The 60,948-nt window shown below is 39.0% G+C and overlaps 1 protein-coding gene across 1 annotated transcript; it reads right to left on the bottom strand.

Annotated features, from left to right (window-relative positions):
- Nucleotides 1-2,377: 2,377 nt before the first annotated feature.
- Nucleotides 2,378-44,278, bottom strand: LOC132109416 (peroxisome proliferator-activated receptor gamma coactivator 1-beta-like). The gene is made up of 12 exons (XM_059515465.1): nt 43,804-44,278; nt 16,701-16,886; nt 15,431-15,625; nt 11,226-11,342; nt 8,600-9,446; nt 7,933-7,978; nt 7,440-7,504; nt 6,637-7,150; nt 5,391-5,466; nt 5,135-5,253; nt 4,918-5,048; nt 2,378-3,624 (listed from the first exon to the last, which is right to left on the bottom strand). The coding sequence occupies exons 1-12, from the start codon at nt 43,882-43,884 to the stop codon at nt 3,533-3,535; spliced, it is 2,469 nt and encodes an 822-aa protein (XP_059371448.1). The 5' UTR covers nt 43,885-44,278; the 3' UTR covers nt 2,378-3,532.
- Nucleotides 44,279-60,948: the final 16,670 nt, after the last annotated feature.

The following is a 60,948-nucleotide window of genomic DNA, read 5'->3' as shown; positions in this document are numbered from 1 at the left end:
ATGACACAAACGCTAGATTCACTTCTTGATCAAAATGATCCAAGGTTTAGCACACAATATAAACTCTCCTCAAATATATTCACTGCTGATCCAAGAGGGAAAATCTCTCCTATCTTGCAAGAGCATGTACTTTGTGAACAACAAATTGCAGGGCCATAGATGTAGTGAATTAAAAGTGACATTTTGTATGTACTAAGAAAAAAAAGGAAGAAATCGCATGCGCACGCTTACACACACACACACACACACACACACACACACACACACACACACACGGCCAAGTCAGACGATCATGACATTCTTGAAATGGATTTGATGCGATACCTCTCTTCTCCTGTATCCAAACATCAAATGTACTTTTTGGTCAACTTGTCTAGCGATTGCTAAAATGAGGGCTGGAAAAATGCATTGCATTGAAGAAGGTTCCCTTTGGATTTTTTTTCTTCTTTTCTTTTCTTTTTTTATTTTTTTTTTTACATTTTTTATTATTTTTTTTAATTTGGATCTATACATTCTAGATTGACAGTGTTGAAATGTATTGAAGTGTTCTGAAACACTGAATAAAATGGTCTATAACAAATTATATCATCTATATAGTTATCTACACAAACACACAAATATATATATATATGTATATATAATCATATATATGTATATACCTTGTATAATATGGCTGTATTGAAAAAGGTTATTTACTTCAGTAAAGAGAGAACATTGGATTGTAAAGGAGATCAGACAGGACTGATAGCTTTGTTTTCCCCTAAGGTTTAAGGCTCTCCCTGTGAGACTGGGCTGTCTGTGTATTTTCTTAAAAAAAGTCCCTTTCAGCCAGCGATTCTAAACGTCTGCCTTCTTTTCGAACCATCTGAGCCGTCTGCAACTTACAGTACAGGACCTGTTTACCCTTAAATCAACCGATCTCTTCAGTAAACCCTTCCATTACGAGGAAGGCTTTCTTAGCCATATTGCATCTCAATTGCATAAAAAAGAAAAACATTATTAAAAAATAACCATTTCTAAAGGGACATTTTATACAACTGTGTTTGACTTATGAAGCCATATCAATGAAAATTCCCTTCTGGATCTCCCTGTATTGCTTAACGCTGCTCTGTCATGTTCACCAACAACCAATCAGAGCTGCACGTTACCACATCGCTGTACAGCACATAACCATACATCTCATGTTTACACAAGACACAGTGCTATATACACATTATATACTTCTCAATATATATATATAATCATGTAAACCAGCACATCTCTCGCTTATTTAGTAGTATACATACTAAGCACAAACACTCATTCAGTTTAAGATCTTATAGGGCGAATTGGTCAAAAGCGGCTGTAATATTCAGAGGCCGGGTCCATGTAACAGCTCAGTACCGTAAAAGGGAAAGCCGAAAGGCACGTCCTGATAGGGTACTTAAACGCTGAATAAGGCGTTCTGTACTTAGTGTGCCCTCTAGTAAAAGTCGAAGGAGAATTCAGTCATGTAAACATTCAGGTTTGGGGTGTGTTTCTGGATAAAGGGGGGTAAAGAGAGGCCACCGGCGCTCCCGTACATGCGCACACACTCGCTCACAACTGCACTAGATCCACAGGCCGAAAGTTGGAGGAGACCCCAGCAGAACAAAAGCAATGGGTCCCGGCATATAATAAGGGACAGACCCATCCCCAGACCCCGTAAAAGACACAGACGACACGCAGTTATACACTGGTACACGTTTAGACTTCAAAAAACACACACGAAGGACAAAGAGAGAAGTAGCCACAAGGTAAGAGCTAGAAAAAACCCGCAGATCTTCCCCTGTCGGAAAGGAGAGAGTAAAAAAAGAGTGTTTGAGCTTATAGAGAGAAAGAGTATGAGAGAGTGACATGTAAACAAAGCAGAGATACGACCGTATCTCTCATGAGATTGAGCTCTGGAAAGATCTTCCTCCTAGTTTACCGTCAGCTTTCTCTCAGCAGCGCTCCTATGCATCAACCGCCTGGATGTCTGGAAGGGCTCTGCTACTGGGAGAGTCCAACCGCTCCACTGTACAGTCGAATCGAGACCGACTGGATGGGTGTTACAATCACATTTGTGAAAGATACATTCTGGAAATACGTTTCCCTCAGATTGGGATTCTAATCTGGATCGGTTCGCATTCTGACAAGTAAAATGGTATCGGGTAACTGGCGAGGTAAAGATGAAGTGTGTATTTCTGTGCCAAACATAATGTCTGTTTTCAAACAGGTTTCCAATTGACTCTTCGTTTGAGATTACTGTTGCTATGTCCGACAAGCCATGCCACTCATCACGTTCTCATGCAGTGAAAGATACATCACGGCAGAGACAGAGCAGATTACTTAGTCAGCTTTCAAAGTAGGTCTTTTTTTAAGATATTCAAACAATATATAAAATTTTGTTGCGCTTTAGTGTGACGTGACAGATCTCTGTAGTGCCTCAGTTAAAGCGGCACGTGAGGCGATCATCTCTTCCTCTTTACTAGTTATAGCATTAAATAAACATGAATGAACATTGGAAGGTATCTTGCTTTAACCGCAGAAAGCTGTAAATACACACCATTGTTCAAGATCAAATCCACCAACGATAAACGATAAAGTTTGTTTCGGACAAAAAATTACATTATGATTGGTCAGATCAGCTGTCAATCAAACTGCCAGCAAAGGGTCAATTAGTCATCCAAAGACAAAGCCCCGCCCCTAAACTTAAACTGTTGGCTCTGTCTGGCTGCTTAAACAAACAAATCAAATTTTTTATACATATGAGTTTACTTGAACAGTTTTTAGCTTGGATAGGAGTATTTTAACATCAAAAATTAGACACTATAAGGAAGTACAGTTGGGTTTGGACTCAGTTGTGTCTGAAAGCCAGCAGCAAAAGCCCCTTCCACACCAGAGGAGGGCAAAGGTCAGACCAAAGAAGCACTACCTCGTTTGAGTGCATAGATGAAATCAAGGAAGCACTAAAATTACAAAAAGACTACTTTTTTTTGACTTATTGATCTGTAAACTCTACCTTGTAGGATTTTTTTGTTTGTCGTTTTTTTAAATCCACTTTTAATCCATTGTAACTTACACACACACACACACACACAGAGAGAGAGAAAGTTGAACATCCACGAAATTTCGCTAATACAAAGCTTGTTTATATATTTGTACGACAAAATGGTGAAAGCACCTTGCAGGTCTATGAAGAGTGACAAAGGGGTAAAAAAAAAAAAAAAAAGCACACGCACGTCACAACAACCGATGGAGAAGAGTGCTGTTTGCTACGAAGCCTGAGCTGCTCGCAACGTCATGAATGGCATCAAACACACGAGTAGCAGCACTTGTGTCCGGTGTCTCAGAGCTGATTCTGTTCCTTTGTAATCCTCCCGCCCCATTGTCCTCCGATCCTCAGTTAGAAGCAACAAGGTCTATTTTTTTATTCCAATGTTCAAAATGTAAACATGAAGAAGTGCCTTGGTTGAGGTGCTGAGGCGAGTCTCGGGCGGGGCGTGACTCTGGAGGTGTGGTAAGGCGCGTGTCAGCGATGAAGGCTCCTCTGGGCCTCTTTCAGCAGAGCGTCAAAGTCCAGTGCATCATACTTGCTCTTCACCGGACCGGGACCCGCCTCATCTGAACGGCAGAACACTCACAGTTAGTTTCACAGTTACACTAGGCCCATCTGCTAAAAGCAATTTATAGATTTTTGAAAATATTTTCTGTAACAGCAAAACATAACCAAGATATGATACCTATTGATGGATATTTTTTACTTATCTTATATTTTTTGTGCACATCTCTCTAAATTAATCTCACTAAATTATGAAATGAGTTCTACAGATATATTATATTATTATACAGAATAAAATGCAAAAAATACTATAATCATGCATAGTATAGAAAGATAATCAATTCAATACTCATATAAAAAAAAAAGATATGCTTCCTGTATTTTTTGATTGCTCTACCAAAAACCAGAACAAAATTACCTGCCACTTGTTAAGTGTTATTTATATGCAATTATAGTAATTTTACATTTTGAATGAGCTTTTTAATATTTTTATTGATCATCTTAATTCTAGTTTGTTTTTGTAATTTTATTGTGTGCTTTTGTCATTTTTATTTAATTTTTTTTATCATGCTTTTTTTAGTTTTGTATTTATATTAGTTTCTTTATTTCTATTAAAAATGTTCATGAATTATTTGTATTTTCCTTTAACTAGCTTTATCTTAGCTACCCTAAATTATTTCGATCATTTATTAATTACTTGGCCCAGTGTCTGTTGTCTTATATTTGAGGATGGTAAATCAGACTTGTGCTGTTGTTTATGCATTTCTCAATTGACATAAACAAATCTCAGTTTTCCTATTCAGTTTATGCATGTCGTTACTAATCTGCATAATGAGCCCGTGCATTTTGAATTGATTTCAATATTTGATGTTTGAATGATAAACATTTTTTTAAATGTGCTGGGAAGCAAAACCAATGGAGAATCACTGACCTAAACACCAGCATCATTCATATACAAAACATATTATCATTTGACCAGCATTTTTCTCACCTTTTTAACCAATCTTTGACATAGACAAGATATAATCCGGCTGAATTAGACGACGATTCGTATTTAAAAATGAACAAATCACCAAGCAAGCAGCTTTTTCATTGACTTCACGCGTAATTTCATCCGTGCTGCGGCACACTGGCCTGACTATAATTAAAACTGCACCCTTCTTTTCAAGTGGGTCAACCAAGAATCAAAAAGTTTTTTTTTTTTTAATTTAAATGCAAATGAAGTCGAATTAGGCCGTTTATTAGCTTAGAAATTAGAAGACACCTTCCTCTGACTTCGTCTGACTCAGAACAGAGCATCAGACGTCTGATGCAGAGACGACATTAAAGAGACAGGAAGCTCTGTGTTCTCTTACCCAGATCTATGTAACGCTTCTTGCCGAACCGCCGGCCAACGCTCCCCCCGCTCGGACCGAGCGAGTCCCACCTGTGCCGTGAGGTCTGGCCGTCCTGAGACGGTCTCAGTGTGATCACCCCACAACGCTCCCTACACAAACACACAGAAACATCAGCGCGCCATTCTCCAACTCAGAGCACGATGAGGCCAAACAACTAGACGCAAATGGAACCCACTCGTTTTTGATGACCACTTTACAGTCCTCCGGACGGCCGAAGGCCTCGAAGCGCTTACGCAGCATGGACTGAGTGACGCTGGTCGGAAGGTTGTGAATGTAGATCACTTGGCACTTGTTCTGCAAATGCACAGTGGATTAGAACAAATACACTCAATGGCACTTAAAGGAAACGAATAAGACCTTAGATGCATCTACGGCTTGGATAATTAGGTTAGTGCTGCGACTGATCAAATCGGTTAGAAAACACGACCTACCACATCATTCTCTTGTCCACACTTCGTCTTGCTTCTTTTTTCAGCTGCTTCATGGCACGTCTCTGAGCTCTCATCGCTGAAAGAAGGAGGACAGGGCTGAGTTATTCAAAATGGCTAATAAATGGGAAAAATGAGTTGTTAGCATCCTGTGGCACTGGGATTTATAAGGCAGATGCACAAGTAGGATATTTCTACCTTTAGAAAAATTAACCATGCTTTTACCACAAATAAAATTAAAAAAACATGGCAACAACAAATAAACCATGGTTTTTCTACACTAACCATAGTTCAACCACAGCATTTGTAGTAAAAATGGTAATCAGTACACCAAAAAAAACATGGTTACTTCACTTTTACTGATTTTTAAGATCCCTGAAGTTGCAAAGACTGAAGTCTCAAAACCAAAGAGATATTATTTATCAAAGTTAAGACTCTGCCACGCCCCCCAAATCGCCTCGTTTAAACACGCCCCACATGTCTACGTCATTATGTGGAAATATTAGCATAATACTGGCCAAATGTTGACGCAAAGAAAGAAGACGCGGTTTCAGTAACACAGTTAGTGTTGAAGCAGTCATGTCAGGGAGATGTGGGTGTATCTAGGAGAAAGCAAAAGCACTTTATTTGGTCTTCCGAAAGTAGATGCATTTAGGAATTTTTAAGATTACTTACAACAGAACAGCAACGCATTTTATGGACGACCGTTTCGTGAACCTAGGAGAGGAGGTCATTCTGTTTTGTTATTAGTTTAAGTATTACTCACATTTCACTGCTGGTAATATATATTCTCTATATAATCGTGTATGTGACCAATGAAATTCTTGAATTTGCTTCTGACTGTTCAAATTCAGAGTTTTACGCGTCGCGTGTGTGTGCTTTTTTGAAAGATGAAGCTCGTGATTATGGAAAGGGGTGTTACATTTCCGACGAGTGCTTGGGCTGTTCGGCCAATCACAATGCACTGGGTCAGTTGGCCAATCAGAGTAGACTGCGCTTGTCAGAAGGAGGGACTTTGTAGAAAACAATGCGTTTGAAAGAGGCGGGGCATAGAGGACCTACAATAATGTACAGTATTTGAAAAATAATGTGTTTTTTGAACATTAAAGCATGTCAAAATATTCTATTACACCAAATACACAAAATAGCCATCTTTAAAAAAGCATCAGATGACCCCTTTATGTAGCATCCTATTGCACTTTTCAATATTTCACTTTCAAATTCAACAAACCACAGGAGCATTCAGTACCTGAAGGGGAGTTCGCAGCCAGGGGAGGGGGGCGAACAGGAAATCTGGGACTGGGCGTCCAGCTCTGGGGTGGGAGATCGGACAGGTGAGGGTTGACTGGTCTGCTCTGGACCGGGCGAGGACAAAGCCACGGGGGAATCAGCCTCAGTCCTTTGCTGGCAATTGGTTAGGAGCCTCTCCTCCTGTCCCTCCATCTCCTCGTCCTTCACAGCCATCTCCTCCTCCTCATGCACCTCCACACGGCACATCATCCTTGTTGTCTTGCAATTCTCTCCCTGACCCAACAGGCAGTAATCATGGTCCCCGTACGCCCGTTGCATCCCACCCTTAGAGTCTGTGTCGCCCGTTTGGCCCATCCGGCGCAGCTGGGCATACAGCTCCGTCTGCTCTGGGAGCTTGCGTATGTGCGCCCGCGCCAGGCATGAGCTCTTGGTGGTGAGCTCAGCTTTTCCATCGGGTTTGAAGAGCTCGTCCTCCACTGGTTTATGGGGCGGTGTGGTGGGGGGAGTCAGCCCTGGAAAACACACACACACATTAATCACCACCAAACACACTCAAATATCACCAAACACTTAATATACAGCCCTACACAGTAATATTTTTCAACTGCAAAATAAATATACAGAATACTCTTTTAGCCTAATTTAGACATGCGATTATCTACACTATCATTATCAGACTATGCAACTGGCAAGCTACTAGCATGCATGAGAACATATGAGGTGAATCAAGTGCTGACAGCTCACACAATGCCCAAAACAGCACACTTATAAAAATACCCCTCACTGAGTGTGTAAAATTACCTGCTGTGCCACACAGTTCCACAGAGAGAGTCTGCTCAAAGGGCTTGTTGGCATACTGCGCATCTCTGATCAGAGAAATACAGAAAGAGATCGCATCTATTAAACTTTATTAACTCTTACATGAGTAAGAAAAACACAGAGAGAGAGGAAAAGATACAGTTTGCATCAGATTTACTGTTTTGGAGTTTATATTTGTCTTCTAATGACAACTGGAGCAGGGTTTGATTGATCTCTGTTGTTTTACTTCACACCACTGCTGAGCTATGCATATGCAGAGAACAACAAATGACTGTAATTGGTAGAAGAACCTCAGGGCTATTTATAGAGAAGTTTTACTGCGTGAGACCGAGTGTTTTGTTATGTAAAAACAGCAACTCTACAAGCCTCCTCTAGGCGATTCTGAAGATGGACGGAGTCCAGCGGTGGTCTTAAACTGTCGGCCTGGAAGTGTACCAGGGCTCAAGAATAGATTAGATATGAATGGAACACACACCCATTGGATTTGGACGCCAGCGGCAGACAGAGGCAGGAGCGTTCTTCTGCAATCAGAGCAACAGACAGCATCACAGTTAGAGATCTCAGCAGAGCTCACAGTTCCTAAACTGGCTCTCTGAATAGAAAAATCATGCTTAATGCACATTACAGGCTGTTGGGTTACTGGCTTCTTAAAAGCATTATTAAATAGATGCAAAGAACTACCATAAAGATGGTATATTTTAAATATGTGTTAAATGGCATCTTTTTACTAAGTAGCCTATTATTAATGAAGGCCATTGATATTGATCAATACTGCTACTGAAATCTCTGTTAAATGCATTTTTCAGCGCAAGAACTGAATTAAGTTCTCTTCTGCATTTTATCATACTTGATAGCATGTTCATAAAATCTACTGCAACTCTAGTGAAAGGATGGCAGGAAAAACTGGAAGCTGCATGTAAATAAAATTACTGCACAACTAACCAGGTAATTGTGACAGCCCTGATATAAATCGAAACTGATCTTTGGTTACATTTTAATTCAGCAACCAAATAAAGCATGAATCATGAATGACTGAACTATGAATCATGAATTGCACAATGAAAAGGCAAAAGAGTGTGAGTGTTGTGATGTGAACCTACACTTTAAGGAGTGCAGCATACTTCTATTGACTGATGTCTTACCGTCACTGCAGCAGGGGTTACAGGCCTCAGACGTCTCGTGGGAGCTGCTCCTCTGGCTGCTATCAGAAGGAGGCTCAGCGGGAGGATGCTCGAGCGCGGTCTCTTCTTCACTCGATTGCCCAAGACTAGGCTCTGACCGGCTGCAGTTCACACGCACTCTCTTAGCGAATCGGCTGGGGAAGGAGGCCAGCCGTCGAGAACGCCTGACCGAGAGGGAGCCTTCTTCTGGCTCAGGGCTCTTGGGGCGCTTTGCGGCCTTCTCCAAATCTTTCAGTTCAGCTTTGGGGGAGGAAGAAAGGTCAGCGCCGAGCCGAGTCGCAGCCCCTCTGCAGTGGATATAAGGAGGGCTGTGCATTCTGTAAGGCTTGCTCACGTCAAAGGAGCTGACGTCCTCCAGCAGATCCTTCAGCAGGGAGTGGGCTTTAATTTCCCTGCGGCGAGTGAAGGGAGCCCTCGGCCTGGTCTGAGGAGCCGGTTTCTGAGGGATCACGGGGAGGCTGCGGGGGACCTGCGGGCTCTCGGGCTTGGCCTTACGCTCTCTGCGATCCCAGATGGCCTGTTTGCGTATGGGCAGGCAGTACGTGTGCATGTATTTGATGAGCTCCACCACAGAGTGCAGTTCTTTCTCTGAGGAGAACTGGGGCTTCGGTGGCTCGACGCACATCATGCTCTCGCCTTCGCTGCTGGACGACTCCTCCTCTTCTTCCTCCGAGTCACTGTCCTCTTCATCTTCCTCCTCTTCCTCTGTCTCCTGCACGGAGGTGAGGTGGCGGTGGAGTTCAGTATAAAGACGACCGGAGGGCCTCGCCGGCCGTGGCTTGCGCTCCTGTGTGCTTGATCTGTCCTTCTGCGGAGGGAGAAGAAGACGTTTCATTTGATCTTTTGATATTTAACACAACTGAAATGTAATAAAGCAATAAGGCTCAAGAGGTTGTGCATTACTTGATTTTATCATGCTGCTAGTCGCAGCGTGAAGCGGAGCGGTAAAATCACTGTTACACAAAAAGTCAAGTGAATTACTGCTTTTTTGAAAAGCTGTCAACAGCAATATTGTAAAGCACATAAATAAGAGAAATAAAGAAATAATCATTTAAAATGTACACTACTATTCAAAGCTTTGGGCTTAGTAGGATTAATATTTCCATTCAGCAAGGACACATGAAATTGATCAAAAGTGAAGACATTTATAATGTTGGAAAATTTTTTGACTGAAAATAAGTGCTGTTCTTTTGAAATTTCTGTTCAAGTATGCAAAAAATATGAAGCAGCACAACTGTTTTCAACATCGATAATAATCAGAAATTAGTGCTGTCAACTGATTAATCGCGATTAATCGCATCCAAAATAAAAGTTTTTCTTTACTGTGTACTGTGTATATATATATATATAGATAAATACACACACATAATGTATACATATGTCTATGTGAATATTTACATTTATATATTATATATACATACAAAATATTTTTCTTAAATTACATGCATGTGTTTGTATTTACTGTATATATACATTATTATATATACACAGTATACACACATATATTATGTAAACAAACACTTGTTTTGAATGCAATTAATCTCGATGAATCATTTGACAGCACAATCAGAATCAGCATATTATAATGATTTCTGAAGGATCACTGAAGTAATGATGTTGGAAATTCAGCTTTGCATCACATAAATAAATATATTGTAATATATTTAAAAATATATGAATGCAAAAATGTATATTTTAAGCTAAATATACTAATATTTTGGAATATTATTGTTTTTATATGACCACATAATAGTTGAGGAAATCTTTCAAAACCAAAGAAAAGTGTTTGAATTTTGAACGACATTTTTTTTATTACACATGCATACATAATTTCACACTGTTCATACATTTTTATGTATTTTTTCTGACCTTATTACAGTAGTATCACATTAAATTATTAAAATTAAATAAAATAAAAATAGTAGTATTTCTAAAAAATATAAAGAAATAAAAATAAACTGCATGTGTCAAAACTGTTTTAGCACTATAATGACAGAAGTAATAAATGCAAAATAGCCCCTTTGAAACAGTTCTAACATTAATGGTATTCTTCAGCGTTATGTAGTGAGCTATCTTTTCTGCCGCCCTTATGAAATGAGCAAACACGCGAGGCACGCAGGCCAGCTGAACCCCTGGAGTCTATTTCAGAGTGCACTTCGCTCTAAGGTTACAGTGACGAATGTGCCATGGTTAGTTGCAAGATATTCTCTTGGTATCTGAAGAACTGCTTGTTCTTTTAAGTAATCTCAAACCCAGTGAGCATTGCCCTTTAGGCTGTGGCTGTGCTATGACAGATGGCTGCATCAACTGTAATGCGACAGCGGCCTTAGCCGAAGCAGAGCGAGTGAATGAAGAACCACAGGCTTTACAGGCTTCCAAACTTTGAAGCACAAATCCTCAGTGTGGTTTCTAAAGGCTGGCATAAGATAATTAGGAATACACCACAGCGTAAACGGGTAGTGAACAGCATACGTGCCAACACAGAGGTAGTTCAATCCATTTTCTATTACAGTGAGTCTCCTTTGCCTTCTTACATCAGATGTGTTGAGTTTAAACCGCAGTCATGATGGCTGGAACTTCTTCTCACCTTTAACACGGGTCTCACGGGTTTGACGTGTTGGCTCCTGCTGCTATGGCGATGCACGTCTTTGTGCAATTCGAGGCCCGCAGGCACATTAGGGGGCGACAACAGGAGCTTTTTAAGCTGTGGAGGGAATGAGAGGCGAGGGGTTATAATTTGATGACACACGGTGCATTTTAAATTGCACACAAAATCAAGAAAGGTTTGCATTTTGCAGTTCTGTGCTGTAGCCACTGTAAGAACAAGATGTTCAAGTTACTGGAAAATCTGAAATACATGTCCTAAATGACCAGCGCAACCAGAGAAAGCAAAGTAAGAAGCTGCACAGCGTTGCTGGGTCCCTTAAGCGATTGTTAATGTGCCAACTTGGCAGGTCTGTCCATGTCTCTCAGTGTCTATTGAGGAAACTGGAGGGGCGCTGAGGGTCTCAGCTTCTGTGTACCAAACCGGTTTGGCATGCACTGGCCATCTATGTCATGAAAACATGTGCTCTGCCGTCCCTGTTCCTGGTTCTTCAATGCACCCCTTGTTTTGCACACAGGCTGGCCTCATTATGGGGTTGAGGTGTAACTGCGGCCATCGCCAGGAGAGGGGGCTCTCAGCTCTTACACCCGGACTAAACTCAAGGAGGAAGCTTCATTTTTTTTTTTTTTTTTTTAGGAGGAAGCTTAATTACACTGGAACAATTCCATTGTTACTGAATCATCTTACAGGGAAATGCATCTGTCTACACTTTCAGGGAAGGTTGCTAAAAGATTAAATAACTGACAGTAACTTTATTAACCATGTTTTGTAACTTTATTATTATATATATATATATTTTTTACATTAGTTACTGAAATGGTTAACATGAAATAGCCATAACAATGCTCTCATAGAATGCATTATTCTTGATAAATGTTAAAAAAATTTTTAATATAAACTACCATTCAAAAGTCTGTGATCTGTCATTTTTCTTATTAACACATTGGGCTCATCAACGCTATATTTATTTGTTAAAAAATGAGCATTAATATATTATTGCAATTTCCATTTTAATACATAACATGTAATTTATTCCTGTCATGGCAAAGCTTTATTACTCTTCAGTGTCACACAATCCTTCATAGATCAACAGACTTTGAACAGTAGTGTAGTGTATAACTAATACGTTTTCACTTTAAGTTGTATAAATTAATATTAATGTATTGAGCAAACATTCACTAATAATGAACGATAGTATGTTAACGTTAATGTATTACAAATGATTACATTTCATAATTAACACATAGTGTGTGATGCTTTGTTTAGAACATTTTTCCATGTTGCATGAATATAAACAATAGTTTTAATGGAAAACAACTAACTTTTAACAGGTTGTATTACTGGTATTTTCAGTCCTAGTGGCATCATAAAAGTAGTCTTATTCTCAGATGGATACACATTATTTCCATCAATTCAAGAATAATCTGTCCCTCCTTCAGACATCTCTCTTGTATAATTTGGTGCTACACCCTGTAAGTTAGCCTTTTTTGGTATCTCTGAGGCAATGATTATCTCAGTAATCAGATGGAGGCCATTCATCGGCGCCAAACAATGGCATTCTAGAACAATGTGCATAGTGAAAGGTATTGAGTGAAATGTAAGACAGTCATTACTGTAAGTACTACTAGTCTCTAATTCTTCAAACGCACATGACAAGCTGGAAAGACAGCTATAGTACAATACAGGCCATGCACAACCAAATGTTCAGGAAGAAGCAGTGTAAAAACAGATGGGGGGGGGGGGGGGGGGTAAGAAAGTAAAAATGAAAAGCTGTCCAACAGGTAATAACTGTTATAACTGGTTTCACGTACACGTACACAGATGAAATTGTTTGGGTTTGTGAGCTGAGAGGGACAGATAACAAACACATCAAACTTGTTCCAGGAAGTGGCGTCTTAAGAAAGAGATGAGAGTTGAGTCCTCTCATAAAAAGGTTGGAAAATAAAGCAAAGAGAGATGCTGTGGAAGTCCATTTCATGACCTGGAGGGAATCAAAGATCTGGGAAGTAGATCCCTTAAAAAAGTACCATGGTATTACCAGGTTTTTGGACATTATCTTGATGGTAATGCCATGGGATTCTTTGAAGTACACTACTGTTCAAAAGTTTGGTTAAGGTTGGTGAGATTTCTTTAACTGTTGTTTTTTAAATAAGTCTCTTAGGCTATGCTCACACGACAATGATGTAGTCAAAGATGGAAAAGTTTTTCCAAAAGTTTTAAGTGCTTTACGTTTAAACATATCCGCGAAAATTGCCAAAAACGCTGTATTATGTATGCCAGGCCAGTAGTTGGCGCTATCACTTTGTAAGTAAACAGTACCTGTAGGGAAGTGATGTTTATATGTGACCCTGGACCACAAAACCAGTCTTATGTGTAAATTTTCGAAATTGAGATTTAGGCATCGGAATAAATATTAGGTTTATTAGGATCGGACAATATTTGGCCAAGATACAACTATTCGAAAATCTGGAATCTGAGGATGCCAAAAAATCTAAATGCTGAGAAAATCAAATTCTGCATATTACTTATGAAAAATTAACTTTTGATATATTTACGGTAGGAAATTCACAAAATATCTTCATGGAACATAATCTTCACTTAATATCCTAATGATTTTTGGCATAAAAGAAAAATGGATAATTTTGACCCATACAATGTTTTTTTTGGCTGTTACTACAAATATACCCCAGAGACTTAAGACAGGGTCACGTATGTTGTATATGATGCATCTCTGCTGTTGGTGGTAATATTGGTAAAGTAAATCCACAGTTTGCTGAAGAAGCGTTAGCAAACTCTTGAGCAGCAACAACACTAGCATGTACTCAGCCATTGTTGTGTATGTTTGTTCGCACTTGCCTTTACAATCGACATGTACTGCGCACATCTACACACCTAAAACGTACTATGCATGACGCATGTCATTTTCAAAAACTTGCACTTTGAAACTCGTTTTCAAAAATATGCTTTGTTTCAGTCCCCAAAACGCCGTTGTCAATTAAACCAACAGGCAAAATGTATAAAAAGTTTACCATTTTTGTCTGAAAACGTGTAAACGGCCCCTTAGGCCCACCAAAGTCACATTTATTTGATACAGTAAAAAGATAATACTGCAAAATATTATTACAATTTAAAACATGCTTTCCATTTTAAACTAGGGATGTAACGATGCATCCCCGAGCTGGTGAAAATCGCACAAAATATGTGACATTTCAAGTCACATTTTCAAGATGTTAAACGAATCGTGATATAAGGATTTATATGAATGTGTCTCTGAGAGGAACTGACTGTCCTTACAACAGAACAGATGGTATTTACTTTTCATCTAGCCTCTGTATAATGCATAATAAAGTAGTATTTAAATATGGAACCAAAGGAACGCAGACCATTATTTTTTTATTTCGAAATTATACAATTGAATTTGAATCAAAAAACTGTTCATGGTGCATGTATGCAGCATCTTTTCTTTGGATCATCATTAAAATGCAGTGCTTATCTTTCATTTTAAATGGAAAGTGCACAGACAAGACTTCGTTTATACGAAGAGATTTATTTTATTTGTATTATTTATTTATTTAATTTGGGATTTGTTTTAAAATTATAATTTAGTTTTTTTATTTGACATATCAATTTCACAAAGGAATGTTCAGCATTTTGTCTGAGAAACAATAAAATGGCACCTTCTCAATAATAATTTGTTCTCACAAAAATTGAGAAAATTGCTTTGTGAATCGTGTCGCATTGTGAGTCGAGTGAATCACTGCATCCCTATTTTAAAAAGTAAATTATTCCTGCGATGGCACAAATCTTTCTGACCCTCAGTTTTTGAATGGTAGTGTACAATTTCAATGCCATGGTATTCATAAACTGCCATGGAATAATGTCAAAGTACCATGTTATTGCCATTAGAAACTATCACAATACCATGGTATCGCCATGGTACTTTCTTTTAAGGCTCAGAAAAAGATAAGAGTAATGAGACATGAGGAAAAAAATGAAAGTTCATAAAAATGGTGTCCACGTTGCACATCCCTGCCTGTGAAGAGGATTCTTGTTAGAACGGTTGCTTAAAAAGAAACAAAAAGCCCAAAATGAGAAAAATTCAGACCTGAGTTGCCTATCATACCCATGCTGTGGGGTAGTCAGAGGCCCATCCAAATCCACCTTAAACAGGAAGGAAGGGTTCTTACTAGAGATGGGTCTTCTGTCTCTGGGCTCAATGAGCCAAGGAGGGGCTCACTGTCCAAAGGGAGGTCATCTTCCTCCTCCTCGCCCTCCTCAGGGTCGTCCCCCAGTGAAGGGAACACAGACAGACCCCCGACTCCGTCCTCAACAATGCCGTCCAGGCTGTCTGTGAGGGCAGCGAGCAGTGCCGCATTTTCTTCCTGAAACAACCAGAAAGAAATGAAGACAAGTGCTCTGCAAAGCAAAGATAGGGAAAATCTACACTTACACAGCTTGCATATGTCTAGTGTACGTTTTCTTTTAACACATAAACAGTGGAGAATGACAGAAGTTATTCATAAAAAAATCTAAATGTAAACTGTTGCAGGCCAAACTCGAATCTGCAACACCCACATAAGCCCCATGGCTCAAAATACCATCAGAATGTGCATTTACCTCTATGTAATGGCTTTAACTAGCACTTAAATTTAATTTTACACCATTATAATTTAGTAAACGGTTTACTGAACTAGACTTTAATTCACCAAAAAATGAAAATTTGGTCATAATTTACTCACCTTTCATCTTTGAAACAAACAAAAGTATGTGTTCTAATAGTCTTAATAATTTAACATTGTCTAGCCATTATAAGTCCATGCAATCAAACTTTCACAAATCAAAATGTACAAAAATGTAAATGTAAAAAGCCTTTATAAACATATAGAAAACATAGATGGCATGGTACAAATATGGTAAACAGAAGCTCAAACCTGCTTGTTTGAGTGAGATGCATGAGAACCAATGATGTTTATTTTGACATAAATCAAGCATGTTTGAGCTTCCATTTACCATATTTGATGTGCTCTATGTATGTATATTAGATCAATGTTTATATGTGAATAAAAGCCTAAATTAAATCTTTAATCCAAGTCTTTTCTGATTAAAGTGATTTTTCATATTTATTACTTTTTGGTGCTTGAAATTTTTAATTCCTTGGACCTTCAATCCTATATGTGTGTGTGTGTGTGTATGTGTGTGTGTGTGTAAATTCAGACAGAATTTAAGACTAATGCCCTTTCCCAGATCTTGCCCTTAGCTCTTACGGTCCTTCAAGTCCAATCTTGGCAAAATTCGGAAAGGTTTGTTGGGTAGTAAACACAAAAAGGCCTTCAGACTGCAAGTGCATCATTTGGGACAGTGACCTACTGAGGCCTGTCCAACTAAAAACAACCAATCAGAGGGCAGAATACCACTTATCATGTGCAGAATAAAGCAAGTACAGATGATGGTTCCGACCTCGAATAGCTCTGGGTCTCCGCCGCTGTACTGTATGGAGGCAGGGGAGTGATCTGAGTGCTCGTTGCACCAATGCAGCTCACTGAGGCAGTTCACCGAGTCAAAATCACTGGCGTCCAGCTGTGAGAGGTCAAAGTCAGGGAAGTCAGCATCCAGGCGGTCTGAGCAGACCTCCTCTTCCCCATACTGAGAACGAAAGGGAGAAAAAAGAATAGGTAAAAAGGCAGACATCAGAGGACACATCTAAAAAGAACGCACTCGGCCGTAAACGCTGGGAAATCAATAGACATGTCGTGACTGCGAAGATCCTGAGCTCGTATGAATTAGTACTAACCACAATTAGTACTCAGCACAACTTCATTTCAGCTAATGAACTGAGAGTTACTGTAAAAGAAAACAAAAAGCTGACGGTTGCACATTCTTGAATTAAAAACCATAGCAATGGGTTTTGCGGCAGAAGAGATTGTTAAGAAAGAGGAATAAGTCATGCAAAACGTGACTAGTTTTAGATGTTTTTTGTTTTAGTTTCTGTATTTAGAACGTCTACACTTTATTTAACATGCTGACAGTGTGTACACTTTAACTGCTAGACTGTTTTCATGGTAAAGCCTTCTCGCTTGTGCCTTTAAAGCAGCATTTTTGTGAGTGTTTTAAGCTTAAAATAGTCTCCAAATGACTTTTCTCAAGACCCATTTTCTGTTTCACCATGCTGCACTCCATCTAAGCACTTCTGAACATAAGAACGTGTCTTACGTAAAGGTCCCTTTGAAGCGTGCATCTGATTGAGGTCGGGTGAACTCAGAAATACATTGGTCGACTAGTTGTTCCGGCAACGCACATGCAAGCTGATTTAGAAAATATGCAGTTTTGCACATCCTTTGCACATTTGATCGAGAAGAGAGATAAAGTGTGTGTGTGTGTGTGAGAGAGAGAGAGAGAGAGAGAGAGATATAAAGAAGCGAGCGAGTGTGTGTCTGTGTCAATAAGTACTGTGAGAAGGGAAGTGATCTAAACCCCAGGGGCACAGCAGAAAACCACACATGCCTTAATATGCACATAAAATGTGAGCGGAGGAGTTTGCATGTTGCACTCAGATAATTTTGCTAGCACACTCGACCTGTGCATGTCTGTCTGTGGAGAGGATACCTGGAGGACACCTGCTGCCATGCTGCCTCGGTTTACAGGAGCATGTATATTCTACATATTCTACAGAGCCGCTGCAATGCATATTTGATGACATCTTGCATGAATTCTCCCCTCTCTGTTTCACAAAGCTGATGATTGCGCTTATTCAGTTCCCTTTCTTTTCTTACACTAGGCCTGGTCGAGCGGGTGAGAAAACGAGCAGGCAACAATAAGGCGCCATTTTTGTCGCTGTTTTAAAATGCAGCGAACCACGTGGAATCAAACAGCAAAGATTTTACAACGAGAGTCTCTAAAGCACATATTACCAGCTGCTGAGCTCTGATGAAATGAGGTCACATACTGTAGCCCATACCTCCGCACCATTTCAGCCCAATCTTATTATATCTGCAGTATTTTAATCTGCCTCACTAAGCTATTGTTGAAAAACTATTCAGATTAAATATGGTGTTGAAAACAATGAGACCAAAGAATGATACTAAAAAATATACCTTAAATTGACCAGTTTAGGTATAGAATAAACAATGCATTTAATTACATTTTTAATAATACTTCATAAACATTATTATTACATTGATTAGTCATGTATATAGTATAGACTGGGGTGGGTAAAATTGTTTTTGAAAGCAGTCTCTTACACTCACAAATGCTGCATGTATGTGACCAAAAATACTAAAACAAACAGTAATATTGTAAAATATTGATATTGATTCTTTGATTAATAGAAAGTTAAAAAAAAATGCATTTATGAAATCGAAATAATTTTGCAACATTCTAAATGCCTTTACTGGTCAATTTAGAACAAATCATATAGAAAAAAATATGAATTTATTAATTTTTGTTTTAATAAAAATAAAAGATCTTACTGAGGCTAAACTTTTAAACAGTAGTGTTTTTCATATGCTATTATGCAACTCAAATGTTTTTCAGTCTAAAAGGTAACAAACTGATTCCAGTTTTCACTTGCAAACAATACATCACATGCAATAAGAAAACCAAGTGTGAATATGGTCCAACCCCTCATCAGTCTGTCTCTAATAATACTGTGCGATGTGCTTATAGAATTAATGCAGGTTTAAATCAGCGTCAGGAATCACAGCAGGAAGGCTTCTGCAAATATAAAATATTCAAAAAACAGGAAATCCATTCCTGTCTGCAGCATTTTAAAGGACCACTTGAGAAGCCCTGAAGGTGTTGTGCATGTGCACACGTGTGTAATGAAGGTGTTCACTCAACACGCACACAGACAGCATGCAAACACACACACTTAGCACTCTACGCATCCCCCTCACATGCCACCGACTCATCTCCATCCTTTGAGACCCCCTCCCCAGGAGCACTAGAGCTCCAGCTAATCAATCTTTTTTTTTACCAACCTTTTTATTCTCTCTTGCTTTCAGTAGCTCTCTTTTTCTGTGTTATGGAGAGTCTCAATATCAATCAATAAAAAGCTCCTTGGGCACTGAAGGTTTAAGGTCACGAGCGCAAGCATGCATGCTGCAGTGTAGGTAGGGCTGGGCGGTATGACCGTTTATGCCATGAAACAGAATAAGTGACTTTGCTTTTCCAGTTAATACTGTCACTAAATCCATATGACCATCCATCCATATATCAATACCATATCAAGATGTATATCAAATTCAGGTATACTGCAATACATACTATTTACAGTAATATGAAATTACTCATTGTGAGTAGCGTGTTCACCGGTTCACCCCATTAACAGAGGCGTCCGCTGCACCCAGACCTCTCATGATCATCACGCTATTATGAGGCGACAAAATCCAGCCACATTTTCAATGCACCAAAAAAGGACACATTGAACCAGTTAGCGCTAGACTGATGCTATTAAATGAACAAAAGTTAATGAGCCTAGCTGACCTACTCAAGGCACAAGCAGAAGACTAATCAGTGATCTGTATAGTCAAGAATGACCTTTCCATTCGCTCTCCATTAAAAAGAAAATGTTCCACAAATCTCTCATAACAAGAAAGGTCATTACACACAACAATCAGGCAGCGAGGGGTGATTTGCGTATGCATTTGACGTATACAAGTATGCACAGTGAGCCGAGTCCAAGGGCGCACCAAGATAACACTCAAAAACAAGCACGTAACTGCATATAGGTTTACTGCATCAGCGTTATTATATGCCATATGGAGCAAAAAGCAACCCGAGCCATGTGGCCCAGGAGCACTTGATCTCCAATACACAAGCTCTGAAATCTGATTGCCCCCCAACCCCCAAATCATTCTTTTCCATTAAAACATTACTGGATTACATTTTTTCTGTTGTAGTTTTTCTAGACTCTGTTTTAAAGGTTAAAAAACAATTCAATGAAATCCAGAACGTACAGAATTTGACAGTATTTTATTAAAAGTTATTAAAACAATTACACTTTGAGGGCTCTATGAAATATTTCTTTTTACCAAATGATAGTTTCTGAATATGAAATTTTCTAGATTTAATTTATAATGGTTTCATTATGTTTGAACAATGAAAAGCATATCGAATTGATTGATTTTAGAAAAAAAGTGTTAAAATTTTTCTGGGTAAATACATTCTAGTGAATAATTTTACTGGTAAATATTACTTATAAATATTGAAAACAATGTTTTAATAATAATTTTATTAGTAGTAGTATTACTATTTCTGTCATAGTTTCTTTAAGTTAAACCAAACCTTTATTTTGACAGAGGGTTGCAGTGAAGGCCTTTAAGTCTCTGTTTGGATATGATCATAGTTTTTCTTGATTTAAACTGTAAAATCCTTACAAAACAGGCTTTCAAAAGGTTTCTAGAGATTATTCATGTGCTCATACTGTATACTGACGCGGCAGAGGATGAAAACACAGCGAGAGTACTATACACTTGATTTAAGTGTACTGAACTATTTTTGGACATGCATCCAAAATTTGGCAAATTCCGTGAAATTCTGCATTATACGGTAAATTTCATTTTTATTACTGGACTCCGTGTTTTCTGCATCGCGGAAATTTTAAAAGCCCTGACATTCATGCAAGGCTGACCTACTGCTGACAGTGTACTGGCATGTTTTCAAGCTATCTGGGGACTTTTATGAATAAATTTAAGAATAATTAGAGGCAAAGCATGTAAAAAGCAAAAGAAAAGACACAAAATGTGACCTTTATAAGTTTGTTTGTCCTTTCCTACTGCAGGGCGATCGAATGCAGCATCTGAGACACCACTGGGATTACGGATGGAGAGATAGACTGATTGATCGGAGCACAATTCAGTTACGCTGCTATTCTAGTAAAGCTGCAGGTTACTCATTCATTCCTTGCATTTACGAGCTAATAGGCTCTTATCTGGGTGCCCTGTTCCCTTTGAGCCTGCTGCTATCTAAGATATGTTATATATAGCCGTTATCCTCAGTCTCATGACTGGCTCTTATACAAGCTGCTTGTGACGGGCAAGGCTCTGAATGCTGCCCATGCCAAATGCAGATGGAACTAGTTGCTCTCTCCTAAGCCTCCTTCCCCAGAAACAAAGACGCAGACATGCGCACATGCAGCCCTTTGAGACACATCCTGCCCGGGCCGTTAAATGGATTCCCTCACAATTCAATCCAACAAAAAACTTGGGTGAGGTTGCTAGCTGGCCTCAAACAGGAAGCAGTTTGTAGAACCGTTCCTCCAGTAGCAATGGGTTCATGAGGTGCAGCGTACACCCTGTCGACCTCTATTGACTGTTTGACCCTTCGCCACATGACTGTAAATGAAATAAAGATGTTAGACCGTAGTAAACAGAAACTACTGAATGAAACCCGCATTCCACAGCCTGGCTAAACTGAAACAGGAGCAATTAAATTAGCTGGAGACCCATACTGAAAACCCAAATTAACAGCGGGCCACTGGATGTAGGGCAGTTAAAGGAAGATCTGGGCCACTCATATTTGTTGAATTAGACTGATAAAATGCAGATTCATGCCACCTTATTGGCCAGGAACCTTTCTTTTCTATCTATCTAGGAATTAACTGTCCACAACCTCACTATCCCAGCAGGCCACCTTTATCTTCTCCATTCTGGAGCCAGCATAGCCCTATAAATTTAGTGCTTATTGAACCCATTCATCCTTCAGACGTTTACTAACCATTCCCATGTAGTAATTTTCCTCATACTCTCCGTTAGACTACATAGACAAGGTTTGGCAATCAACTGTTGAGACACTGGTTGATGCAAGCAAAAATTCACTATTTGTTTTTTTACCCCAATTTCAATAGGATTTAAAAAGTATTTAAATTGGATTTTGACAATGCATGGCCGTTTAGTTTCAGTTCTTCTAAATTTCCTTTTGATTTATCAAATATTCCACTCCTCAAATCCAGATTAGAAACATTAACTTCCATCTGAAACATCTGCTGTATAGATTTTTATTCACAAAACATCTCAGCATCAGCAACACGTTTTCTGAGAGGCAACCTAACAGCCACAGAGCCCAATTTTAATCCTGATTAACTGTTTTCAGATTGGCCGTCAAACTCTACATCTTGTAGACTGAGATGTGTATCAAGTGCAAAGCAAGGACCACGTCACTGGTCCAAGTGAGATGCTATTATTCAGAAAGTCTGAGAGCTAGTGCCCTCGAGTGCAACCCCCTCTTCAGCCAGGTAGGACAGTAATGAGATCTGATTAGAGAGCGGATTCTGTACTCAGAGACAGGGCTTTGATAGACTGCCAGTTCAGTTGTGACTTTAGATTCACATGGGAAATGGAAAATAGGCTTAAATGTTTAAAGGCTCCATGTCCAAGTCCCAGCTGGACAGAAGATCCACTGCTATAAATAAATGAATGCATCAATATTTTGTTTGAAATCACCCAGTATAAAAGAGTGTAAAACCCTCATAAATAAGTTACTTAAGCAATGTTTTATGGTTATCAATGTGTTTATTACATTCAGAATCTCTTTCTTTGGAGAATCAATCTGGACTAATCACTGATCTAGGCCTATTTGTTCTTTCTGTCACATGTGTTTTCTAATGCATGACTTTCATTATCACAGCCTGATTATTCTTAACTGACATCACTTGATAATCTATAGACACTAAAGGCATGTTTGTAAGTCCTTAACTAGATTTAGAGGTGTAATAAGAAACCTACAAGTCTGTAAGTCAATAAATGTTTTTTTTTTCATCTTTCTCAGGGATATCTCAAGACAATATTTTAAGTATGGTTCATTATAATACTGTATAAATCCTCACACTGACTCTGTTCAGACCGCAGCAGTAGTCTTTAGTTGAATGATAGGGCCATGTTAATCGTAAATTGATAACATTATATTCATAACGTTCGTAATTAAAAAGATCCTTTGAGAAGAGCTAAAAGAGGTATCCAAAAATTACCACTGTCTTTTAGACATTAAATATGGTAATGCTGCACTGCACCGATCATTTGGCTGGAAAATAGTACTACATTTATAGAGAGCGAATGAATGCATGAGGGGAAAAAATAAAGAAAATGTGAGAAAATGTGTGCGAGTTGGCTGGTAAAGGGGCCATAAGTGCATAACAACTTATTAGCATTTTATTGCCTGAATATCAGCACTGATGTCTAATTCATTCAAGCCCACTGATCTAAAAATAGGTGTTTTGGTTAGGAGACGATCCTAATAGGACAGGCTGTTGCCAGCATCCGTTCTTTCATAAAGTCATCTCAGAGAGTGGGCGACCATGGGGAGGGGTACAGGGATGCTTGAGCACTTAATAGAAAATCACAGCAACTGTTATTAATTTACAGCTACTCTCATGCTCAGGCAATTTGCTATTCTCATCATGTGTCACATCAACATTGTGTCGCAGAGTCTCTAAGAGTCCAGAAAAAATGATCTTTTTTGTAGTCAACCAATTAAAAAAATCATTAGGGATGTGCAAAACTATATATTTTCGAAAACATCGGAAACACTTTAGTATAGGGGCCAATTCTCACTATTAACTAGTTGCTTATTAACATGCATATTATTAACATATTGGCTGTTTATTAGTAATTATGAAGCACATATATTCTACATATTCTACATCCCTAATCCTACCCAATACCTAAACTTATCAATTACCTTACTAAAACTAGTAAGCTGTAACTAATTAATTGCAAACAATTATACATTAAATTGTTATACATTAATTAATACATTAATACATTAATAAATATACGTTAATACATTATAAATTAATGTTTCTTGTCTATGGCTGCTAATACAAACAATCTCCATCTTAAATATATGAGATTCAGTCCCTGTGAAACCAAAGCTCTCAAGGTCACCTACAGTTCAATATGCACCCCACAGCAAACATGAAAGCATACCCAGCACTGATGTAAATATAGGCACCAGCACACACATTAGAAGTCATTGCATGCCTGCAGTACAAAAAAAATTATCAGGAGATCCAAAAGGTGGTCAGCAATTCTTCCTCTGCTTCTAACTTGGATCCATTTCACTGACACAATGAGAGCACTAGGCTCTGGTTTCAGAGCCTTGTATAAGGTTGTTCACTGGTGTCACATTTTCCTGCAACGTATGCAGAGACCTTGTCACAAGACTGTAGTTTTGAACCCCTCATTATCTCCAACGGGGGTCCGTCGCTCCTCAGACTGAGGTCATTTTACCTGCAGTCATGACTGTGGGTGAGGGGAGGACAATACAAGCACTGTTTCCAGGCAGAAACCAGCTGGCAGTATCTTAGGTAATTCAAACAACCAAAGAGAAATATCAGACTCACCTTGAGTACAAATTACCAGCTGACTTTGATAAAGACTTGAAAGCAAAATAAGGCTAAATGCTCTCAATGGATTACGAGTAGAGCTGCTCTCATTGTGTCTAATGTGTTCAATCTGTCCAGCTGACGCAGACGGGATGAAGGGAATATCACCTGAGAGAGAAAGTTAAAAGAAGGTAGCCGCAGTGAGGCAAAGATGCAAAATGAGTCTTTTCAGACTTGGGTGGCCACAGACAGATCCCAATGCCTGAGGAAGATGGCATCAACCCAACTTGTTTCTAATTCACTGGGAGCAGTCGGTGTCTGAGCTCTTAGTAGACGTGCATGGCTGTAATTAAATCAAAATGCTTTTCTTGCTCACTCTGCTCGAGCGTGAGGGCAGAAGACATTGTTCGGGATATAAGTGGCCGTCTAGAGTGACCATTCCCTGCAAATCGGTAATAAGGTTAACCTGAGGCTGTTCTGTCCTTGGCGTTTTTCTCCATGATGCATGTTTCATACCAACGCTGTGTTCCTAGACACCAACCCCATTTAGGAATCACAGCCTTTTTGCACACAGTACTGCAGCATTTCATGCAGTTCTGCAGTGAACGTACACAATACAGATAATGCATGCTGCATTAATGGGTGTTTAGCAGTAACACTGGGTTAATAGGATTACATGCCCCTTGTTTCCATCTGTTGCGAAGGTCATGAGTCTGGGTCAACCGATATCAGCTCACGACCACCGCTAGGGGCCAGACAAAACCCCCTAAATCCTCAGTAAACAGTCGCTCAACTTAAGCATGCACACAACATGTGCCTTGACATGATGGAGAACACTTTATGGCAGTTATATATAGATGCCTGGTATCTATTTCAGAGCATGCACATAAACTTGCTTGCAGTGTCAAGGAGAGAACCATGGCTCACTCCTGTAGGTCTTTGCCTCAGATAAAGAACCCCCAATTCCTCCTTCGAGTGCATCAGTAACTGAGTGTGCATCTCTAAGACTAAATATGGAAAAAAAACGTCCACTGCAGTGGTTCAGCAGTTGCTCTCCCGCTGTCTCTTAGGAAAGTGTTTCAATGCAGTGAAGTGAAAAAAGGCAAAAGAGTTAAACATCAGTTTCTGAATTCAACCAGTCTATACACCGCATGGTGGGTATTCAAAGGGGACAAAAGAACAAGGCTAAGTGCGCTGATGCTAAAAACACTGTTGCACAGAATGTCATGGCTACCGCCATTAATCTTGATCTACAGTTTCTCTTGCTGCAGGCCAAGAAATCGAGGTAAAGAATATTCCCATCTCTATTTTAGGGGGTCATTCTGCAAGCACAGTGTTTGTTTTGAAATCCAAGAATAGACCGAAATGCAGAGGTGACCTTTGCGTCTTGCAGCCAATGGCTAAAAGGACAGTGCTCTGACAGCTGTTCAAGTCACACACAGAACTGTGCAGCAGTGCTCCGATGTGAGATGTTTAATTAAGAAAGCGATACAAAAATATGAACAGGCCTAGTCACAAGTAAAACTTATGACCATTGTGAATATGTAAGATGGAACAAATTACGTTTTGGATGTTCAAGTCAACAAAGACACAATCACGTTTTGAAGAAGATGCACAAACATCTGCACAAACAAGGTAACATGTTGTAATTCATGCTAAAGACTTAGACCAGGGATAGCCAACACTGGTCCTGAAGGGTTACTGTCCTGCAGACTTTCAACTCTGCTTCAATACACCTACCTGTTATTGTCCAGTATTCCGGAACAACTTGATTAACTTGTGTTTGACTGGTGTTTAAGCTAAACTTTGCAGGATGGTAGTCCACCAGGAGCAGATTTGGCTACCCCTCATGTGGACTATACCATCAACAAGTGACTTTTGAGAAAAATTTCAGCCATAGAAAACCTGCATGGCAACTGCATCCATGCTCCTACTTTTCTATCCAATGAGGCAGTGTTTAGGTTGCTTAACCTTCTCCCTGAATACTCACTGCTGACTTTCTGAGTCAGCACTGCTGCATCTTCAGGCAAATCTTGAGTGGTCCACAGGACATCTCTGCACTGGCTTTCTGGGTGAGCTCTGAAGCGGGAAGATGACTCACTCTGAATTCCTAATGCTCAAACAGAAGGCAAAGCCATCTGCCAGCCCTCATCTTTAAGCCATAGCTTTAGCGGCAAACAGAGTCATTGTTACTGTGTGATATTCTGACATGAATTGTAAGCTAAGTGTGGCATCTTCTGGCCTCCACTTGCTGCTCATCTCTGAATCCGAGCAAATGTTAAACAATGCTGATTGCTTGCTTTATTCCAATTAATGATCGGCTGAAATATCAGACTGCAAGGGAGTGTTTTCGAGACATTTAGAACTAACCATCTAACTGGTAGTGATGCTGACAGCATTGCAGGTTTTTGATTGGTGGAATGTGTCAGCAGTGACAACAAGCTGCATTCGAACATAAATGTATTAAGGTCATTAAGGGTAATTATGGCAGGGTGATTCTTCAGTTTCCCTCTGTGATAATGTGAGGAAGCTGTCATGTCAAGGACATTACACCAGCATAACACATATGCTAGACTCAACCCGGAATAGAAGGGAGACTGGATGTTGTAACAGATGCAGCACTAGGAATCAGCCCATAGAAATACCACAGTCCACTTAATGTTTTAAGCTGCATTCTCACTAGGTGAAATGGCAAATTCTCCATCCACACCCCTGTGGTGGTTCAAGGTTAATCAATTCCCCAAAGGATTTCCAAATCCGATACTGTATTACACAGTGACAAGTAGGGTTGTAATGGTATGAGATTTTCACAGTATGATAATAGCCTCAGAAAATACCACGGTTATTCTGTTTCACGGTATACGGTATTAAACAATCAAAACAGGGTTTCTTTTTTTGGGGGGGGGGGAATAAATTTCATTAATCAAAAACAAGAAAATTTTACCATTGATTAATTATTAGTTTAATAACTTATATTTATCATTAATAATTCATAAAAAAAAAATTCAATTCTGGTTTGACTTAATTTTTATGGATTCTGTATGATTAAATACAAATATTCTATAAAAAATGTTGAACGTTGAAAGCTCAGCCAAGATGAAAGAACAGTTGATCATAGCTGTATATGGATTGCCATTTTTTTATTAATTTAGTAGCAGAGCTACTGCAAGCAATTTTTAGTGTTGCAAAAATCCATTTATCCATTGCTGAAATTTCCAGGTCATGAGAGAGGTCATGGTTGCTTAGCAAAGGCAGACGCCTCTCAGGTGCGCAAGTGTCCAAAGGCTTTGGGAAAAAATCAGAAAGCGGTGTGCCTAGCCTTTTCCACATGTTTTTAGGTGCGATATGTAAATGGCCCCTTAGGTGGAAAGTTGTTGCCTAGGCGCAGGTGAGATTCTGTGTCTGTTATTTTCTCTCAATACCGTAGATAAGCAAATGTACATGGTATGATAATCTTACATTTTTATATCAAGGTATATCGTCATACCGGTATATCGTTACAACCCTGGTGACCAAACCATTAACTTACAATTTATCTGTCTCTTTATCTGACCGTTTTGGCCTGGAGAGGTTCTCGGGGGGTATAGCACAAGACAAGAGTTCCAGAAGCATTTCCAAACACATATGGAATATTTGTGACGGCAAAAATTCTGCAATTTTTCTTTCCATTATAACTGCCAAAAGTATTCTATGACATACCCAACATTTTATGAAACAGAACTTTTTTGTTCCCATGTTTGCCCTACAGATGAAGTTTTCTGATATTGTTTCCTTTGATTACTCATTCACTTGAAACTCATTATTTGGCAGAGCGGCTATGTGAGTGGTGCAAGGTCTGAGGGCCCCTCATAGCATTTACACTATGTATACTCAACCATGACAGTTCAAAGCCACTAATTGCTCCCTTTGACAAATTGTTATTAATTCTCCCTTTGGCAGCCCACCAAGACTAACCCTTCCAACACATTTCTAGGGATATTTGTGTAGCATTGTGCATTCCTTGTTTCTAATCTGATCCTTTAGTGGCCGAATTGTTTAAAATCTTTTTCTCTTACACAACATGTTAATGAGTATATATTTAGAGTTCTCTTTGCTAAATGCTTTAGGTGTTTGTTAGTCTATCAAAAGCTGCCAGGTATCATTCTGAAGCCAGACTGTTGGTCTGCCACCTGCACCCTTTCCTCAGTGTGAGTGCGAGTACATTGGATTTTGTACTCCATATCCCTTGACAACCCGCAGTGTTAGTCTCAGCATTCCTTCTGGATAAGGTCAGGCCATTTTGGTGCAAATATCAGGATCTACGGCTTGGGACTACATGAGTAACAAATCTCTCCAAATCTGTTGGCATGGCAGGAGAAAGATTCCAGAATTAGAGTAACAATACCTGACTTCAAGCACAAAACCCCACCAACCACATCTTAAAGTCAACCCTGGGCAGTATCAGATTAACATGATCTCCTCCTCTGGCAGAACCCATTAACAATAAAGAATAAAAGAGCAGGGACTGAATGCATGTGTTATTCTAAACAGCACAACCTTCAGTGTGTTGTGCATCACTTTGGCTACATAATAAAAGCCTTCAATAGCTCCTAAGTTCAGCTGATCTCAGACCGGGCTTTCAAATGGAAAACAAAGAGCTTTTACTTAGCGAGGGCTAGTTTGTTCTGTGTAATCCACTGGTCTTATGCTCTCCCCTAGAATCCTGCATAGCTTTTTTTTTGCTGCTGTGATAAGGAACACGAAAACACATAAGGAACTTGTTCATCTTTCAGCATCTAACATCAGTGAAGTCAGAGAGTAAGCACTCAAAGGCCACCAAAAGAAAAAGGAAAAATCTTTAATTGGCTTTGATTGTGGGCTTTGAACTTCCTTGGCAGCTTTTCAGCTTGGATGGCTTTGTCGGGTTGTAGTGTGATGACTATGAGATATGCCCATCGTGCCAAACTACTCTGACCCATTCATTGTTTTGCAGTAATTCAATGAGGTTTGGTGCGTTTAGCTACTGATGCCCAAACTTGTTGCTGAGAAACTGAAGTGGAACAAGGCCAAGCCTGTTAGCCGATTTACAAACAAATCCACAATGGTTCTTCAAGGTGATTAATCTCGACCCATTCAGTAATACTGCATTCACACACACATCACTTTCATGATTGGAAAAAAGGTATTTTCACTTTTTCCAAAGGTGTTATACGGGAAAAAAAGGTAACGTCACGAAACACACTAAAAATACTATGCTGTCAGTGCGATCACACTTCACATCAGTGCTGTCGAGTACACGCTGTATAAGTAAAACATTATTCGGCAGGGTTCGGGCCATGTAGCTTTTCAGTCACAGACAGAGGAAGTAACAGCAGTTGTGTGAGTCCTTCCATCTGACCAAAAGAGTTGTAGAATGAGTGCTTAATTCTTCCAGTGGTCAGTAACTGCCTTCGCATCTTAGCAGGGCCCTCGATTCAGCTGCTTTGGTCTAAGAGAATGAAAGGCTTGAGGCAGTGCTTGTGTCCTCAGCCGACCCACGTACACGTGACTGAAGTGACAGTTGCATGAGGCAGAGGTACAAGGGAGTGAGGGGCAGAGGGAATTGGTGAAAGAGCAAATGCTAAAAGGAAAGAGATCAGAGCTTCGGCAAAAAGTAAAGCAAGTAGGCCAAAGCAAAAGCTGGATGCTTTCTATGGACGGTTTTCTCTCTCACTCTTATCTCGGCACCATTAAAGGTGCATCACGTTTGTTCTTTCACAGCTCACTGCTTCCATTCTCTCACTTTTCCTTTTTTTCCTCCCATCTCCAATCCTCTTTTCTCTCTTCGGCATCACTGAGGCAGTTTGTGAGCTGCTATCTGCAGCGCTTGTGTCTAACAGACAGCTGTCGCCTGAGGTGACTCCAGATTCCCTTCTGGGCTCCCAGCCCAAAGCGGGACATCACCTACCAAAATTCTGCTGATGAGCACAAAGCATCGAGGTCAAACTCAGTGCAAGCACGGAATGTGCTCTGTCATGTGGCAGCCAGATCCGCATTACCTGTCCTTCCGCTGTCTGGTAAAAGTCTTGAGAAAGTGTTCCTCTTCCCCCAAGACCTATTACACTAGTTCGGCCCAGATTCATTGTATGAGCATCTCATGAACACGTCATCTCCTCTTCCCACTGAAGTCTCTCTGGACATGAACCAAAACAAATCCTCGGTTGATGCCATTCTTTATTCTCGCCCTCATCATGATTATCAATTACTCCATTGGCAGTCACTTAATGAACATTAACAAATTGTTGCACCTGAAAAATGTTAATTATAGTTAATTAAGTTAATTAGACAGTGAAATGGATGGAGAGTGCCTGTAGAGCCCTTAATAGAAGAAAACCAGAAGGCCAGAATATGCATTAGAGCATCTGATAATACACCAAACGACTTCGTAATTACCGTGGCCATAGATGACTGAAATGTAGAAATATGAACTGCATAAAAATCTAAGCAATGATCAAATTACTCAATATTTCCTCTGTGCTGGTTTAAACACCCATCACAGTTGTAATGCTGAATGGTTATTTCATTATACACACATTTAATTAAGTAAAGTGCCCTTCCAGGCATCTGAGGCCTGTCGCTATCCTCTTGCAGACATGCGATGCGACCCCTTTTCTCAAAAAGCCACTGGTGAGCTTCATTACTTCCTAAGTTCCTCAGCTTTAATTCACTCAGTTAAGTGATGGCCATGTCAACAGTCATCTGAGGAGGCTCACAATCTTTAAAAATGCAAAACATCTACAGCGTTTGCTGAGTATTCATTTGCTTTCACTTTCCAACCTTTGTTCGTGTTATCTCTTCAGACCTTTGGTCACTATCATATCCGTATCTTAAACGTCGGAAGTAATATTTCTGAAATATGTCAGCAATTTTTTGCTAACGATACAATAATAGCTTTGAATCCCATGCAGATAACACAGACTGTAACGCAAGACACAAAGAGGGGATAGGAAACATGATTTTCAAGTTCCACTTGTAAGGATTACATATTTGAACATGAAATATACATGAAATTTCATTGCCTTATGATAATTTAAAAGTTTAATACAAGTTTGTTTGTTTTATTTGTAAAATTTGAACTTAAGAATACTTGTTTCCCAACCCGAGATGTAAGACTTGCACATATAAATGCACATACACCAAAAGCATTAAGTACTTTGTGTGCAATAAATCCAGCAGCTGCCATGTTTGGTGAATGCCACAAGGTCATAACAGATGCTGTTCTTTCCTCCCGAGCATGTGCTATTTATGCCTGTCAAGGTCTGGTCCGCTGACACGCAACAGAAGCTATGACTCTGCCCACACTCACACTCCCTGTCCACAATGAATCCTGTCACTCACAAACTACGGCAAACTCGTAGCTAATCCTTTACGATCCGTAACTGCAATTTTGGGAGTTCTTAGCATCTGTCTCAAACCAGGATTTACTTACCTGATGCTGAAATTACTTTAGCTTTCCAACCACACTGCACATATGACTAAGTAAGAGATATTTTTACTATATTACTTTATTTAAACACTAGTTGAGCGCAAACGTGTTGTGTCATTTGAGCTTGAAACACAGTAGGAGTGCATAGTAGGAGAGATTTCAATTGAAAGTTTGCTCAAATGACAAGCCCTCAAAAACAAGACAAGCCCACACCCCTCACCCCCAACCTATCCCGACTACTTACCAACATCTAGCTGGGCTTCTGTCAGCACAATCAGCAGAGATGTCGTTGGGAGCCAAACACAACTTGACGAATGCCTCTGTGACACATCATCACCGAGCTGCCAGGTCATTTCTCACCTCTGCTAGTACTGTACTCATCATCTCAACCTGGTAAATCACCACATGCCCACAATACAACCCTCAACCTGCTCGCCGCAAGACCCTCACCGATCAGGGGATGTGGTCAACATGTAAACAAATTTGCACGTGATTTACACACTTGCACCTTGAGTTACAACCCTAAGATTCCCAGCCACAGTGATTCCTGGCCGCAGCTTGCTTGCAGTGTCTGTATCTAAGTGATAACGGATGAAATGAAGCACAGCGGTTGACAATCTGCCTGTTTCAGGAGGCCGTTGAGTCGTTCTCGATGGCGATCGGCCTGCATCCGTTTATTTTCGGTGGCTGCGAGTGACATTTGGGTGCTTTTCATTAGTGAGAGATGCGCTCCCTTGGGCTCGTGGCACCACAGACGCCTGGAGGGAAGAGAAGGGGAGGGCTGCCTAACCCATCTTCACCTCAGACGACACCTCCACTGAGGAGGATTTTCATAGATGCAGCATAGAATGCAATGTATCAAATGTATAAAAACAAAGTAGCATGTTTATTTGTCTTATTTTGCAAAGTGGGCAAAGGGTCAAGAAGAATCCATTAAAATAGAAGTTGTAAATGAAGATTAACCAAATGTGAGGAGATAACCAGTGCTTAGTGGTTAAGCTCTAGCAGTTCAAAGGGTTAGGAAGCACTAGGTATTACACTAGTCTTTGCCTAAATTGGCCTCTTCAGTGCCGTTATCCTTTCTGGACAGGTGCAAAATGACTCTTAAACAATTCCTATAAAAATTAATTCATCACCATTACGAGAAGAGGCTAAAGGTTAAGTACAAACATCAATTTGGTAAAAATATATTTCTGTCTGCAAAAGCAAACTATCTGATAAGTTAGGGGGAAAGGCTGATGGGAAGATATCAGTGGCGAAAACGTGTTTATACATTAAACAGTCCTGTTGAAACTGCAATGTCACTGATCTGTGTGGTCGGCATGCATGTGACTTTGGAGTTCAAACAGCACCATATTAGGAATAAGTACTGGATTGAGTCAAATAGACAAAGTGACAACTCCGGAGCCTCATGGGAGAAGGTCCAATGCAAGAAACATTGCGTCAATGGGCTCGAAAACAGACGCAGATGATAAGCGTTATGTTCTATGATGCATCTGCTATCTTATCGTGTGCAAAAGCACATGTGCTCTTCAGTACGAGGAGGGGTACTTTGAACTTCACAGCTGTCTGATCAAAGGGGACGGTCTTTTGAGTTTCCACAAACAACCAATTCCCTGCTCTGTTGTCCCAATCCGTGTTTTCAAATTCAATCACGCCAGATTACATCCTGCTATAGGGAGCCATAACACATGTAAATATAATCGAAGGACTATTAAACACCTGTTCTTTTTGATGCATCTGCCCCCCTCATTCAGTGACGTCCCTTTTCATCCAGAGCTCACGTCTGAAAAATGATGATAATTCAGCCTTAAAAAAGAACCTGACCCTGGAGAGGATGGGAAATGTCCATCTCCCTCTTCTCATAACCTTCTTTTCATAAGCTCTGCATTAAACGGCTGACAGGCAGGTTCAAACTGGATCAGGCTTTGCGACGAAAGCTGCAGACACCCCTAAAGCTCGCAGTAAATCACAGGAGACGGCTGCAAGGTGCATCCCTTCCGTCTAATGACTGACTGACCTCACGTTCACCTGACTGGACATCCAGGGGGAGACTTTTCCAAAGAAGACTAAATAAGTGGTCGTCTGGATTAATCATGCTGGGGTAATTAGGTCACCAGCAAGTGTCAACGTATAAATGACCCAAGAGTTCTTCAACTTCCCTGTCCATGTTTTTCAAATAGAGGTCTCACATTACATCTATAGTGCCCAATGGCCAATCTATAGTGCCCAGTTTTATTAAATTTTTAACCAAATTCTGTGTTTTCCCATTAATTTTCTGGATTTTTATATATATATATATATATATATATTTATTTATTTATTTATTTAAAAAAAAAAATCAATTATTCACATTTTTTTCAGAAATACTATGTTGTGCATTTACATTTTTCTGCTAGGAATCTTTTCTGATAAATATTCCTTAAAAATAATGTTTTAATTGTATTATTACTAGTACTATCATTACATTAAGTAATATATCTCTATTACCATTAGGTTCCTGTGAAGACCTTTACGTTTCTGTTTGTATACATTACGATAGTTTTTCTCCATGGTAAAAATTCGCATGAAGTGATGTTCAGAGAAGTTCTAGAAACTATATTTATGTATTCATGTAGAGATATATTGAGAATGCAGAAAACACAGTATGTGTGTAGTCGACGAAACCACGCACAAAGAACATACAGGATTCATATTTAAATAGGATTTTTTTAAGGCTTAATATTCACAGACACTAGTCTATGTTGCTGTGTGATTTAAGTGTACTGACCAAAATTCCTTGACATTCCGTGTTATACATCAAAATTAAATTTTTACTGGATTCCGTGATTCCGTCCACGTTTTCCACATCGCGGGGCCCTGCATCTATTTCACTCTGTTTACAACTCACAGCTTGTGTTTGAACATGTAGTAACAATATGGGTTCTTTCCCGCGTCCATATAAGAGATAAGAGTGGTTGCAAAGCAGCATTGTGTTGTGAAAGCCCTGTGGGACTTTGTGCCCCGCGAGTAGAAATGGCCTGTGAGTAATTCATCTCCAAGGCCTCTTTACTGTATCACCCCACTCATCAGCAGATTACCACACCCAGCCACGGCTCCAATCGTCACCGCACAGACTAGTCATCCTCTGCGTACAACCAGTGTTCTGTTCGGCCCTAGCTGAGGTGGACCTCTGGGGTGCATCTTCTCTGTTACTAACAGCCAAGCCGTTCTACTAATGGCTTCCTCAGGCAGCTTCCACTGATAGCAGTGAACTGTGCATGTCTATTCTCTTCTCCCTATGTGCTGTTAATGCAAGAAAAGCAGTGTCTAATACCAAACCCCTGTGTGAGGCTTTACATATTAATGTGTGTTACACACTGTAATGAAAGCAAAACAGCCCCTCCAGCACTGAGGATGCTGCACTGAAAGGTGCCGCCTAAATCAAGTGTCACCTTAAGAGCAACTTGATGTATTTGTGGAAGCGAGTGGGAGTTTACATCTTTAGTCTTTCTGTCATTGTGACTTAGTGGGCGTCAGGAATTGTAGGATGCATTTATACGAGTCAAAAGCTCTGCAATTGGAAAACAGGGTGTCGTTTTTAGCATTAATTTGCACACAGACGCTTCCTGCCCATGCAATTAGACATACATTTTTATACTCGTATATTTTTAAACAGACACTCATTAGAATAATTTAAGAGTTGTCTTTAAGTCTGTATAGACATCCAGTGTTGACAACTCTCTATGAAGGCGAGAACGAAAACTCCTTCAGGTCCCCAACAATCCCGGCTTATGTGTCTTGAAGAAACAAACACTCTAGTGTGCCTCACCCATCCTAATGACCCTTCTGTAAGAGACGCCCCCAAAAACATTCCAGTCACTCCAAAAGCAAAAGACAATTCTGTTGTGACGCCAGCTAAACAAAGCTGTACAATTCACATGAAAGACCATCACTACAACCCCTCCATGACCCGACTTCTAAGTAGGCAGGATTATATGAGCTACCAACATTTGGCAACTGTCCCGTGCCATGTGATTGGGCTCTTGTATGCCCTCATGCTGGCTGCCAGAGTCCGTGGGCATTTAAAAATTCGGATTTCCGCTTAAAAGCAGAGAATTCGACCGGAAAGCAAAGTTTTCCACTAAAATCTGAGATGTAGCTTGTGAATCTGCAACACAAATTTAGCATCGTGAAATCTTCAAAGCCTGTCTGAAGATCAAAAAGAACAGAAGAAGACACATTTCTAGAGACCTGTCACAAAAAGAGCATCTGAGGGTGAACTGTTTTCTTTGGGTGAAATAACCTGAGGGAAATACATTCAGAGAAATCAATAACCCATCACAGGAAGGTTAACTTCCTCCATGTACCTCCAGCAATGTTTGTCTTCCTCATGAGAGAAAGAACTCAGACTTCTGCTTCATCCATGATGTGAAAATATGACATATGTAATATGTAAACTTCACATTAATAAATTTAGATCTGGTAAACATCTAATATTTCCAACTTAGGTTCCAAAATGACGTGGTTTGACCTCCTCTAGAGGTTATGTCCTGATAGTGGTCTTCTAACCGGATCCTCCACATGAATCTGGCGCAGTGGTATCATAAAGGCAAGTAAATATTAAAATGACTGCAATAAAAATGAAAATGTAACCCATTGATATTACTCCTGCTTTCGTCCAGGCACAGAGTCTAAAAAATAGGGTCACACACCCTATTTTGTGACCCTGAAAAGCACATAAAGTACTGCGAAAGTACATGAAAGGGCTAATGGAAAAGGAGGAAAACACATTCTGTATAGTTGGTAGGATTCAAGTGTTTGACATAGAATAAAACTGACTTTTCTCTAGCGATTGCTGATATTTTGCACTGTGGCAATGAACAACTACTGTATCCAGAGCTTGTCTTAGATAGTTTATCTCACTCTGTCTGTTTGAGAAAGACTGCTTAATCCACAGATGGAGTGGCATCTCCACAATTTATTATTCATTTATTAGTGGCACACGCACCCACAAACACACACACACACACACACACACACACACATATTAGAGCTGAAGAAATGATTAATCACATTCAAATAAAAGTTTGTTTATATAATATACAAGTGTGAATAGTTTATATTTATTATGTATATACAAGTACACACACACACATATATATATATAATTTACAATAAATAAACATATTATACACACACACACACACACACACACACACACATATACTGTATATATATATATATATATACACACACAAACAAACATATATATATAAGGGCTGTCAAGTATGTGTTTACATAATATACGTGTGTAAAATGTGTATGTGTTTATTTATATACAAATATACATAACAAATATACACAATTCACACACGTATATTATGTAAACATAAACTTGACAGCCCTTATATATATATATGTTTGTGTGTGTATATATATATCTATATATATATATCTGTGTCTACAGTCCAATCATTTGCAAGTCCTCACTAGTGAAAGGAATGCTAGTGTTTTAAAACAGTCTTTGTACCCACGTTTGACACGTTGAAAACAAACCGGAATGTGACGGAGGGGTGTGTTCATGTTTTTTTACTATGGTGAAACAGCAGGGAGGTGTGCTAATAATTACTGCGGCATCAGAACGACACTTAGAACCAGTTCAGTTCACAGAGCGAGACTGGAAAGATGAAGAAAATGGACAGTGTATAAAGGTCACGCAGTTCAACTACTAACACAGACAGCTGAAATTGCCCAAGACTGACTGAGATCTCCAAAATAGCAGTCAAAAGTGGGCAAAGCTTACCAAACCAAAGATGGAATTAGGTCATTGTCACGGAGTGTGTGTTTGGAGATGATGGAGAAACTCAAGTTTTCTTATAGGTTTTCAAGAGGATGAGAGAGTCAGGTGCTCGCTGTATTACAAAAGGACCAAAAGTCGATGAACAGGCTCTTTTGGATTGGTAACTGTCTCAAGACGGAACATTCTGTGAAGGAACACTGTGTATTGTTGTTGCTGTCAGCCCTCTCAGACTTTGGTTGGCTCTTTCATCTTTTACAGCTGAACTAAAGATTCTTCCAAGTAACAAACCTTTTGGTTTAATTGCTGTTAATACTTTTTAATCACTCGTCAAATTCTTATGAACACACATCACAGAATGCAATTCCTAATAATTTTTGTCTAACAGGACCTTCTGGAATGCATTCTGCTTAAACGTTACATAAAACATGCAACTAAAGTATGACACAGCAAAAACATCTACACTTAGATAGTTACTCGATCATCACAGATGTGGGTCCGTTCCTGATGTTTAAATACAGGCAACTGTTAACCAATATATACACTGAACTAACAAATGACAAACATCATAACAGCTTTATTATTCAGAATTACTCTTAAGATTCTTGATGCAAGTGAATTATATCATAAATGCGGTACGACTATAAGATTTACGTGTACCGTATATCACGTATGGACCACTTTCATGACACGTTTAAGGTGTTTTTGAAACCTTGCATATGTCCAGTATCTACATCAGAAAAAATACTAATTAAATTAATTAAGGCTTATTGATGGGTTGAAAAGTGGAGTGTTGGGCTAAAGATAGAGCACTAGTTTTCTCCAGGGTTCATATAATCCTGCTGATTCTTTTGTATACCTGTGTCATTCATTAGGTGGTGCTTGGTAACCGCTCTGTATTATTATCATATAATAATCCACATGACCACCAATTAGTATCCACCAAATCTGTATTAAATTATTAAAAAGACAAGGAATAAGAAGAATATTTACAGCGTGTTTAAAATGTAGGCTAGCAGGACACACCTACAGCAGGTCTGTGTTTCAGTTACCTGCTGTTACGCCATAGACTTGCGTTTTATGATGCCTACATGTTCCCTTTGCCCACCGTGAGTCCCTGCCAGTCTGAGCTTGCCCTTCCCTGATGTCACGTTGCTATGAAAAGATTGGTACGCTCCATTCCTATTCAAAACATGCGGAAATTTCCTTACCCTCACCTGCTTTCTCCGCTGCATCCGATCTAAAACAAGTCTTTTTATTTGGCCGGTGAGTTTCCTTATGACTTGGTTGAATCTATTTAGTGAATCAGACTACTGATTCAAAACGACTGATTCATTTGAGAGTCTTTTGAGCCATTTCGGAGGAAACACATTAAAATTAAGCTATCAAATATCTTTGAAAGGCTGAAAAAAATATTGCAATATGATTTTTAGCCAAACCACTCAGCCTCACTTAGGATGTGTGAGTGTCATCTATAAGATCGAAAAACAGGGACCTGATAATAAAGACCATCCAGAGTTTTATAGTCAGGTACATTTGATCTAAAGTACACTGTGTGTACTATATTATCCCCAAATTGACTCGCTGCCAGAGGAGAGGCCGAATCTATCTAGCACAAAAAGCTTTCTGTGCTTTTATTTTCACATAGCTTACGGGTGGGGCTTGATTTTTTATATTAGAACAACACACCTGCAACTTTGTTTAGCTTGCAAATATACAGGCCAACGTGCACCCATGCAAATGCTTCCTGCAATTGCCCTACTAAACTCATGAATATTACATTGATTTATACCACTTAAACTAAGCTGTATAATCAAAACACATATCACGCTAATCTGTACCATGTGACTGATGTGAGTGCTTCAGAGATTAAGATATAACCTTATGTCCCAGAATACAAAGGTAGCAACTTCTTCTTTCTTCAGCTGAGGTCAGATAAGGACACTTGAGCTTTAATAAGAGCATGCAACTGCTGAGATTTAATACCGTAAAATTAAACAATAGCAAAATGATGATGCTGGCATGAGACATTTCTCCAGGATACACTACGTTAAAAATCTGTCTCTAAAAAATGAGAGCTATTAGCCAAGATATAGTGGAAATAGTGGACTGAGAAACTACAGCATAAAACTAAATGGCTGCTTCCATGACAAAAATGAAAAATCTGATCATTTATCCACACCTGAGTTGTGCTCGAACTTGTGTAATTTACTCAAGACAAGATGAAATCTAATTTGAAGAATACCATGGCTATTCTTGTCAACATTTCATCAAGGACAATAACTATAAGTATAAAGTTTTAATCGCTCCAATTGTATGAGAACAGTGAAGTCCACACCACAACTATAACGAAAACAACACAGAGTAACAATATTGTTGAAATCAATTTCAAAATGATATAGGATCAGTATCCAGCCGAATTTAAAGAAATGAGCAGATGCTCAAGCATTTTAAAGGAGGCGGATGACAAAACAGCAACAGACCCTTTATATTAAACATAACTTTAATGTCAGTGGGTGTGCAAGATAAAATAGTTATTATTGCTATAGTTATCTTTATAATTATTGTTTGTGTGTGAACAGGTCTTTACTCTCTTACAACTGAAGGAAAGGTTTTTTTGTAGCAACAAACATAGGCATGGTGAATTGCTGTGAAACTCATTAAATGCTGTTTTGTTTCAGATTCTTAGTCATGTAACAGTTCTTGTCTTACAGTCCTGTTGCACAGCATTCTCTTCTAGAACAATTTTAACGTTTCACAAAACATTAGGACACAACAAAAACACCTCAACTCAGACAGCAACTCCATCCTCACACTAAAAAGACCAGGAACTGGGCCAAAGATGTATAACAAGATCCCAAATTAATGACCAGAAAATAATTTGAAATTTCTCTTTCTTTTGCGTTCCACAGAGGAAACATGCAGGTTTGGAACATTGTGAGTGATTTTTTTCAACCCTAAAATCATTACTGCAGAACGGAGTACATAAATGCTAATGTAATGAACATGGGTGTCAATTACAGGCCACACTAAAGTGAAAGTACATCTATAGATCGTCATCCAGATAATCTATTTAAGAGAGTTTATGTTACAGCAGACTGAGGACTATAGTTACAGAAAACATCCTAACCTTGGTCCCATGGCCAGACAACTCAATGAAAGGGTTTTTTAACCTTTGATGCCAGTTGAGCTCTTAGCTGATGATGGATTAGTATGGGTGCATTATTGGTATCAAGGCCCTGTCTTTCCACAGTCTATCCCTTTCAGTCCGAAATTGACATTGATCTCTTACAGAGCATTCCCAGACTTCCTCACGTCCCCAAAGAGAGATGGAGGAGCCAAATGATGGACTCTGTGGCTTCAGAAAAGGAAACAGCCCTTCTGATAAATACAAGTGCGCCCTGAGCGAGGCATGAGACAGCGCTATAAAGTAATAGGAGTGAAAAGAGCAAAACATAAACTGACGATCCAGAGGCTGTAGCCAATTTATTGAGCCATTTTCTGAGCTTCAGCCTTTCTGTGAAAACCAAATCAAATTATATTCCGGTGAGGTTTTATGGTATCTCGTTTTCGCTCTCAGTGGACTTCAAATGAATAGACTAAAAATTTGCAATTTCTTCAAATCTGATGTCAAGTGAATTCCAACCAGAACATCTAAAGCATCATTTCATTGCCGCTGATTTGACGTTATGGTTCGACTTCACAGCGATCAGGGCAAATGATAGAGAAAGTGCTTCAGTAAACAAGCAGACACAGAGTCAACTGTCTGAACTCGCTGTAAAGACCATGTCAACCCTGCATATTTATGATTTCAAACGAGCATAAAATGATGAGTGGAAATGAGGGGAGGCCCGGCTGACTGACAGGAGCTGGGGGTGGAGGGACTCATTTCATGGTGTAAATACATTTCCCTGACTCTGTCAAATTAGGTGACTCAGCCCATATCACGAAAGCTGAACACATAGTACTGCAGTACATCACGACAACCGCGAGCTCGCCTGAGAACTGGTGCAGAGTGATAGATTCCAAAAGCTTACAATGTTCAGTTTTATATCAACAGCAGAATATAAGGATGCTGTGAGAGGGAAACTGAATCTGGAATACCATGAAGGGCTTTTTTCCCCCATAGCACTAGTGATAGACTAACAGGCTGATAAATTGGCTGTTATTATCAGCATCAGCCAACAATCTTAAAAAATGCACTTCTTTTTGTGATATTTGAGTGAACTTCAAGTAAATACAGTGGAACAACTAGTAGGCTATTTACTATCTACAATTAGTCTTTATTGCACAGCTCTTGATTCTGATTGGTCAATCACAGCATTCTGCATCCAAATATTCTTACTCATTTTAATCACATGATAAATAATTTAATGCTAATCGAATTATTAATAACTTTTTGTTTGGCATTAATACGAATACGGTTTATAAATCAAAAAGGTGCGATGCTGCTAGGATGCATGGTGAATTATTAGTCGTGATCTGGACTGCTCCACTTTGCGCAGGCAGTCTGTCAGTCACAAGCTTGCGCGTCATAGCCCCGCCCCCTCTCATTCTACTACGTTCAACGGCGAAGAGCACATGACTGCAGTAACTGTGTTCTGTAACTCCAGTCACGAGGATGGAGTACTATTACACTGACCAGACAGCGAGCTCAAGCACATTTACAGCGCTCACAATATTCCCTCTGACACAAGGACAAAGGACAAACAGCAGCGAGCGTTTCCTCACAGCGTTCACATGTTTTATGAAGTCTGAAAACGAGTCGTCTACCTTTCAGTGACACCTGACACAAAGTAAACGGAGCGCGACGTGTAAACACGCACAATTGACTATTTAATTCATTATACAATATGTACACTTTTTAAATACCAGCATGTGGCAGTTTATGAATTTGAAATAATAAATGAATGTATTCTCATTAATCTTATCTTTCACCCAAGTCATTCATTCCACTGACCAAGTATCCGCCTGTTTCAAAGTAAAGTTAGGCTTTTTAAGCGTTATATTGTATCTACGCGTATATCTATTAATAAACACTTTCGCGGTGCGACCATAGCCTGTTTGACAAGCACGAAAGTGCAAAAATGCACAGCGTTTATTTATTAATATCAGCAGCAGCACACACTGGCATGATGCAAAGATCATTAGACAACCTCTAATTAGCATCAAGCTCGTTTCGTAACAGTTACGCAAACGCTTACGAAAACAATGCATTCCGTGAATTGAGCGAGTTCCGATCTCTACACTATAATCTAAAGATATATGCATACATTTTGAATAGGCCTACAGCGCTGCGTATTAGTTTCTGAACTTTATTAGTGACATAATGCAATAGGTTCACAGCTTTTTTAACAGCTCATCTCAAAAAACAAAAAAAGCAGGCCAGTTATGAATAGAAATTATACGACCACTGATCGCATTTAATGAGTGCATTAATAGTAGTAACATCTGCACTGACTAATAATTACGCAATGCATAGCCTAAAGACTGAGAAAATACACATCTGAAAAAACCACACAGTTTACTTGATCTATATTATTTTCATCTGCTTCGCAGTGAACTCGAACGGAATCACAGCGCTTTCGTTAGCCTATATATTAAAACTACAAGGGACCAGCAAGAAAATTCAAGACAAGTTCACTAGAGCACCCACGTGTCACACACACACACCGGGAAATTGGTGTGTTTTTGGCAAACTGATGAACACGTTTGAACTCACTCTATTCCGCTTGAGAACTTACTAACATCTCTCTAATCGCTAGCCCTCGAAAGCAGACTACAAAAGAACGATTATCTGTACAATATTCGTCTGTAAGTCACTTTTCGCATTTATGCATCATTTCCTGTGGACTGCACGTGAAGCGCAGGCGGCGGAGACTCCAGACGCCGGCTGAGACGCGCTGACAGCATCGATCAAATAATGCGAGTTTACCGCGCCACAGACAGTTGCATGCAAAAACAAACCCGGGGAAAAACAGCCACGCTTCTGCTCTATCCGAATTGGTACATGGCTTACCGGGCTGCCGGAGTTTTCAGTCAAGTAATTGAAGACAAATGAAGAGAGCTCGTCGTCTAACAGTGAAGCGCAGTCCGCCATCTTCTAGACGAGAATGAGATGAGAGGAGCCAGAGAGCGCTGCTATACTGCTGTCCCCGCGTGCAGTGAGATCTCTAACCGACCGAGGGCAGTGTGCTGAGGTGCCTCAGCGCTTCCCAAGCATGGCTGGGTTAAGTAAAACAGCAGAAAAGTGAATTATTTGAAGGCGCGGGTGGGTTAAACACAGGTTGGTGGTGACTGAAGAAGGATGTCTGGACTAGGTGCAGGATGCATGTTCCCAGCTGTAGCTGAACCTGCTTGTGCTGTCTAGATTACAGTGTCCATGACTAATTTATGATGCTAGTTCATGATGTCTAAAGTCCATGCTTTGCGCAGGTGATATACTGTATGCTGAACATATTTGGTTGCATCCTTTACATGCACAATGCAGTAAACACAACCCAGCATTATATTTTATGGGCATGCTTTTTAATGGTGCCCAAAATTTGAACATCAGCCAATATTTACGCTTTATTTATGCTTACTTGGCCCATTAACAGAAATACAAGTTTGCTCCACATTTTAAAGACAGCTTTGTTAAATTAAACATATTATTATTATTATTTAAGTGCTTATTTAACAAGAATTATATATTACAACGATATTCCAGCAATATCGTCGACTTGATTGCACAGATACTGAACTGAGCTGGATGATGACATCACTGAATTCAATGATGAACAGCCTTTAACTGAAAATTGAGTGTTTAATATTGTATTTTTTGCATAATTGACACATTTAATACTGTAAAGCTGTTTTGACACAATCTGTATTGTTAAAAGTGCTGTATAAATAAAGGTGACTTGATTTGAGGAAACATTTAGCTTATCTAAATCTAACCCTAGTACTACAATAATTAAAATAATGATAGATAAAAAGCAGGTGCACTGCTGACTTTAGGCCTGGATGTAGATCAAAATCAAAGCTTGTTATGGTGATGAAGTCTGATATATGAGTAACACATTAAAATCTATGTAAACAATTAGGGTGATTACTCTCTAATCAGCAGATGCATTGATTGGCTGATCTTGTCAAGTGCAGTTTTCCTACAGTCACTGACTTTCACTATGATGTGGGGATTTTGACTGCTTCGGTTAACCTTAGTACATTATCATAAATCGAGATGCTTAACCGAAGCCAGAAATCACCAGCTGACTGTTAGTCAAGAGAAGAGGCAAGTCTGCTAAAGACACCATCCTATATTTGATTCACATTGAAGACAAATCTTATAGATTTTAAATTTTGGTTGAAAGGTGTGCAAATCCAATGCAACTAAATTGACAAGCCCTTGCAGGACCGTTACAACTTCTCAATCAAATCTGAAATTACCCCAAGGTCACATCAGTATATTGAACTGTGTGCTGCCTACTGGCTTTCGACCAAATGCATGCTGTTTGAATGATTGGGGTCAGAATGAAAGTTTGCCTCTTTGAAAGCACACTGTATAAAAAAAAGACATCCTATGCATGCCCTTGGTTGCTTGATCGATAAACAGATTGCGCTAATTCTTAAAGCAAAAAAAAATTAAAAAAATAAGTAAAACATTTACAGTAGATGGAATTAAAGTGGAATGACAGTTGCATCAAAAACTTCCAGTGACATTCTGAGCTGTTTTTAGAGAGGAACTTCAAGATTGTTACTTAAGCCAACAAGCCCACCTTCCATAAGAGTGTGAAAGGTCACTGAAGGGATTTGACAGCCCTGAGCGTCTGGTGGGTGTCTCTGACAGCTGTCAGACTGGAGGAGTTCATTCTGTGTTGGAGTTATCAGTCAAGAGAAGATTCTGTTTCATCAGTCATATCATTTCATTGATTATGCCCTGATGTATGGAGGTCAACAACATTGTGCCTTCAGCTGCAGTTGTCCAAGGACAGCAATCAATAGAATTCACACATTATTTTCAGACACTGAAGCATGCATGATGCTTTTTTTCATTGTTTTTGATTGCTACCACTAATGGGAGAGCATGTTGCTGGTGTTTGAGTGCATGCATGTCTCTCACTGTGCTTTATGGCTGGAAGGTGATTTAATGGGGGCTTCTGTGTGAATGGACAGCACTCTGAGAGAAAACAAATCAAAGAGCACACTTGCTAATGCACCAAGGACTGTTGCAACATATTGTCATGTAGGAACACTGGGTTCAGTTTCAGAGCCCTGAAGTTTTGAAAATGGCCTATTGTGGTTAATTGTGAAATATATTCAGTCACACTTTAGTTTGTGGACCAGCTCTCACTATTAACCATGTCTTTTGCCTCAATAAAATCATAATTTGCTGCTTATTAATAGTTAAGTTTAGGTTTTGGGTAGGATTAAGGGATTTCAAATATGGTCATCAGAATAATGAATTAATAAATGCTTTATAAATACTAATAGTCAGTCAATATGCTAGTAATATGCATGCTTATAAGTAACTAGTTAATAGTAAGAATTGGACCCTGAACTAAATTGTTACCATATATTCTATACTCGTAATTACGACCGCATCTTAGTGTTTAGTGGCCTTCCTATTCCTCATCTCTTTATTGTTTACTTGAATTTACTAAGAATAAATGTAAGTGCAACAGAGGAAAACTGCATTGCAGGGATCAGTTCGTCTTTTTTGATCCAAATAAATGCATTGAAAAAACATGGATAAGAAAATGCAGGCAACTAAAGCCAGTGTGTAATTTCTGAAGACAACGTCAAACTGGGCTATTTTAGCATCTTAACAGTTGTGTCCATGTAAACAAATGGCCCAGTACTTACACCTTGTATGTGAAGAATGATCAGCTGGTCGGATAAGTCAAACTGATGTTGCACTTCAAACACCACAGACAGAGTGTTAGAGACAAACAATGCAGTGTTTATTCAGTCCTTGATTCAGTAATACTATTCAGTTTCAGTTACAGAAGATCCACCATGTATTATATATTATTACATTGTGTTATAAACTGTAAATTGAAAATGTCAAAACTTAAATGACTCGATAATATATAATGTAACTTAATATAATATATAAAGTAATATACTAGATATATAAATTGTATATTGCACATTGTTGATACTTTTTTGTTTTCTTTTTTGTGAACGCTGCTAAGATTATGCTCTCAGCACCTCAGAAAAGCAAGCTGATCCTACTTCAGAACTACTGGAGCATTTAACTTCAGAAATATGTGACTTCATTATATCTGAAGGGTAAAGTCTAACTCGCAGAAGAACCGAGTCACAATGTGCCACGGTGTATGCAGCAGTTACAAGCAATCTGAACTCAAGGCATAGTTAAAAAAAAGCTGGGTCGCGATTGGACGAAATGCCCGGGACACAACAGATATGCAAAGCATAAAAACAGAACATGATGTGATTGGCCAGAGCTCCTCCTGTCTCTGTGCATAGTAGGAGAAGGAGCGAGTAGAGTAAAGCAGGCTTGCATTAGAGACTCTCTTCCCCAAGCAAATACGTGCCTGCTCGTCACATGACTCCCCCTTTTCACTGCCGACGCCTGACCGTGTATAGTGCTTACGCTTGCTGTGTCGGTTAGATGAAAAGTCAAGGATGATTGCACAGGTGAAAGCTGAAAGGAAAACTGTCTAATCTTACAAAAACACCCAGGAGCAAAGGTGACAATTTGACCAGGCAGATTACATTTTCAAGTAAATATTCATTTTAAAATATAAGGAGTAATGACAGCATGTCAATGTAAAGTGTAAGATACTACCAGTGTGTAGGTGCATGTACATGTATGTGAGAGATATATAGAGACCTACAGTATACTAATACAAATACATCTTACCAACCAGTAAAAACATTATTTTTGCTATGTAGCTTAATTCTGAAAAAAAATAAAGAGTCTATATATAATCAGATATTCCTGGATATAAATATAGACTATATTAGAATTAGTATTTATGTCTAAAATATATTAAAAATAATAGAGCACCCATATAGGTGTAGCACCTGAAAAAGCAATAATAAATACCATATGATCTTGTATTTGACTAACCATGTCTGATGCAATATCTCTGTTGTGGTGTATATTGATCTTGAGTACACTCACACACACACACACACACACACACACACACACACACACACACACACACACACACACACACACACACAAACCTTCTACTAATGCATTCGTTTATACAAATAAATGATTGATCTCTTCCTTAGCAGAATACACATTTTGTGTTTTAAGTTAAATGGGAAAAACAAGATGCTTTAGAAATCTGTCTTCTGGGAATAGATGAAAGCCAAAATGGAAGTTTTGCTCAAAAAGCTTGAATCCTCAGACCAAATGCTTCGCTTTTATACCCATACCCAAACAAGGGGTTGCATTGGACAAAAGATAGAGGCCTTTTCTGTCTGGGGTCTGTGGGCGATTGACCTGCGGGGCCATGTGCATTGGTTTGGAGTGTCTGAGCCTTAGTCATCACAGCATGTGTGTACACTGCTGCATGTGTGGCATTCCATCACTAAACCTACAAGAGTCTTCAAAGACACACCCATCAACGCCTTCACAATTTTTGCAAATCTAATGTAGTGTGTTTGTGAGCTAGGCTGTGTGCAAAGTGCCGAAATTCAATGTAAATTATGCATTTACCAAACTTGTAGCAACCGGCTTCTTCCCACCTACATGCGCCATTAACACTTATGTCCATTTGCAGGAAAGAAGATGGCTGTTGCAGCGGCTGCCTTGCATAAATATGGGTAGGAATGGTTGACGCCATTGCTACAAACCATCAGAAAGCACTGTGACACTGAGATAAAGATCTTAGGCCCGGTGTCCTTTTGAGAGTGGATGACGTGACGGTCACAGTTTTGGACATCTGACCATTTGGTAGAGACCAAAAGGAGATGCCAGATCAGCATCTGACAGATTCGGTCTCCTACTAAGGTGCCATCTGAGTTATCTAGTAAGGCCTCCCTTTGGTCTGTTGTCCACCCAAGCAATTAAAAATGAATGAGTATGAAATTTCCCAGACCAGGGTTTCCTTTTCAATGGATACAAGTGACTGGAACAAGACCCTTCTGGACTGGATTGCTAGTGTGTTTTAGTGGCAGTGTTGTAACAATTAGTCATTTGACAGATGCCTTTATCGACTGGCACACATGTTATCCTTATACTGTACATGCACGTGTTAACTGCCTGCCATTTTGAAATGGTCACATCACAGAAGGTGGATTTGGGTCTCAGCTGGGTCTTTGTTTTGTGGAGGATCTAGTGTTATCAGGCCATGGGAAAGGTTAAGCTATAGTGCTGATAGCCCACCTGCTGAAACACTGCGCACACATCTAGATGCCGCACAGCCAAAGTAGACCAGATTAATTTTGGAACCAATGTGCAGTCTAGTGTTTCTCCATTCTTACTCTGTACACCCCAGCGCTACGTTACTTGGCCTCCCTTAAGACGTGTTGATTTATGACCATGGGCACCAAGAGGGACAAATGGCTCTAATCCCGACAGCACAATTTCACAAGCTCAGTGACAAACACATTTGGAAATATTGGGAAAATGCTTAACAATCAGAGTCATAAACATTGATCCTGTTCGATGAGAAGGAAGACCTTGAATTGCAAGCTCTTGGATACAAGCAGAGGCACACACGTATGAGCTCACCACATGAGAGAGCCCAATCTGAGGTGCTCAATAAAGCACAAGGATGCATAATGTGCTTTTTGAAGGACATTATATGAGTTTGATAGACTGTCATCTCAGAAAGAGGATAGATGGAGTAGCAGGCAAGAATGGGAGGAAGATGGGTTTTTTATATTTATGCAATCTTTGGAAGCCCAGGGGCATATCAGGAGATATCGTAGGCACATCTTGACATTTACACGATAGAGAATCATAAACAGAGCCAAGCTTGAAGGAAGGCTAAACAGTGCAAAGGGAGTCTCTCTCCTCATGTGACATTCACACCAGTTTTGTAGGATCACATCACTCACAGTCTCACACTTTCAAACACATTTTGCAAAAATTGACTATATGTAAATTAATTCCACACAATAGCCAGTGATTAGCCAAATGCTTGGTCGCTTTGAGCCAGTCCCAACAGTATAACTGCAGATTGATGGAGGGAACTGACCCATAGTCTCTCTCTTTCTCCTCACCTTTCTGCACTTCACTGCCACATTTCAGCCAAGAGACGATAACCTTACCGTCTTATCACAAAAGCACACTCTCTTGGTGTTGAATCCGTAGGTAATTGAATCACGAACAAGGTTATTTGTCTGATTGTGAATGTTATTTAAAAATTTGACGGTTAGGTGGTGACTGGGTTTGCAGGCTTTCTCTTTCAGAATGATGCTCTTGGTCCAATCCTTGCTGCAGTTGTTAGTCATACAGGGATTATACAACAGCTACAACTCCCTTCATTCCACCTTGTGCTCACCAAGCTGGAAAATGGAGCTAAATATAAATGCAGACGGCAGCATCTCTGGAGAGGTCAACAATGCATTTGCAGCAATGAAGATTATCGCATGTAAACGTTACTTACTTGCAGCATTTAACTCAGACCACGGATGGGAATCATGGATTCGTTCATAACTGTTATGTAATAGGCTTCACGGATGAGCTTTTCCCTAAAGATGATCTTTCCTCCAGATCACATCTGAAGAGCTTGATGTGTACATTTCTGACTGCTACGACTAACTCCTGCATAACCCTTTTTGCTGTGATGATGAAACAAGATTTTGACACTTGATTGTGGCCACTGGGTGAGCTCCGACTCCAAAGTTTGGGGGCTTGGTTGGTGGAAAACCGAGATGAGTTGAAAGGAAAGAAGAGAGAGGAGAGTTGGGGGAAAGAATGATGCTAATAAACTGAAAGAAAACAAATTAGGATTAGTCTTAAACTGCACCTACAGCACATTGCATACTCCCATTGAAGCAAAGACTTACCTCTTTGTGGCCTGCTGCTATGAAATGAGCATTGTGCAATGAAAAAAAAAAAGAGATTTTGCAATTACACAAAGATTATACAGCACATGACCCATCGAAAAATCCGCAACCCAAAAACAAAGCTAGCACAAAAATGCAAAAGCAAAACCTGGGCATTTCATAAAAGCAAAGCCAAAAAGCCAGAATATGAGGGAAGTAGGATTTTCCCTACCGATGGGAGTGTGAGAATCAGTCAGGCTGAGACAGGTCTATGACAAAACATTCCCACAAGACAAGGAAGTGAATCCTGATTCATCGGCGGAGGAGGAGGAAGTGCAGCAGGTTCAGGCAAGATCACACTTGCAACGTAGACATGGTCATCTAATACTGTAGCAGATACATTCATCTTGCTGTCTCTCTCTTTTGGACACGTCAAGAATAACACTGTAACATAATTCTGCGGTCTTTGACTAAATAGATTTGATATTAAACATTGAATTAAGAACAGTCTATCTTATCAGACATTGTTTTCCATTTCTGTTCCGAATAAAGTACTTGAGACTTGTCTTTAAGCAGTTTAGTTGACCTCTGTTCATTGTGATAGAGAATCAGGCCCATCCTTTTTCAAGAACTGTAAAACTAGAGTTTATCTGCAGTGTAATTGAATACTTATCAAATTTCAAAGCAGTACACATTCTTAGACATGATAAAATAAGTATAAAATAGCATTTGAAAGAGACCAAAGGGTAAAGAGCATGTGTGCCAATAAAGACTGTGTTTGCATCACCTTTCACTAGTCAAGCTTTGTGATGTCCCAGATATCTGCAAGAAAACAAGGGAAAACAAAAATGAGAATCAAAGGAACAACACACAAAAGTCAACTGTCTGTACAAGCCATCATTCTTCTTCTCTTGTGTTTTTCCGTGTAAAATGCTGTATGCATATTTATTTCAGGCTCTGTACAACAAATGCAAATGCAGCTAATGGGATTTATTTTACTCTCAAATACTACACTTTAGACACAGAAACAGAAAAGCATCCTGATTAATAGCAATACTCTAAGCATAAAAAACATAGCAAAGAAAATATTTGGTAAAACAGAATATTTTAAATTAAATGTTGTTTTTATTAACACTTTTCTTTTTTTAATGTTTTGAATGAGTACACACATTATAGTTAACATGTTTTTTTAATTAATCTTTTTTAAATATAAATGTCTTTTTTTTCACATTGCATTCTGGGATTGCCTTTTCCACAAAGAATATGGGCAATGATTAGAAATTACCCCTAAGAAAGCATCTTCTAATCTTGTATTGTGTGCATCATTTTATAGTAATTGTATGTACAATTTAATTGTATCTTTCACATTGTCCTCTCTCCCCTTTTTTTTTGGTTATTTGAATTAATACTAGGGTGACTGGTATGGCATCATCATTTATTTATTATTCCTCTGAGGGGATCCAAGGACAGCGTTCATTTGGCCAAGTCCTGTGATATTGAAGACTGTCAAGTTCTCCATCGTCCTCCACCCCATACAACCTCGGTGACTTGGAATGTTTGCATTCATTATCATCATATATCCTGACTAAATCAACCCATTGATAAGTGTTGAGGCACTAAGGAAACGCTGCGTACATCACCAAGAGAAAACAAGTCATAAAACCCTGTTGGCTATTGTCTACAAAAGAAAGTGGAACACGTGAAATGATTCCAAGATGCTGCTCTAATTCCTTTTATCTGCAGATCATTATTCACTAATGCTTTACTGCTTTCTGGATGAATACCTCAGAGAGTGTCTGATTAAGAAATCATTTCACATGGAAGTTTGGAGTTAATGGACACCTGTGAAGGTATTGAGAGGAAATGTGCATTGTTTGAATCTCTGCTGACCTCTGAGCTCTGTTCCAGATGAGGGAATAGGTGTCACAGTAACTGCACTCGCATTTTTTACGGCAGCTCCAAATCACAACTGTCAGATTCTCTCAGTTCAAAACGGACCAAATTGAGATTTAAGAAAGCGCTTGTTGGTTTTTGTTCATTTAGTAATCCGCCCTGGCTGAGGTAGGTCAAAGGTCAGCCTGCTTGGTCCTACGGCACATGAAAAAAGCATCTGTCAGCAACCCAAGCTCAAAACACTTTCATTACTCAAGGACAACTGCCACAAGTAGAAGGTTAGTTCTGCACAATGGGCCAACATTCCTGAGGTGTCGCTCCACGTCTCAGAGTCAACTGCTCAGAGAGGGTGACCTCCAAGCACCATTTACATTAGAGCGCCGCCTGCTTCCTGGGTCACATGTGGCTGTCCCATTTCAGCAGCGTCTTGAATCAGGATCTGTGTTCGGAGCAACCCTCACCTTTCCTGAAGTGGCTTCTCTGTTTTTCCCCAGGGTAAGCACTGGGAGAGACTCTCGTTTAGGTAAATGGAGCAGCAGCCCACAAATCAATGGTCACATGGGGAGGGAGATACCGGTGGAGATGATAAGCTTCCATCTAACTACAGCAAGGCTGTTTCAAGGCTGCTCAGACCCTTATTCAGCGCACTTCTGAAGCAATCATGATGCATTCTGATGTGCTAAAGCAGGTGATTTGTAACAGCACAGGAGAATCAAAACTAAGAGCATAGAACATGAGAACTAGATTTCATTTTCTCGCCAATACAGTATGTTGCTCGGGCATCATTAAAAGTGCATAGTTCAATATTAATTTGTTGACATGAATGCATTTAGTATCTTAAACAACAGAAAGAACAATGAACAATACATTCATACCTTTTATTAATCTTGGTTACATACTACATGCTCATACATTTTCATTTATCATATAAATATAAATGAACTTGTTTTATGTTATCTTTAATATTAGGCACAGTTTATTCTAAGGCTCAGTTGTCACTGCTAACCAATTTTTATGACTTTTGCCTCAATAATCAACTAATTTGTTGTTTATTAATAGTAAGGTATTTGTTAAGTTAAGGTATGGGGTAGGATTGAGGAATCTAAAATATGGTCATGCAGAATAAGGCATTAATATGTGCTTTATTCATACTAATAGACAATGTTAGTAACATGCATGCTAGTTAAACGTGAGAATTGGATCTTAAAATAATATGTTACCATTATATATTATTATCTTGATTATTTGTTACACTTTATTTCAATCTGCCTTGTTATGCATTACATTTATTTATGCACAAATTAATTGCAAGCAACTAGCACTAAACCAAACCCTATCCCATATTTAGATTTTCAAATAGTTGTATCTATAATATATATTATCTATAATAAATATTGTCCTATCCTAACAAACCATACATCAATGGAAAGCTTATTTATTCAACTAAAAAAAATTACCCTTATGACTAGTTTTGTAGTCCAGGGTCATGACATATCTTTATTTTTAGTTCATGATGCCTAATGCATTAACAAATGTTAACAAATCCATTACTCGTAAAACCATAAAATCATCATCAGTTTTTTTTAAGTAGATAGATCTTTATGAAATCTAAAATTATATATTTCCTCTGGCCCACAGCTGTACTTTTCCTACCAACCAAGTGACTAACCAGAACCATTCGCCATCTTCCCGGGATATTTGGACAGTTGTATCAGAGGAATTCAAAACAAGAGTGTAGGGTCCTCTGTGGCCACGCCCCCCAACCACTCCCCCTCCACTCTCCCTTGTTATCACAACGGCATGTAAAGGTTAAATCCAGTATTGTTTGTTTAAAATGTACACATGGATGATGGAGTGGAAAACAGACCTCACATGATCTTTAACTCTTAGGTGTAACAAACTCATGCTGGTGTGCGGGTAAAGCCCGTCTGAAGCAGCTGTGCTTGTGTTGGGTTGATACGAGGACCTCACGGGGGTCCCATCTTTGTGCAAAGATGAAGCAGTGCATCACATGATCCGGCACGGACAGTTCGACTCACGCCGAGTGCGCCAGAGATTTCAGTTGTTTACTTTCGCTCGTCTCTCTCGCCTGTGAACCGAGAAGAACAAAAAACAAAGAACATGGAAAACACATGCACACAGCAGGTGTAACCAACAGATGCAGCTCCATCAGATAAGCTCATAAAGCAACATGCTGCTAGTAAAGTGAGGAGCTCCAAGAGTTAATACGACTCACGCATCTCTCTCGATCGCACGCATGTGGAGGGTGGAAAACACTTTGTGCATTTAACACAACAAGAATAGAGTGGTGCGAGCAGCTGGGTGTTTGGTAAGCATGCACATCTCACGCTTCAGGTTCTGTTTAAAGTTTAAACACACTCAAGTGCATGCAGTTTGGCTCCAGTCTGGCTGTTAATACACAGAGTGTCAGCAGGGATGTGCATGCGGGCCTATTGTCATGTCATGTGATCTGCTCTGGAAATAGCAGCCTGTCACAAAGGAGGAATGGATCAGTGTGCCCTCTTCGGTATGGCGGAAATACAACTCTCAAAGGTGAACCTCAGTTCCAGAAATAACCCATGCAACATCAATGTCCCACAAACGGTGCAGCATAGAAAGGGAAAAGAGCGAGTGAGTGACTTGCTGGGAAAAAGAGCAGATAGTGTTAGAGCGAGAGAGATGTGGTTTCAGGGGATGACAGCAGATTCAGGCCTTAAATCATTCAGTACTGCAGATCAGGGAACCAGCTGCATATCAACTGCATGTATGTTTGCGGTACATCCCTGCAAACGTGTGTGTAGCTATGAATGCCTTAAGTGATGAGAGCAACACACAAGAGACAGCCAGAGCATAACACCGGCTACGTTCACACCGCAAACCAGCGTGCAATTCAGAGTTCTTAGTGGTTGTTCACATGGCCTTTTAAATGAAGTTCATATCACATTCTGGTTGGAAAGTAGCAAAAAAAACTTTTAACATGATCTGTTCTCCCTTTCTGTTGTCACTCTTCTAAAGCTTTTGAAGCCCAAATGTACACCAATATATAAAACAAATGTGTTTTTGCACCATTCGTGATTTACTTTACGATTCTTTCTAAAGCTGACTCAAACATCCTAGGGTAAAATGTTAGATTCAGTGTGTCCTTTGCTCTTCAGACTAGCTAGGCTACCATTCATGTGTTTTAATGTGAATTAGTATAATTTAATAATATTTATGTACTATTATAGCATTTATGAATATATGATATCATAGAAATAAATATAATGATATCTATTATAAATATAAATATATATATATATATATATATATATATATATATATATATATATATATACAACCTGAATTCCGGAAAAGTTGGGACGTTTTTTAAATTTTAATAAAATGAAAACTAAAGGAATTTCAAATCACATGAGCCAATATTTTATTCACAATAGAACATAGATAACGTAGCTAATGTTTAAACTGAGAAATTTTACACTTTTATCCACTTAATTAGCTCATTTAAAATTTAATGCCTGCTACAGGTCTCAAAAAAGTTGGCACGGGGGCAACAAATGGCTAAAAAAGCAAGCAGTTTTGAAAAGATTCAGCTGGGAGAACATCTAGTGATTAATTAAGTTAATTGATATCAGGTCTGTAACATGATTAGCTATAAAAGCTTTGTCTTAGAGAAGCAGAGTCTCTCAGAAGTAAAGATGGGCAGAGGCTCTCCAATCTGTGAAAGACTGCGTAAAAAAATTGTGGAAAACTTTAAAAACAATGTTCCTCAACGTCAAATTGCAAAGGCTTTGCAAATCTCATCATCTACAGTGCATAACATCATCAAAAGATTCAGAGAAACTGGAGAAATCTCTGTGCGTAAGGGACAAGGCCGGAGACCTTTATTGGATGCCCGTGGTCTTCGGGCTCTCAGACGACACTGCATCACTCATCGGCATGATTGTGTCAATGACATTACTAAATGGGCCCAGGAATACTTTCAGAAACCACTGTCGGTAAACACAATCCGCCGTGCCATCAGCAGATGCCAACTAAAGCTCTATCATGCAAAAAGGAAGCCATATGTGAACATGGTCCAGAAGCGCCGTCGTGTCCTGTGGGCCAAGGCTCATTTAAAATGGACTATTTCAAAGTGGAATAGTGTTTTATGGTCAGACGAGTCCAAATTTGACATTCTTGTTGGAAATCACGGACGCCGTGTCCTCCGGGCTAAAGAGGAGGGAGACCTTCCAGCATGTTATCAGCGTTCAGTTCAAAAGCCAGCATCTCTGATGGTATGGGGGTGCATAAGTGCATACGGTATGGGCAGCTGGCATGTTTTGGAAGGCTCTGTGAATGCTGAAAGGTATATAAAGGTTTTAGAGCAACATATGCTTCCCTCCAAACAACGTCTATTTCAGGGAAGGCCTTGTTTATTTCAGCAGGACAATGCAAAACCACATACTGCAGCTATAACAACAGCATGGCTTCGTCGTAGAAGAGTCCGGGTGCTAACCTGGCCTGCCTGCAGTCCAGATCTTTCACCTATAGAGAACATTTGGCGCATCATTAAACGAAAAATACGTCAAAGACGACCACGAACTCTTCAGCAGCTGGAAATCTATATAAGGCAAGAATGGGACCAAATTCCAACAGCAAAACTCCAGCAACTCATAGCCTCAATGCCCAGACGTCTTCAAACTGTTTTGAAAAGAAAAGGAGATGCTACACCATGGTAAACATGCCCCGTCCCAACTATTTTGAGACCTGTAGCAGAAATCAAAATTGAAATGAGCTCATTTTGTGCATAAAATTGTAAACTTTCTCAGTTTAAACATTTGCTATGTTATCTATGTTCTATTGTGAATAAAATATTGGCTCATGTGATTTGAAAGTCTTTTAGTTTTCATTTTATTAAAATTTAAAAAACGTCCCAACTTTTCCGGAATTCGGGTTGTATATATATATATATATATATATATATATATATATATATATATATATATATATATATATATATATATATATATATATATATATAATGTACAATATATATTTATATTTATAATAGATATCATTATATCTATATATCATATCATATATCATTTTTAAAAAGCCAACGAACGAACAACTTCAATCTAATATTTATCTTTTATTTAATCTATATTTAAATTTTTTTTTTATAAATATATATATTTATAAATATATATATATAGTATTATGCAATATTGCATAAAATTACTTTATGTCATGACATAAATAAGCAGACAAAAATGTTTGTGCTTGCTTAAGATTGCAATTCATACATATATCATATATATATCATGACTATTCAATGAATTCAGATCATTTCACAATTGCACTTCAGACATCTGAAAAACAGCAAATGAACCCAAAGTTTATAGATACATCTCATATGTGAAAAAAATTATTCATGGTATGGCTCACTGCAAGAGTCCAGCTGCTGAAAAAAACTCAAAGGCAGCATCTTGTTAACACTCCTCCAAGTTTTCAACCTGCTAGATTCAGTACTTTGACTCTGTGGAGCGAACAGCAGGAGCGATGATGAATCTGACTGTGGGTGAGAAGTATATTTTAGAAGACTGAGACAGAGAAGGAGGCAGCGTCTCTTTCTTTTCACTGGGCCTCCCTGTGGAACGGTTCCTGTCAGAACTGAGTGTCCCTGCATTAGCTCAGCGAGATGCACAGTGTAGCCCAGGCAACCCCAGCCTCCTCAACACCTGGCTGAAGGCTTCTCATTAAACACATGCATACACACAGAAACCCACTTCAACAGGTTTGATTAACACTTCAACCATGCCACAAGAATCACTGAAGCAAAGAAAGACGCTTTTCAAATGTTTGAGGTCAGTACGATTTTTTCTTTTTGAAAAATTATACAAGAAGGATGCTCATATATATATATATATATATATATATATATATATATATATATATATATATATATATATATATATATATATATATATATATATATATATATGAACTTCAAATATATCTAAATTAAATTATGAGATAAAAAGTGTTGTTTTCTTATTTAGTGGTGAAAAAAAAAGATGTCATACAGTATCTCAATAGTAATGTACGTTTTTACATATTTACACACATTGATTCCTGCTAACTGAGTGACACAAAATCCAACATAACTGGAAAATCAAGGGGGAAAAAAAATCATAGTCTGGTAGTTTGTAGTATGAATGATTTGTATGGAGACAAACATTTCAAGCGTATCTAATGGTTTTCACAGTGAATTATGCAACTATATCCAATAAAGGAGTGACTATTTCCTTGTCTTTATCCTCTGTAGTGATTAAACGCGGATATGTATGAGAATGTGTGTGTGTTGTTGTGGGATGTGGGTGGTACGGCTACACTGACTCACTTTAGCTAAGACCAAAATGCTGATGACTAATGGAGAGAGAAGCTTCAGGGCCTTAAAAAAAAGTAGCAAAGAACAGAAGAAGATGTAGGCTTTGAAAAATGCATGCACACTGGGTTGACCTCAACTGCTGCATTTCTCATAAGAACATGCTGATGTATTATTGAGCAGCACAGTTCTGGTCCAGGACACAGAGGTCACTGCATCAATGCAGCCAGCTGAAATAGCAGAGCGCACAAACATGCACATGTGCAGCAAACACTTCATTAGCATAGCCCTAAAGAGCAGTAAAATCTGTCCTCTAAATAAAACAAGCATTACATGTCGTGTCTAGGATCTTTTTAAGAATGTGAACAGCGTTGTACTCACGTGGATCAGGCGTATGGGTGTGGCAGACTAGTGCTATCAAAGCTGTGTACAGACATTTATGACAGGGGCGTTAACAGTCAAAGAGGGATTTATTAGCTCATTGTAGTGAAAAGGTTTGGCTGTGTTGATCGATCTTCTGTAGAATTTTGTAATGACGTTACAGTATATATATGTAGGCTATAAAGGAGACTAGGACTAGTGGTCACACACTTTTACTCTAGTGAATGTTTTTTTGGTGGGTTTAATTAAAATTTTTGCTCAGGTACCTACATTTAAGTCTAAAAGGAAACGCTACTGAGTATCTCCACTGCTGGAAATAAAGAGGAAGATGATTTAAAGGGATAGTTCACCCCAAAATGAACATTTCCTGTTAATTTATGCATTCTCAGGCCATCCAAGATATAGCTGACTTTCTTCCTTTCATATAACACGAAACCGTGGTCCTTGCTGATTCATAAAATGTAAGTCAGCGACTGCCCATATTTAAAAAAATAAATTAAAAAAGCATTTTGATTTTGAAACACAAAATGAATATCCATGGGTCTTGATGATATATAGATGTCTTATGAAGCAAAATGATCGGTCTGTGCAAGAACTTGAACATTATTTAAATGAAAGTGAGTTTTGATTGAGTAATTTGTAGATCTGTGTCCAATTTGGTGAAGTTTTTCAACTATTTCACCATAAACAACAAAAGAATAATTCATTTGCAAAGCAGACATCATCCTTGACTCAGTCTATAGATTACAGGTAATGGTGTTGTAAACAATGTTCAAATTCTTTTTAAATCCATTACAGGGTACAAAACAATGGTTCTTCATCAATATTACTGCAGACCTACTATTAAACTATATGAATGAATCTATAGACCGGCCTCAAATACCCATATGAGTGTGTGCTATTCGGGTTGCTAATGATGGGAATAACCCCCAAAAAAACCCAGACTAACCAGTCAGAAGTATTCCACTGAGCTGTGTAATAGATTTAAATTAGGACTGTAATCACATGAAATCACTGTTCAACACACATACAAGTTAATAGAAGTTCAAACGTTCTTGACATGTGAGAACAAATCTCATTGGTTCTTACACATCTGAGTTTATGTTTACCATATTTTATGTGCTCTACTTTATGTCTGTGCATTGATCAGTGTTTATAACATTTTGGTGAAACTGTTGGGACAGAAATCACTCTTGATTGGAAAGCCATGAGGGTGTGTAAATGATGACAGAATGTTCATTTTTGGATGAACTATCCATTTAACCCAATGCAGGGCACGATGACACACCATTTGGGGTAAGTTGTCACAATAGAACTTGTCTACACCCTATTTGCTTTTCAGCAAATTTTAAATGTACAGATCATTTAATAAGTTTGTGTATAAAATTACATGGAACAACTTTAATTTATAGGACAGAATAGGTGTTTGAAACCAGCATCATTTGAACAATTTGTCAAACTGGACTTTTGACACCAGATCTTATAGTTACTGTTATAAATGCCCCAAATCTCCCCTATAATTCACTCTACTACAAAAAGTGAAAAATAGCATATTTACATGTT

This window comes from Carassius carassius, chromosome 29 (genome assembly GCF_963082965.1).
Source record: "Carassius carassius chromosome 29, fCarCar2.1, whole genome shotgun sequence".
NCBI lineage: Eukaryota > Metazoa > Chordata > Actinopteri > Cypriniformes > Cyprinidae > Carassius > Carassius carassius.
This window is presented reverse-complemented; position numbering and strand designations above follow the sequence as displayed.

What these genes read in the sequence shown, in the direction of transcription:
- LOC132109416 (XM_059515465.1), bottom strand. Translation starts at nt 43,884, where the DNA reads ATGGCGGACTGCGCTTCACTGTTAGACGACGAGCTCTCTTCATTTGTC. An exon ending in CTGGCGTCCAAATCCAATGG is followed by an intron (nt 7,505 to 7,932) that starts GTGTGTGTTCCA and finishes TTCTCTGATCAG; the next exon opens with AGATGCGCAGTATGCCAACA. An exon ending in AAAGTGGTCATCAAAAACGA is followed by an intron (nt 5,049 to 5,134) that starts GTGGGTTCCATT and finishes GTGTTTGTGTAG; the next exon opens with GGAGCGTTGTGGGGTGATCA.